The 72089-nt window shown below is 38.5% G+C and overlaps 2 protein-coding genes across 12 annotated transcripts; one reads left to right on the top strand and one right to left on the bottom strand.

The window, feature by feature from the left end:
- Nucleotides 1-21840: 21840 nt before the first annotated feature.
- LOC131166436 (ABSCISIC ACID-INSENSITIVE 5-like protein 2) lies at nt 21841-62808 on the top strand. 11 transcript variants are annotated; one of them, XM_058124992.1, is made up of 6 exons: nt 21951-22116; nt 22223-22240; nt 22792-23809; nt 23937-24008; nt 62272-62357; nt 62448-62808. In XM_058124992.1, exons 3-6 carry the CDS (start codon nt 23012-23014, stop codon nt 62464-62466), a joined length of 975 nt encoding a protein of 324 aa, XP_057980975.1. In that variant the 5' UTR covers nt 21951-22116; nt 22223-22240; nt 22792-23011; the 3' UTR covers nt 62467-62808. The 11 variants fall into 11 exon arrangements, 10 of the variants coding, with proteins under 10 accessions (XP_057980974.1, XP_057980975.1, XP_057980979.1 ...); XM_058124991.1 differs by lacking the exon at nt 22223-22240 and having other exon boundaries at nt 21841-22116; XR_009139839.1 differs by lacking the exons at nt 62272-62357; nt 62448-62808 and adding exons at nt 60224-60405; nt 61928-62270 and having other exon boundaries at nt 21951-22240.
- A 1041-nt stretch (nt 62809-63849) lies between these two features.
- On the bottom strand, nt 63850-71534 carry LOC131166568 (protein argonaute 4B-like; the record flags this gene model as incomplete). Its single annotated transcript, XM_058125157.1, has 22 exons — nt 63850-64284; nt 64745-64776; nt 64919-65013; nt 65132-65205; nt 65301-65412; nt 65497-65560; nt 67812-67877; nt 68084-68214; nt 68491-68628; nt 68746-68858; nt 68943-69108; nt 69195-69308; nt 69405-69467; nt 69582-69689; nt 69755-69871; nt 69952-70123; nt 70236-70333; nt 70416-70513; nt 70594-70730; nt 70819-71037; nt 71107-71312; nt 71418-71534. Coding segments are annotated over 22 exons (2616 nt in total), but the record flags the coding sequence as incomplete, so codon positions are not given.
- Nucleotides 71535-72089: the final 555 nt, after the last annotated feature.

Genomic DNA, 72089 nt, shown 5'->3' with positions numbered 1-72089 from the left:
TAGCTCATATGTGTTTATAAAACAAATGATATAATTTTGAGGTCGTTACATTTTGGTATCAGAGCTTAGGTTGCTAGGTTCTGTAAACTCTAGAGTGCAGCGGGAAACAATACCAGAATATAGGAAAAAGGATTTGAGGTTTGTTCTATGATCTAGGTACAGGATTTTTGTGGTGGTTTTTGTATTTTTCCTGGGGTGACGATTTCAGGAAAGTCATAGTAAACTATCAATGAGTCGTGTATTTGGGTTGTAGGATTGGATTTTGGGATTAGGATCATGAGGGATGGTTAGTAGAGGATTTGAAGTTTTAGTTAAATGGAATAATTTGGGTATGTATGGAAATAGGACTTTAAAACGATGTTGTATATATTTGCAAGATGGACTCAGGAAGCAGTAGCGCTCACGCTAGTGGGGATGATGGAGCGGGTCCTTATGGCGCAGGAGGTGGAGATTCAGATGTTGTGCTACGTAGTGTGGTTCAGCAAGTTATAACTGAGATAGTGCAGAGTTCTAGAGAACAGGGAAGTCCATCTCCAGTTCAGGGATGTACCATAGAGAAATTTATGAAGATGAATCCGCCAGCTTTTTTGGAATGACTGACCTTGCAGTTGCTGAGAACTAGGTGCAAGAGGTAGAGAAAATATTGACAGTACTTCACTGCACCGACGAGCAGAGAGTCTTATATGCTACATATAGATTGGCAGGGGAGGCTGAGAGATGGTGGACAGCTACCAGGCTATTGGAGGAGCAGAGGGCTATAGTAGTGCCGATGACCTGGGCTCGATTCAGGGAGGTGTTCTTCGATAGGTACTATCCTGCTTTAGTCAGAGAGGCTCGAGTACAGGAGTTTCTAAGTCTGTCCCAGAGATCATTGACTGTCCAACAGTACGCTGCGAGATTTATCAAACTCTCACGTTTCTGCCCATATATTGTCCCCAATGAAGTGAAGAAGGCTAGAATGTTGGAGAGAAATCTGAGGCGAGATATTTTCAGGCAGGTGGCAGTGTTGAGGATCTAGGATTTTGCAGAATTGGTTGATAGGGCTATTATTGCAGAGGATAGTCTACCGAAAGAGACTAGGATTTAGAGTCAGAAGAAAAGGACTATACCCTCAAGTTTTTTAGGCGGGTCCCAGCCGAGGCCCTTGGAGAGGAGGTAGATCTGGCGAAGGCCAAAGACAAATGGTAGAGTACGGTGGATTTCAGGGCGGATAGCTTCCTACCATTTGTCCTAGATGCAGACGGAGACATCCTGGTGAGTGCCGACTGGGGGAGAACATTTGTTATCGCTATGGGAGGCTCGGTCATATGGATTGATCGTGTTAGATGCTGTCGAATTATGCACCAATTTCCAGACTGTTTCGAGGTGGATATCAGGCGCCTCGCAGAGGTCAGCAAAGGAATACTGCGTCGGCAAGGGTCTATGCGTCGACGCCAGGAGACGCTGAGATGGCTAGAGATGTGATCATAGGTACCCTTACTGCTTTACCATATAAATTTTTTGTTTTATTTGATATAGGTGTCACACAACCTGTAGTGACCCGAAGAATAATAGCATTTTAATAATAACAAGAGGGAAGAAAATAGATACAAAACAGAAGGAGGCCGTAGACTTCATTGACGAGTGCAAAAGGAAATTCGTCGACAAATATAGGGCTTCGTCGACAAGTGAATAAAAAAATTCATCGATGAATATAGGGCTTCGTCGATGAGAAAATACCGAGAGACAATTTTGGGCTGCTCTGAATTTCGTCGATGAATACAGGGTCTTGTCGACGAATTTAATGAAGGACTCGTCAACGAGGTGACGTGTTTCGTCGACGAATATGGCCCTATAAATAGCTAAAAACTAGATTTTTATCCATTTTCACGCCCTTCTCTCTCTCCTCTCTCTCTCTTCTCTTTTCTTTTCCGACCCCGCTAGTCGCCGGATCAACGATCCGAACAGCCCATGACGCTCCTGGCGAAGTTCTCTACAAGTTTGTCAGAGCGGATTGTTGGGGAAACGAAGTTGGATTTTATCCCAAATTCAGGGTAAGGCCTTTTAGTCCCTTTTTGGCCTTATGATAGTTATAGAAAATGATGTAGGTGAAGAAATACTGATATTATGTTCTGGCATATGTTGGTTTCAGGGTGTTGTGTAGAAGGCCCTGCGGGAGTTAGGCTAGTACTCCATAGGGGCTTTCCAGTAGTCAGGTAAGGGAAATATGCTATGCTAGGTATTTTTAAAATATTATACAGTTTATTAAATGATGAAAATTATGTATTACAGTATCGTGTGGCTTGTGAATATGAACATAGTACGAATATATGTTTTACAATATTTCAGTATTCTGATTTTACGATATTTCAGTACTGTGATTTTATGAATCTCAGTACCATGATTATACAAATATCAGTATTATGATTATATAGTTTCAGTTATTATTAAATATGTATAGATTTGCAGAAATAGGGCACATACTTACTTATACTAGAAGTATTTTGAATAATAAACTTCAATACTGTCATGTTAAGCGATAGGGACAGGGGTGGTGGATTTCATCACTTATACTTTGTTTATATATTTAGTTATACATGTTTATTTGAAAATAGTTTTCATGATATAGTAGCTCATTTGCCACACACTAGTAATAGCATATTTCATCTTACTGAACATTGGCTCATCCCAGTGTTGAATTATTTTTCAAGTGATCCAGGTAGGCGAGCAGACTAGGCTCGCAAATAGAGGGGCTTCTGTAGTGCCCTGTCAGAGGGTGAGTATATTTTGGGAGTGTTTATGTATAACCCTAGCTAGTTGAGGGTATTTTTGGGGAACAAATATATGTACATATTTTGGGAAACATGTAGTACTCTGGTATTGTGTGGTATTGTGTATATATATGTTCAAATGATAATGTCTATGTGATTTATGCTTCTCGCTGCTTAGGTTTATGATTGGTTATTCCCAGAATGGTATCAGAGCATGTAGATTATCATAGTATATATAAAGAAAAATATATAAACAATTTATTAAGCAGGTCATTACAATTTGGTATCAGAGCCTAGGTTGCTAGGTTCTGTAGACTTTAGAGTGCAGCAGAAGCAATACCAAAGTATAGAAAAAGGATTTGGGGTTTGTTCTGTGTCTGGGTACATGATTTTCGTGGTGGTTTCTATGTTTTTCCTGGGGTGACGATTTCAGGAAAACCATAGTAAACTATTGTCGGGTCGTGTGTCTAGGTGACAGAATTGGATATTGAGTTAAGGTCAGGGAAGGTAGTTAATTTTGAGTTGATATAGGATAGGTCCGTATAGGAGATAAAGTGCTTAAGTGTGTTTCTTGTTTTCAGGATGGACCTAGGAAGTAGTGGCACGAATGCTGGGGAGGACAGGCCAGGACCTTCCAGCATAGGTAGAGGAGATACAGATGTTGTACTGCGTAGTGTCACTCAGCAGATGATGGATGAGATGGCCAGAAGCTCTGGGGAGCGTGGCTGTTCAATCAAGCAGTTTACGCGTATGAAGCCCTCATCCTTCGCTGGAGGAGATGACCTGGTTGTAGTTGAGAATTGGGTCTAGGACATTGAAGAGACATTGACAATGCTTTCATGTACAGATGAGCAGAAGGTAGAATTTGCCACATTTAAGTTGACAGGGGAGGTGAAGCGTTGGTGGAGAGCAGCGCGACTGATAGAGGAGCAGAGGCCAATTCCAGTTCTTGTGACGTGGGATTGATTCAAGGATCTATTCTTTGAGCGGTATTTCCCTGCTATCGTTCGGAGTGTGAAGGTAGTAGAGTTTCTACATTTGGTACAAGGGTAGATGACTGTATCCCAGTACGCGGCTCGGTTTGTCGAGTTGTCGCGTTTTGCTCCACATCTAGCATCCGATGAAGAGAAAAAGGCAAGTTTGAAGAGGGACTAAGGCAAAATCTGTTTGAGCAGGTGATTGATTTTAGAGCTCAGAAATTCACAGAGGTTGTAGATAGAGCTGCGATCATTGAGAGTGGTATTTAGAGGGGTGTAGCAGCTCAGAGTAAGAGGAAGAGGCCTACACCTCAGGGTTTTCAAGCTGGCTTCAGTAGGGGTCCATGGAGAGGTGCTCGTGATAGGGGAGACTAGAGGCAGATGGCAGGACCTCGTAGGAATCAGAGTGCGCCGACATACCCGGTGTGTCAGACATGCGAGAGACATCATTTGGGAGAGTGCCGGGTAGGCAAGGGTGTATGTTATCGTTGTGGGAGACCCGGTCACGTGATGCGTGAGTGCCTGGGTCAGTAGGACCAGGTCCCAGCACCCAGGCCTTATCAGGGTGGACATCAGGCAGCTCAGGGAGGATACCAGGCGCCTCGGGATAGCCAGCAGAGGAATGTGGCCCCAACACGAGTATACACTTTGACGCCAAGTGATGCAGAGGCCGCTACAGATGTGGTGACAGGTACATTTACTGTTTGATCATACCCAGTTATTGTTCTTTTTGACTGGGATGCTACTCATTCTTTCATTTCTGCATCTTATGTTAAATTATTTGAGAGTGACACCCAGTCATTAGATATATCGCTCTCGGTAGCTACACCATCAGGGTTAGTGATCAGATGTCAGAAGGTACTTAGAGGCTATCCGATAGAAATTCAGAGGAAAGTACTACCAGCAGATCTTATTATGTTTGATATGTGTGGGTTTGATATAATACTGGGTATGGACTGGTTGGCTGCCAATCATGATAGCATTGATTGTTTCCAGAAAGAAGTAATTTTCAGACCTCCTAGAGAGCAGGAATTCAGATTCGTTGGTTCACGGGTACGTGCTCCAACACAGTTGGTGTCCGCCGTGCAGGCGAACAGATTACTCTTGGATGGAGGTCAGGGGTTTATAGAATTTGTGAAAGAAGCATCTGAAAATGAATTGAAGATTGACAGCACTCCAGTAGTATGAGAATTTCTAAATGTTTTTCTAGAGGAGCTACCAGGATTGCCTCCTGCGTGAGGTAGATTTTCCTATAAATTTACCTCTAGGGACTACGCCGATCTCTAAGGTCCCGTATCGTATGGCTCCAGCCGAGTTGGGAGAATTGAAAAATCAGTTGCAAGACTTGTTGAACAAGGGATTTATATGACCCAGTGTATTGCCATGGGGAGCTCCAATGTTGTTCGTAAAGAAGAAAGACAAGTCCATGAGGGTGTGCATTGATTACAGAGAGTTAAATAAAGTTACTATTAAGAATAAATATCTTCTACCTCGTATAGACGATTTGTTTGATCAACTCCAGGGTACACGGATATATTCCAAGATTGACCTCAGATCCAGGTATCATCAAGTGAGAGTAAAAGCGGAGGACATTGGGAAGACAGTCTTCAGGACCAGGTACGGGCACTATGAATTTCTCGTTATGCCGTTTGGTTTGACGAATGCCCCGGCTGTGTTCATAGACTTGATGAACATAGTTTTTCACCAGTATCTAGATCAGTTTGTAGTAGTTTTCATTGATGATATACTAGTGTACTCGAGGAGTTTTGAGGAGCATGAGATGCATTTGAGGCAGGTGTTGCAGACTCTCAGGGAGGAGAAGCTTTATGCTAAATTTAGCAAGTGTGAGTTCTGGCTTGAGAAGGTGGCATTTTTAGGCCATGTGATCTCAGGGGACGGTATTTCAGTGGATCCCAGCAAGATTGACGTGGTGGTAGATTGGGCTAGGTCGAGAAATGTGCAGGAAGTTAGGAGTTTCTTAGGACTGGCCAGTTATTACCGTCGTTTTGTTGAGGGATTTTCAGCCTTGTCAGGTCCTCTCATGCGGTTGACTAGGAAAAATGCCAGATTTGTATGGGATGAAGAATGCGAGCAGAGCTTCCAAGAATTAAAGCAACGGCTCGTCACTGCACTAGTTCTGACGATTCCATCGGGAGGCGATGATTATGTTATCTACAGTGACGCGTCCTTGAAAGGGTTCGGTTGTGTGCTGATGCAGCATGGTAGGGTAGTGGTGTATGCGTCCAGGCAGTTAAAAGAATATGAAAATAACTACCCTACTCACAATCTAGAGTTGGCTGCAGTTGTACATGCATTGAAGATCTGGAGGCATTACCTTTATGGTGAGAGGTGTGAGATATTTTCTGATCATAAAAGCCTCAAGTATTTCTTTACACAGAAAGAGCTGAATATGCGGCAGAGGAGGTGGTTGGAACTCATTAAGGATTATGACTGCACCATCAGTTACCACCCAAGTAAAGCAAATGTGGTAGCTAATGCACTGAGCTGTAAATTAGGAGACACGGCACAGCTAGCAGCGGTAGTTCAGCATCCGATTCAGATGGATTTAGAAGGACTCGGTGTGGAGTTAGTGGAGGATGATTCTCAAGCGCTTATTGCCAGTTTAGTTGTACAGCCCACATTGTATGAGAAGATTAAAGTTGCTCAGAGAGATGATCCAGAGTTAGTGTAGGTGATAGTCAGAGTTCAGGATGGTCAGGGGGAGGAGTTCAGTATTTCTGATGATGGGGCTTTAAGATTTTGCACCAAATTGTGTGTGCCTGCAGATGATAGCATCAGGAGGACGATTCTAGAGGAGGCACACAGGTCTCTATACACTGTTCATCCTGGCAGTACGAAAATGTATAGGGATCTGCGAGATTCTTTCTGGTGGAGTGGCATGAAGAGGGAAATAGTAGAGTTTGTGCGGCAGTGTTTGACGTGCCAGCCGGTTAAAGCTGAGCACCAGAGGCCGACTGGTCAGTTGCAGCCACTTTTCATTCCCGAGTGGAAGTGAGACCATGTATCCATGGATTTTGTTACTGGGCTGCCGTTGGCGTTGCATGGACAGAATGCTATATGGGTGATAGTTGATAGATTGACGAAGACAACACATTTTTTGCCTATTAAGGTCAGCTACCCTATGATCAGGTTAGCAGAGATTTACATACAGGAGATTGTTCGGTCCCATGGAGTGCTGGTATCCATTGTCTTGGACCGTGATCCACGTTTTACATCACTGTTCTGAAGGAGTTTACAGGAGGCACTAGGGACCCAACTAGCATTCAGCACAGCTTTCCACCCTCAGATCGGTGGTCAGACTGAGAGAACCATCTAGGTATTGGAAGATATGCTTCGTGCTTGCGTGCTAGACTTTGGTGGTAGCTGGATTCAGTTTTTTCCGCTAGTAAAATTTACTTATAATAACAGTTATCAAGATAGCATCGGCATGGCACCCTACGAGGCATTATATGGTAGGAGATGTAGATCTCCTCTTTTCTGGGATGAAGTAGGCGAAAGGCGAGTTTTGGGTCCATAAATAATTCAGCAAGCATGTGATAAAGTCCGACTTATTCGTGATAGGATCAGTGTAGCGCAGAGTCGGCAGAAAAGCTACGCGGATACTCACTACCGAGAACTGGAATTTGAAGTGGGTGACCATGTGTTTCTGAGAATAAATCCACTGAAGGGGATCTTGAGATTTGGGAAGAAGGATAAGTTGAGCCCTAGGTTTATTGACCATTTTAAGATACTTGAGAAGATTGGGTCAGTAGCCTATCGGCTGGCTCTACCGCCATCTTCATTTCAAGTTCATGACGTATTTCATGTTTCTATGTTAAGAAAATACGTCCCAGATCCTTCCCATATCATCAGCCACGCAGAATTGGAAGTCAGTGAGGCTTTAGCATATGAATAAGCTCTAGTACAACACTGATACCTAAGTAGCGGGAAACGTAAAATCATATACATATCAAATTATCCATCCAACACAATACCAGAGTTTTACTACAACTGCCCTATACATACACACATCCCAAAATATCCAAAAATTGCCTTAAGGTCACCACCCCAAAAATTCGTCAGACCCTATAAATAACTTACCCTTCAGATAGGGTAGAACAGTCGACCTCTAACGCTGTGGAGCTCTATTCACTCTTCTATCTAGGGCTCCTGAAATTTTTATATAGTTAGGGAAAGACACCTCTCAGTAAGGAAAATAAACTAATATCAAAGTGTGGCAACATGGGTATTATTGTGTTATACGTATAACAGTACATAAATCAAACTTAATAAAACTGTCTGTATCATATATGGGAAAAAACATAATTTATCATAACATAGTATAACATACTGAATTTCTATACTTATAAATTATTTCATATAACTGTACATGAAAGACACCCTAGATAGATAGCTGACTGGTGTCATGTCTTACCCCCACATGACTGGGTTGTGCGGTCTGAAGGCGGGATCTAGCAATGGCTGACCGACCATGCTAGATCAACATAACTTTGTAAGTACGATGGGTCTGCCCCTCTTGGTACAGACACCAGAGGGATGCCTGCATTACCATAAAACCACATCGACTACCGATCTCTCACTGCCCCTTACGGCAAGCGGTAACACTAACATATAAATGATTGTGATCATATATCTATGGTATTGTGACGACCTACTTAATTTCCACATTTTTTTTATATTACAAAATCACAACCCTCAACTCAGCAGATCATAATTCACCTATGGTACTGTGACGACCTGTTTAATTTCCACATTTTTTATATATTACAAAATCACAACTCTCAACTCAGTAGATCATAATTCACCTGGACCCGTGGGTACCAGGAATACATCAGAACACATAACGGAAGCCTAAGCAGCAGGAAACATACAATCACAATATTATAAATACGAAAACATCTATCACATTACCATAAATACTAGAGTCACTATATCCACTGTATTTTAGTATATACATCCCAAAAACAAAATCTAGGGACATTTCCCAGAAAATCCAACTATCCCTACTAAAACTTATCCTTCAAAGAGGGCAGACAAACAACACTATATCAGCGGGGCTTTTCCCTCTCTCCTATTTGGGGCTCCTAAAAAGTTTATAAAATTTTGGGGTGAGACACCTTCCAGTAAGGGAAATAAACTAATACCAATGTGTGGCAACATGAGTATTTTGTGTTATACATATACCATACAGAATATATTCAGTAACTGTTTTGTCAAATCTGAGAAAACATATATATCATCAAAACATGACAGAACATACTGCATTTTCATAAACATATATCATCTCATATAATAATAATAATAATACAAAAACATTCTTGGTAGGTTAGTTGACTGTTGTCATGTATTATCCCCACATGATTGGGTTGTGTGGCTCGAAGGTGGGACCTGACAATGGTTGGCCGACCACTGCCAAGTCAAAAGTATGGTCTGTAACTCTGATAGGTCTGCTAGACCTAGTCCGTACACCAGGGGCGCTCATACACTTCTTATAAACCACATCAACCATCCAATCTCACACCACTCCGTACAGCGGCGTTAACACAAATATCATGATCATGATGACCATGGACACATAGCAACGGTACCGTGCAAGTGCTAGCCTAGACCAAGCCAGCCAGGTTCTGATATCATATAACATATACTGAAATTGTGATACATGGATATCTCATATCATTAATTATCAGATCAATTATATCATTTTGCATATATACGCATATCATGAAAAATCATCAGCCCATACGCTGATATTTCACATTCTACCATAGCTCGGCCCGTACTCCGACAAATCATAACACAACCCGTGCGCTGGCAAATCATTTCCATAGCTCGGCCCGTACGCCGGTAAACATACACATAGCTCGGCCTGTACACCAGCAAATCATACACATAGTTTAGTCCGTACGCCTGCAAATCATACACATAGCACGACCCGTACGCCGGCAAAACATATAAAAATCTCGGCCCGTACACCGATTTTCCATTATAAAAATTCGTATCATTAACACATTCCCAGAAAATAGTATTTCATAACAATTTCTACTCATGCCACACTAACAGGTTTTCTGCATATTTAACATACCATCATTTTTAACAGTATTTCTCCAAATATAAATCATATATAAATATATTTATTTTCCTGAAATCAAATGCTCTAACAATATACATACATTTTCTTAAAGGAACTAGCTTAATTTATCCCCTTACCCAATTCCTGAAAAACCCCTAAGAAAATCTATCCCGCACCCGTAGGGTTTCCAACTCAACACCCTAGAAACAACATTCCCCATAACTAAAGTTCAGTATTTCTACGCGTATAACACTTCCTACAACTGTCAATTAACCAAATACTGAGTAGAAAGCCTTACCCTGGATTTGGGATGGTTTCCAACTCAGCCCCACCGACGATTCGCTCTGTCAGACTTGCAGAGAACTTTCTCAGGAGCGTCGTGGTGGCTTCAAATCGTCGAATCGGTGGAAATCAGGCCCGAAATTGAAGAGAGAAGCAGGAGGAATCGAAGGGTAAGAGAAAAAGAGGGTTCTGCGCTAAATTTCCATCAAAATCCGATTTTTTCACTATTTATAGGGCTATATTCGTCGACGAGCCATGTCATCTCGTCAACGAGTCCTTTAATAATTTCGTTGACGAAACCCACTCCTTGTCGACGAAATTCAGACTGCCCCAGAACCCCTCTCGGCATTTCCTCATTGACGAGACACGTCACCTCGTCGACGAGTCCTATAGAAAGTTTGTCGACGAACCTTATCCTCGTCGACGAGCTCTTGCTATACCCTCGTCGACGAGTTCCCTGTATTCGTCGACAAGGAGCTGAAAAATTTATCGAGATTATCCTTTCCAAAATGCAATGTCGTCAATGAACGCAAAGCCTCCTTCTGTTTCCGATTTCCATTTCCATTTCTTTTTATTATTTAAAAACCATTATTCTTCGGGTTGTTACATTCTCCCCTCCTTAAAAAATTTCGTCCTCAAAATTTACTTTTCACGTAACTTGTCATTCCTTAACAAGAAAATGGTCTACTTATTTTATTACTTACCCTCACTTATGGTGGAGGAATACCGTGGTTACATTCCGAGTCATGGGAGATTAAATATACAAAAGGAAAATTCTCCCAAAACTAAAATGCTACACTAATTAAACCATTTCATGTACCTGCAAAAGAAATACTACCTAACTACTTAAGTTTCTTGAAATAGTTGTGGGTACTTCTGCTTCATCTGCTCCTCGGACTCCCAAGAAGCCTCTTCAATGGTATGATTCCTCCATAAAACTTTCATATAAGGAATCTCTTTGTTACGTAACTCCTGCACTTTCCTATCCAGAATCTGTACTGGTACCTCCTCATACACTAATGAATCACTAAGCTCTAATTCATTATAACTGATGATATGAGAAGGATTTGGGATGTATTTCCTCAACATAGCAATATGGAATACGTCGTGGATCCTAGACAACACAGGTGGTAAAGCTAGCATGTAGGCTATCGGCCCCACTATATCTAGAATCTCAAATGGACCGATAAACCTAGGACTAAGTTTACCCTTCTTCCCAAATCGTATAACCCCTTTCATTGGAGCTGTCTTCAAAAACACATGATTACCCACATCAAATTCTAGATTCCTGTAGTGATTATCAGCATAACTTTTCTGTTGGCTCTGAGGTGCACTAATCCTGTCTCTAATAAGCCGAACCTTATCATGCGCTTGCTGCACAAGCTCTGGCTCCACTACTCGCCGCTCACCCACTTCATTCCAAAATAAAGGAGAACGACATCTCCTACTATATAAAGCATCAAATGGTGTCATGCCAATGCTGGTTTGATAACTGTTATTATACGCAAACTCTACTAGTGGCATGAATTGAGTCCAACTACCCCCAAAATCCAATACGCACGCATTGAGCATATCCTCTAATGTCTGTATCATCCTCTTAGTTTGCCCATCTGACTGAGGATGGAATTTCGTGCTAAATGACAATTGAGACCCTAGTGCTTCCTGCAGACTCTTCCAAAAATGTGACGTAAAACGTGGGTCTCGATCTGACACAATCGATACAGGCACCCCATAAGAACGAACTATCTTCTGAATGTAGATCTCTGCTAAACGGTTGAGGGAGTAGTTGATCTTGATAGGTATAAAGTGGGCAGTCTTAGTCAAACGGTCAACAATCACCCAGATGACATTCTAGCTATGTAATGTCATTGACAATCCTGACATGAAGTCCATAGATATATGATCCTACTTCCACTCTGGGATAAATAACGGCTGTAACTGCTCTGTCGGCCTCTGGTGCTCAGCCTTTACCTGCTAGCATGTCAAACACTGGGCTACATACTCGGTGATCTCTCTCTTCATACCACTTCACAAGTATGACTCTCGCAGATCTCTGTACATCTTCGTACTACTGGGATGAACTGTATACAAAGATCTGTAAGCCTCCTCTAAAATAGTCTTTTTAATCTCTCTATCAGCAGGAACGCATAATCTGGATGGAACTGCAAAGCTCCGTCATCCGTAATACTGAATTCCTCCCCCTGACCATTCTGCACATTATCCATCACCTCTGCTAATTCTGGGTCTTCCTTTTGAGCGGCTTTAATTATTTTTTGTAGAGTAGGCTGTACTACTAGGCTGACAATACACACTGGAGGATCACTCTCTACCAACTCTATGCCGAGTCTCTCCAGATCCATCATGATCGGATACTGGATCTCCATAGCCGCCAACACTGGTTCCCTGGATTTCCAGCTCAACGCATCAGCTACCACGTTTGCTTTCCTTAGGTGATAACTGGTGGTACAATCAAAATCCTTAATCAGTTCCAACCACCTTCTCTGCCTCATATTCAGTTCCTTCTGCATGAAGAAATACTTTAAGCTCTTGTGGTTGGAGAAAATCTCACATTGCTCATCGTATAGGTAATGCCTCCAAATTTTCAATGCGTGTACCACTGTAGCCAATTCAAGATCATATGTAGGGTAGTTCTTTACATATTCTTTCAACTGCCTGGACGCATACGCCACTACCCTACCATGCTGCATCAATACACAGCCAAGTCCCTTCAACGACGCATCATTGTAAATGACATACCCCTCACCCCTTGATGGGATAACCAATACTGGTGTTGTGACTAATCTTTGATTCAGTTCTTGAAAACTCTGCTCACAGCTGTCGTCCCACTCAAATCTGACATTGTTCCTCGTCAGTCATGTCAAAGGTCCTGACAAAGCTGAGAATCCCTCAACGAAACGACGGTAATAGCCAGTTACCCCCAAGAAACTCTTAATCTCCTGGACATTTCTCGGTCTAGCCCAATTCACTACCGCCTTAATCTTTTTAGGATCCACAGAAATACCATCTCCAGATACAACATGGCCCAAAAACACGACCTTCTCAAGCCAGAATTCACATTTACCGAACTTGGCATACAACTTGTTTTCCCGAAGTGTCTGCAAAACTTGCCTCAAGTGCGTCTCATGCTCCTTAAATAGACTAGTACATCATCAATAAAAATAACAACAAACTGGTCTAGGTATTGGTGGAAGACTCTGTTCATCAAGTCCATAAATACCGCAGAAGCATTCGTCAAACCAAACGGCATAACAAGAAACTCGTAATGCCCGTACCTAGTCCCGAAGGCTATCTTTGAGACATCTTCTGCTTTCACTTTTACCTGATGGTGGCTAGATCTAAGGTCAATCTCCGAATACACCTGTGTACCCTGGAGCTGGTCAAACAAATCGTCGATACGAGGTAGAGGATACTTGTTCTTGATTATCACTTTATTAATCTCCCTATAGTCTATACACATCCTCATGGACCCGTATTTCTTCTTCACAAATAAAACTGGAGCTCCCTACGGAGATACACTGGGTCATATGAAGCCTTATCAAGTAGATCTTGCAACTGATTCTTCAATTCTGCCAATTCTGTTGGCGCCATCCGATAAGGTACTTTAGAAATCGGCACTATACTGGAAGGTAGATCAACAGGGAAATCTACCTCACGATCAGGTGGCAAGCCTAGTAACTCATCTGGGAAAACATCTGTAAACTCCTTTACTACAGGCGTGCTAGCAAGTTTCAATTCATTCTCTGACATCTCCTTCACAACAATCACAAACCCCTGACAACCACTCAGTAGTAGTCTTCTGGCCTGAATAGCTGAAACTAGTTGAGGCGGGAATTGCACTCGCGACCCTACGAACTTGAATTCTGCTTCCCCCGGAGATCTAAATATCACTTCTCGTGCTCAGCAATCTATGCTGGAAAAATTAGCTGCTAGCCAATCCATGCCAAATATAACATCAAACTTGTGCATGTCCAGCACTGTCAGATTAGTAGATAAAGTCTTTCCTTAAATATCAACTGGACAACCTCGGAACACCCTACTACACCTCACTACTGACCCAGTCGGTGTAGATACCAATAATTCAACATCTAATGATTGTGTTTCAGCCTCCACATATTTTAACACACCCTGAAGAAACAAACGAGTGCATAGCACCTGAATCAAACAACGCAATAACTTTAAAAGAAAGCATAATAACCATACCTATCACTACGTCACCTGTCGTCTCAGCCTCACCCGGCGTCAGAGTGAATACCCTAGTTGGAGCCATATTCCTCTGCTAGCCCCCACGTGATGCCTGATGACCTCCCCGTTATGGTCTGGGAGCTGGAACTGCATCTGGTGGGGTAAGGCAGTCTCGCACCATGTGCCTCTATCTACCGCAGCGATAGCACACCACACCACACCACCAGCTCGACACTTTCCCTAGTACCTCCTACCATAAGTCTGATAGACTGAAGGACCCTGCCCTGTCTACACCTTGCGTCCTCCAGTCTCCTGCCTCCACCCTCTGCCATGATTTCCTCTCCTCCACTGACCCGGTCTATGACCTTGCTGGTAACCCGTAGATGCAGATCTCTTCCTTTGTCCCTGCTCCTCTGCATCAAGACGCTCACCAATCTCTGCCAAGGCTGAACTATCAACTAACTCAGCAAAGTCCTGGATCAGCAGCAGCACCACCTGCTTGAATATACCCTACCTCAAGCCTCTCTCAAACTACCTCGCCTTCTTTACTTCATCAGGAACAATGTATGGGGCAAAATGAGAGAGCTCGATGAAACGCGTCACATACTGCTGGACGGATAGCTGTCCTGGCTTCAAAATCAAGAACTTTTCTACCTTAGCCTCTTTCATAGTAGCTGGAAAATATCTATCAAAGAACAATTCTTTAAACCGGCCGCATGTCATGGCTATAGGAGTCGCCTTCTGTTGCTCCAGCAGTCTTACCGTAGTTCACCACCTCTCTGCCTCTCCTATCAATGTATAAGTGGCAAAGAGGATCCTCTGTTCCTCGGTACACTGCAACACAGCCAAAACTTTCTCAGTCTTCTGCAACCAATTCTCAGCGGCTGTAGGATTAACTCCACCTAAGAACGCCGGAGGATTCATCTTCGTAAACTTTTCTATAGTGCACCCATGGCTTGCAGATGGACCACTCTGCTCCCTCAAGCTCCTAGCGATCTCAGCTATAACCTGTTGAGTCATGCTACGTAATACCGCGTCAGAGTTAGTCCCAGTTGCACCTGATGGTCCTGCTCCATCACTGTCACTCGCATGGGCACTACTTCCTCCTGGATCCATCTTTGAAACAACAAACACAACTTAGAAATTCTATCCTTATAATTTACCCACCTATCCTCACCACTTATCTCAACATTTCTAACTCATTTCTAATCCCTAATCCTACATTCTAGGAACACAACCCGACAATAGCTTGCTATGGTTTTCTTGAAATCGTCGCCCCAATAAAAACACAGAAACTACTACGAAAGTCCTGCCTCCAGACTGTAGAACAACCTTAAATCATTTCTTAAACTCTGGTATTGTTTTCGCTACATTCTAAAGTCTATAGAACCTAACAACCTAGGCTTTAATACCAAACTATGACGACCTGCTTAACTTCCACATTTTTTTTTTTATATTACAAAATCACAACTCTCAACTCAGCAGATCATAATCCACCTGGACCCGTGGGTACCAGGAATACATCAGAACACATAACGGAAGCCTAAGCAGCAGGAAACATACAATCACAATATTATAAATACGAAAACATCCATCACATTACCATAAATACTAGAGTCACTATATCCACTGTATTTTAGTATATACATCCCAAAAATAAAATCTAGGGACATTTCCCAGAAAATCCAACTATCCCTACTAAAACTTACCCTTCAAAGAGGGCAGAAAATTAACACTAGATCAGTGGGGCTTTTCCCGCTCTCCTATCTGGGGCTCCTGAAAAGTTTATAAAATTTTGGGGTGAGACACCTCTCAATAAGGGAAATAAACTAATACCAGTTTGTGACAACATGGGTATTTTGTGTTATACATATACCATACAGAACATATTCAGTAACTATTTTGTCAAATCTAGGAAAACATATATATCATCAAAACATGGCAGAACATACTGCATTTTCATAAACATATTTCATCTCGTATAATAATAATAATACAAAAACATTCCTGGTAGGTTAGCTGGTTGTTGTCATGTATTACCCCAACATGACTGGGTTGTGTGACTCGAAGGCGGGACCTGACAATGGTTGGCTGACCACTGCCAAGTCAAAAGTACAGTCTGTAAGTCTGATGGGTCTGCCAGACCTGGTCCGTACACCATGGGTGCTCACACACTTCTTATAAACCATATCGACCATCCAATCTCACACCACTACGTACAACGGCGTTAACACAAATATCATGATCATGATGACCATGGACACATAGCAACGGTATCGTGCAAGTGCTAGCCTAGACCAAGCCAACCAGCTTCTGATATCATATAACATATACTGAAACTGTGATATATGGATATCTCATATCATTAATTAACAGATCAATCGTATCATTTTGCATATATACGTATATCATGAAAAATCATCGGCCCGTACGCCGGTATTTCACAATTTACCATAACTCGGCCCGTATTCCGGCAAATCATAGCACAACTCGTACGCTGGCAAATCATTTCCATAGATCGGCCCGTACGCCAACAAACATACACATAGCTCAGCCCGTACGCCGGCAAAACATATAAAAATTTCGGCCCGTACGCCGGTTTTCCATTATAAAAATTCGTATCATTAACACATTCCCAGAAAACAGTATTTCATAACAATTTCTACTCATGCCACACTAATAGGTTTTCCGCATATTTAACATACCATCATTTTTAACAATATTTTCTCAAATATAAATCATATATAAATATATTTATTTTCTTGAAATCAAATGCTCTAACAATATACATACATTTTCTTAAAAGAACTAGCTTAATTTATCCCCTTACCTAATTCCTGAAAAGCCCCTAAGAAAATATGTCCTGCACCCGCAGGGTTCCCAACTCAACACCTTGGAAACAGCATTCCCTAGAACTAAAGTTTAGTATTTCTACGCGTATAACACTTCCTACAATTGTCAATTAACCAAATACTGAGTAGAAAGTCTTACCCTAAATTTGGGATGGTTTCCAATTCAGCCCCACTGACGATCCGTTCCGGGAGACTTATAGAGAACTTTCCCAGGAGTGTTGTGGTGGCTTCAGATCGTCGAACCGGTGGAAATCCGACTCGAAATCGAAGAGAGAAGGAGGAGGAACCGAAGGGTAAGAGAAAAAGAGGGTTCTGCGCTGATTTCCATCAAAATCCGAGTTTTTTCACTATTTATAGGGTTGTATTCGTCAACAAGCCACGTCATCTCATCGAAGAGTCCTTTAATAATTTCGTCGATGAAACCCACTCCTCGTCGGCAAAATTCAGACTGCCCCGAAACCCCTCTCAGTATTTCCTCGTCGATGAGACACGTCACCTCGTCGACGAGTCTTGTAGAAACTTTGTCGACGAATCCTATCTTTGTCGACGAGCTCCTGTTATACCTTCGTCGATGAGTCCCCTGTATTTGTCGACGAGGAGTTGAAAATTTTCTTGGGATTATCCTTTCCAAAATGCAACGTCGTCGACTGCGTCCTTCTGTTTCCTATTTCCATTTTCCTTTCTTTTTATTATTTAAATACCATTATTCTTCGGGTCATTACAAGTACCGTGCTTCGTGAGAGCCTAAACCAAGCCAACTAGGTTCTGATAACATATAAAATATTTCCAAATAATGATACATGGCTATTTCATAATAATATCTGTCATGTTAATATTTTCATAAAACCTTACATAACATATCATATAAAATTCACGGCCCTTACGTAGGCATAACATATCATATAAAATCCTCGGCCCTTATGCCGGCATATCATAAAAATCCTTGACCCTTACGCCGGCATATCATATAAAAATCCCTATATCATTTTAATATTTTCCTGAAAGTAGTAATAATATGCTTATTTTGTAAACATAATATTTCATCACCATAATTTCCATAGTGAATGTTACTCATGCCACACAAAGAGGGTATTATTCAAAACATAAAATCTGTTCTAAAATTATGTTTCTGATATCATACATGAAAACCATATTACTGATCAACAACATTATTCATCGTCGACGAATTTTAGGCCCTGCAAACACGTGTCCCCATCAGTAATTACTCATCGACGAAACACGTGTCCCCGTTGACGATCCCCATAAGCCATTTCGTCAACGAACACAAGGACCAGCTGAGACCCCTTTAAAATTCTTTTATTCTCCTTTCTTATATTATTTAATTGCTATAATTCACTGGGTCTCTACAAATAAAGTGTTCTAACCACACTTCAAAAGGTTAGTGGCAACTCCATACACTTTGTTTTCCCCGAAAATCACATTTTCAAAATTCACACACTTCATTATCATTTCTCAGTTGTCCCAAGTTCGTGTTTGGGAACATCGCGACAAAGGGAATGGAATTAACTTGGTTAGGAAGAGGATTGGATTTGCCACTATGGTTTATTTCATTTGGCACTTCAGGAATAGAAGAAGGTTTGAAGGTAAATCTATTAACCTAGAAGAGCTGATTGGGGTAATTTAGATACACACATACTGGGTAGTGTTTGATAAATTTGGAATGCGCTCTTTGTGATGATAAACCCTGTTGTTTTGTTTGGTCTTCTTGTAACATAGTGATTGATGTACTTGAGATAGAGGGTTTGGGATGATTTTGGATTGTAATATGTGTTCTCTTGATGTAATGTTTTGCATTCGAGAAGGGGTTTGTTATATCCCCTACTTGGGTATGCCCAGTGTATTTGTACAAATTCATTTTTTATCAATACATTTTACCCTTATGATAAAAAAAAAATAAAAGCTTGGAGCTCCCGGGGTGTGCTCAGAGGGATCACTCCAATGCTTAAGTCATAAAAATGAAGGGTATGAAATGACAACAATCTATAAGTTTGGTGTTTTTGAGATTATCTTACCTCTTTTAAGACTGAATCTTTTATAGTTGTACAAGCTCTTCTCTCATTAATTCTTCCATTAAGGATGAATTATTAGGGATTTATAGGCTTTTATGTCAAGGGTTATATATTAAATTTATGAAATTTATGACCCTTTTATTGGGGAGTTAACAAAAATTTATTATCCCTTTTAATTCTCCTTAATATCCGTTTGGCCTTATTTAATTTTTGGGCGAACATTTTGTGCCTTATCATAAGCAATTGTTAATTGACAAATGTTTTTACAAATAATAAACAAAAAATTGACTTGCATTTTCTTTTTTCTTAGAACTGATTATATTCTTTACTTCATTCGTCATTATGTATCGTTTGAGTCAATAAAACAATACGATAAGGAAAAAAACCAGTTATAATAAGTTTAAGTGCTTTTGGAAGTTAAAATAATTTTACCTAAAAATGAGTTTTAATGTAGCAACTAATCTATAAGGTTATCAACCAATGATCGGTTTGTATGTTCTTTTTTAATTTTTTTTTGAGTTTTAGCCTAATTTAGACTTTGTCTCATGTGAAAATGGTGTTGAATATGTCCATTTTTTTTTTTTGGCCTTGTCTTTTTGTTAGAAATTTGAGGTTGGAAGAGTCAATGACATGTGCTATTTTCATGATAACCACGTGGTAAGTATTAGTGCTTTATTAGATAAGTTAGTGATCGTAAGCATGTTCCAAATATTTTTGTTAGGTCGTTAGATAAAGTGGTAATGTTAATCTAATGTATTTAGAATCAAAGGAATCTTACTTTGTTCTAGAGAAAGACTCCATAGTCTACCTTTATTCTTGTTCTTTAATCTTAGAATGCTGAGGAATTTGCTAATAAATTTTGTTAGTCTAAAAATACAGTGGAAGATGATGCTTGATTATTAGAAGATTACATAAGGCAACACATATTTGTTGGAAACATCTCGAGATAACTTTGTCAAACTGATTGGATTTTAAAAAATTGGTTGAAGCTTTTAGAGTGTTGGTGAGTCCTTAACAATAGTTTTATTTTATGTGATTGTTGCGCAAGGCCTATCTTGATGAGCAGGGAAATTAGAAGCAGTCGCGATTCTTGTTGTAAAGTGCATGACCATTTGCCATAAAGTGTAAATCCTTTAGGGATGTTCCAATGGGACATCATTTTTCATACATGACAAAAGTATCAAATCTTAATTTTTAAAATTTAAAATTGAGGTGGGGAGAGGGGAGGACTACAGGGTGACAAAAGTTGAAATGGTGGCACAATAATAATCCTCACATGTTCATGTGCAAATTTTCAAATTTCTTGAAGTAAAGTTGGAAGGAATTTGATTCTTGTTGTTGAGTGTGAGGTCATTGGGGTAAAGAGTTTTGGTCACTTTAGTTGTAGGAAAATTTATAATTAAGCGTTAAGAGATACTGGAAACCTTTCATAATAGTTTGAGAGCATGCCTCTTATTCATTGTAGTTAGTTTGAAATTTAGAAGTTGATTTTATCACTTGGCATTGGTCAGCATAATGATTTGTATTATTTACCCAATCACTATCACTCATCTCTTCTATTGGGCATAAATATAGAGCATAACTATTTTCTTACTAATGGTATGATGGTACAAACCAAGATGATGACGTGGTACCTTATCTTCCAAATTAAAAATGCTATGACTCTCAAATCAAGTACCCAGGAAGCCTATTGTGCACAATATTTTCTCCTATTTCCCTTCTTGTATTGTTTCAATTTATGACTTTACAAATGTTCTTCGTCGACAAAAAGAAGAAGAAGAAGAAGAAGAAGAAGAAGAAGAAATACCATGGGTTATAAAAGGGCACAAAGGAATTTTAAGATGGGGATGAACTCAATAAGCCCCTCCGAAAAAAGTAAACCATATGGTTGGAGAAACGTTGGATTTGGAATTGTATTAGATTTGAATATGATATAATTTAAAATTGTATTAAAATTTATTTAAATCCACTCAAATTCAAGTTTAAAGTCCAAAATCCATCACGCAGCAGTGTAAAAATATTTCATAGATTATATTTTGTTTGTATTACAATAATTTGTTGAACCAGAGTCATATTTCATTTATGGCAAAAAATTGTATGTAATATATTTTTAAAATTTTTTAAATTGAAGGGGGAGGGAAATGAAACAATGATGAAAGAAGAAGGCATGGCAAAATAATAACCCTGAAATTTATATGAAACTTCCAAATTTTGGAAACAGAGAACATATCACCAAAAACAAAGTAATAGTTCTCATACAATTTTTTAAAACTGCAAAGCTTTATGACTTCCATGAATCATATTTATTCAAATAATAAATGTAGCAGAATTTGATATCACAAATAATAAATCTTAAAAAATTAAACTAACCCAGTTAAAGAGGTTATAAAAATTCCTTTCGCATGTCAAACAAGTTCAAAATTCATAAATTAATCATGATTTAACAAAAAAAGGAGACAAACTCAAATTCCTGCATTAGATTCCTGGCATCCAAACACCCAGATACAATCAATTAGTTGAATTTTGATTAATTTCATTCTCAAATCAAAACCCTAATTTCACGATATCTAGCTCTTTGGGGGGGTGGGGATGGGAATTGAATAAGCCAAACAGATCCAACCCGCTTCCACACTAGAGAGTCCATAGAGGAAACAGAGGAGAGGCCAGCGGGAGAGAAATGGACAAAAGTGTGGTCAGTTGGGTAAATGGGTCCCTGCATAGAGGGCCCCACCATATATACAAGCGAAAACAAAATGGGCCAATTTAATTTCCTTGCCTTTTATGAGAAGCATTTGGCTGTGTCTCGCGTTCCTTCCCCTGTTCCCACTCCCCTCCCCTGCGAATACCCTGCTGATTCCGCCGCCGATGCATGCACACCCAACCGCTCTATAGCCTAAATTATTTCCCAATTCAGATCAAACCCTCCTCTGGGTACGCACTGCCTTCGATTTTTCTATTAATTTCCTCGCTCACTGTTTTTTCTTCTTCCTTTCTTTGTTCTGTTAACATTTTCTGTGTCTTTCTCTGCTCTCTGAAGATTTCCGTCAAAATCCAGGTGGGTATTTGATTATCGTCTAGTTTTCCTTTGTTAGATCACATTTGGGAACGTTTTTTATTGCTTGGAAAGCATTGTTTATTTTATTTTTTTTGTTTTATGAAAAATTTTCAATGATCATTTTCATTTTTCTTTTCTTATTTTGCTTATTCCACCCCCCCCCCCCCCCCTTGGGATCCTCGTGAGGCATAGATAATGCCCCCCGCTTCTTTTTTCCTTTTTTTTCATCTTGGTGTCTGTATCCACAGTTCCATTTGATTGTCTATCGAGCTTTGCCATTCAAAGAATTAAACTCTAATGGGCAATTTTTTTTTTTGAAAAAATAGTGTTTCAATTTGCGTTTAGGGTTTCGTTGCATTTGATCAAGGGAGACTGTGGCTATGACCTTTGCATGTGCAGATGTTTTCTTGCATGGAACAGATTAATTCTTTATGACCCTTGTTACCACTTTGTTTTGATTTCTTATTGCTAATTATTATTATTTACTTTACGTCCACAAGAGTCTTTATGGTTGTGAAATACATATAATTAGGTTTATTTAATCTTGGCAGGGTTTAAATGCATTAGTGGGGGGTCTGATTCTTCCACTGGAGTTTTCAGGCTTCTGGTCTTGGGGTTGAATTTGCAAACTGGATTAAAGTGGACCCAGTAGGGTGTGAAATAGTAAGCCCAAACTATATTGATTGATTCTAGGGTTTTCTGGTTCACTGTTTGGAGCTTGAGATGTGCAATGACAAACTTGGGTGAAGGTTGGTGAGAGGGTTCCAGAAAATGGGATCTCAGGGTGGTGGAGGTGGCAATAATGGCAAACAGTCACAGTTACAGCCACTGCCTCGGCAGAACTCAATGTACAATCTAACACTGGATGAGGTTCAAACTCATTTAGGAAACGTGGGGAAACCACTGAGCAGCATGAATCTTGATGAGCTTCTAAAGAATGTATGTTCCGCAGAGGGTCACCAGTCTTTTGGCATGGACGTTGAGGGTACAGCTTTGGCTGGTCAATCTGCTCTACAGCATCAGGCAAGCTTGTCATTGAATGGTTCAATGAGCAAGAAAACGGTGGATGAGGTTTGGAGAGATATACAGCAAGGGCAGAGTAAGAACAATGAAGATATTAGGTCTCGGGAACGGCAGCCAACTTTGGGTGAGATGACTTTGGAGGACTTTTTGGTGAAAGCTGGAGTAGTTGCTGAGTCACCGTTAGAGAGTAAAAATACTGGTCCTGTTGGTGTTGATCCAAATGTGGTGCCACAGTTTTCACAACAGGGTCAGTGGTTGCAGTACCAGCAACCACAGTTTCAGCACCCACAGCAGAATATAATGGGGGTTTATGGCCAGCCAATTCCACAGCCTCTGGCGATGGTGCCGAGCTCAGTCATGGATGTTCCATATACAGAGAACCAAGTGGCTTTGACTTCTCCAATCATGGGGACTTTGTCAGAGATACAAACGCCTGGGAGGAAAAGAGTTGCACAAGAGGACATGATTGAGAAGTCTGTTGAGAGGAGGCAGAAGAGAATGATCAAGAATCGAGAATCTGCTGCTCGTTCACGAGCAAGGAAACAGGTTGGGTTTAATTGTTTTATGCTGGCTTAAAGTCCACCACTCTTTGATTTCTTTTACTCTTTTTTTTTTTTGGGGGGGGGGGGGGGGTTCTGATATTCTTGGATACCTTAATGACTGTTATGAACAGGCTTACACAAATGAATTGGAGATTAAGGTTTCACGTCTGGAAGAGGAAAATGAAAGACTCAAAAAACGGAAGGTTAGGCTTTGTCTTTAAAATAATGCTTCCACCTGTTTCATTTGAGTTGCAGCACATTTGCAGATAATCATTTACAATGCTCCTCCATTTTGATAAAATTCCTTAATATATGTGCTTCTTGCAAACATCACCCACACATTTGCACTTGTGTGCACATGGGCGCGCACACCCATACACACACTCACTCCAGCAAAATAGTTTGAATTGTAGTGGTGGTAGGGGCTGTTGGGCTGTGTGTTGCTATATGTTCTTGAAACATAAAAAGATTATTTTTGCCACTCTTAATAGCTTTACAGAACATTCATCTCCATTTATGCATGTGTGATGATTTGTACAGTTTTATAGTCCAACTTGACATTGTATTTTTATTGATCATGTTTGGCTGGACAGAAAAAAGAACTAGAAAAAAAAAAACAGAGATGATTTCGACTGAAATATTTAATTTACTATTTGGTTGGTGTGGAAAAGGAAGTAAGTTGAGAATTGAGAAAGCATAGAAAAGTTTGAGGAAAAAGAAGGGCCTTCTATAAATTTATCCAAAAAGATAATTTTGGAGAGAATTTCACTCTTACAATCTTATTTTCACCTTTAGAAATTGCATTTCTCTTGCACTTTATCTATTAACTATATTTACAGGATAGAATGAAATATTTAAGATCATCTTTTTCTCCTTGGATGTCTCATTTTCCGTCAAAATATGTGTGCTCCTATTGGAGCATGTTTTAGGCATTTGATGAGGGTAAATCTGGATGAAAAACTAAAAGGCAGTACTGGCTCAATTAGGTGTCAATGTATGGCCTTTTTTTGAAGAGGGACAATGTAGGGACAACGTAGCCTTATAAAGGAGCACAAGCAATACAACCTTTTTTTTTGGCTTGGCATAAGCAGTACGACCTAATCCTAGAATCAAGGGGATATCCCAAAAATGCCCTAGGTGATCTCGAGAAACAAGTAATTAGATTTAGCTTGCTAGGAAGCAAATTTCCTCCCAATGTACCTGTCAGAATTTGAAAACCCTTTGCATGCCTAATGCCTATTAGTAGAACCCTGAGATCGATGCTATCTAAGTTTTAGCCTAGTTCCTTGATCTCCTACTCAGTTAAGCATTGGAAGGCTTTCCCAAAGACCAAATCTTATCACCCTCATGATTCTTTATATTTTTGCATGATAATCATATGACTTTGTACAATTTCAGTTACTTTCTGAAATTGGCAATACCAACTGGTGTCATGTGTGAGAAGTTGTACAAAAACCATGATCATATCGTGCAGAATTGCTACCTATAACTATGCAGTGTAGTCCACATCATTCCCAAGATCCCGGGGGGGGGGGGGGGGTGGGGAATAAGAGAGAGAACCGTTTATAGTTGATTTGCTACAAACTTGGTGCTCACATCCACACCTCAAGGAAATGCCTACTTGACCTTTCACTAAACCAGCCCTTCTTGATGATGAAGATCAAGCCAAGCTACAATCACGATTCTTCACGAATCACTTTGAGGTTACAACCTTGCACAAAGTAACTTTGCCCAATGCAAGAATTACTTGTCCTTGCATGTTCTCTCACCTGATAAGACAAATTCACACACCCAATTTCAAATTGAATTTTTAGATCACTAAAGACCTAAGGTTGGCATCTCAAAAAATAGGGTTGATAGAGATTTCCTACTCATCTCATTAATAGTTCCAATAAAAGAAGGAAATTAAGGAAACTAAAAAAAAACCAATACCCCGTTAAAAATTTAATCAGACATAGGTAAAGTCAAATAAAAACTAGACCCAAATATGATATTGCCAAATTTACAATATATAATCCAATCACCTTTATAGAGGTGGGCCTTAGATCAATGGTAAGGTTATTTCCTTGTGACCAGTTGCTCACGGGTTCAAGTCCAAGGAAATAGTTTCTTTGCATAAAAGTAGGGGTAAGACTGCGTACACTATAACTACCCTCCCAGCATAGGGGTGAGCTTTTTTATAATCCAGTCATATTTATAAATGTAGCAAGAATAATCAATCAGTAACAATCCCAATTATTCGACTTTCCACTAACCAGTGAAAATTGTTAAAATAAAGAACAATTTCATTTCAAATATAGATTTGAATTCCATCCCAACAAAACGGCTCTAAAACAAACATATAGGTGTGTGCTGCACTCATGAGGGACTGCCAGTGACATATTGGAGAACCAAGCAAGGTGGGGATAACGTCAAGTGTGCTTGGCCCTTCTCCAAATAGCTAGGCACATTCAAAATTTGAGCTTGCCCAAATTTTTTGTATACCATGAATTTGCTCAAAAAGATTGAATTCCATCTAAGTCAATATATTTCAAAAATAAATATAGTCTAACTTCATTAATTATAACATGACAAACACAATAAAGATCATATAAGTAAAACACTTACACATTATACACAACATGAATCATATTGTTTATCCAATTCTCAATTAGGTTCAAATTGTCTTAATTACTCAGTAGTGAAATTCCTTAGAGATAATTAACCAAAATAATGTTCTACTCACCACAATAATTTAATTTTATTACGCACACTAATACAATAGTGTGACCTCCGGTCACGGGTTGGAGGCGTGGAAACAGCCTTTTGTAAAAGTGCAAGGTAAGGCTGCATACTATAGACCCATTGTGGTCCGCCCCTTCCCCAGACCTCGCATACGCTGGAGCTTTGTGCGCCGGACTGCCCTTTTACGCTAATACAATATTTTCTTATCATCAAAACGGATAAAAAAACCTTTGGGTAACCCGATAAAAAAACCTTGGGTTAACCCGAAACAATCTCGGCACCTTTAACAGTAGAGTGTTTTACATCAGGTTTGCTTTCATTATATAGAAGAGATTTACATAGTTGTTGCCTGATTTTCAGCATTATTTACAGCCTAATCAGCATTATTTACAGTCTAATTGCCTGCTTTTCAGCAGTTAAATGCTGCCATAATTTTAGCATTATTTACAACCTAATCAGCATTATTTACAGCTTAATTGCCTGAATTATCTCTGTTAACATCCTCCCTCAAATTGATGCTGGTAAATCAAGAAGCATCAATTTGTCAACCAAGAACTGATGCTGGTGCCGAGAAAGAGCTTTAGTGAATATGTCTGCAGTTTGACGTTCGATGGAAATGTGAGGAAGAGTAATCACTCGTTTGTCTAAGGATTCATGTATGGAATGGCAATCGACTTCGATATGTTTCATACGCTCATGGAAGACAGGATTAGCAGTGATCTGAATATCACTGGTATTATCAGCATGAAGAGGAGTGGAATGAAGCTGAGAAAAACCAAGTTCACCCAATAACACTTGAAGCCATGTGATCTCAGAGCATGCGGAAGACATAGTTCGACACTCAAACTCAGTGGAGGACTTGGAAACTCTGTCTTGCTTCTTTCTCTTCCAAGAAATGAGTGCATTGCCCAAGAACATGCACCAGCCAGTAACAGAGGGACGAGTATCCGCACATCCGGCCCAATCAGCATCACTATACCCCACCAACTGTAAGGAAGATTCCTTAGGAAAGAACAACCTGCGCGTAGAGGTGCCCTTCAGATATCGGATAATGCGGCGAACAGCGACTAAATGAAGATGTTGGGGAGCCTGCATAAATTGACTGACTTGCTGCATAGCGAAAGAAATATCAGGATGAGTAATCGTTAAGTAGTTCAAACTCTCAACAAGCTGCCGATACGAGGATGGATCTGATAGAAACTCGCCTTCCTCTTGGCAAAGCTTAAGATTTACCTCCATTGGATACCAGCCAATGAAATCACTTCCTGCGTGTATTTGTGCTGGTGTAACAACATACAAGTCGAAGTAAGCTGCACCTTAAGGCCAAGAAAGTACTGCAGGAGACCAAGATCTTTCATGTGAAAAGAGGCCTTGAGATGCTGTTGTAATTGCTTAATTAACTTAGTATCAAAGCCAGTAATTACAATGTCATCAACATATACCAGAAGCATTACAATTCCTCCAGAAGTCTTGCGAAGAAAGAGAGAGGAATCAAACTGACTCTGAGTAAAATGAAAAGCAAGCAGGGTAGTGCGAAATTTATCACACTATGCATGCGGAGCCTGTTTCATTCCATACAAGGATCGATGTAGCTGACAAACCTCCGAGGAAGGTGTAGCAAACATACTGGGAGGTGGAGACATAGATTTCTTCCTTCAAATCCCCATGTAGAAAAGCATTCTTCACATCTATCTGCCGGAGAGACCACCCCTGCGATGCAGCAAGTGCCAAGATAATCTGCATAGTAGTCATTTCGGCAACAGGTGCAAAGGTCTCTTCATAATCAATACCATACTCCTACCGGTTCCCAAGAGCCATGAGACAGGCCTTATATCTGTCTAGTGACCCATCAGACCGATACTTGACTTAGTACACCATTTACAACCAATAGGTTTGACACTAGAGGGACAAGTCACAAGATCCCAAGTGTGATTATCTTGAAGAGCTTGGATTTCTTCTTGCATGGCCTGCTACCAACATGCTTGGGTGGCTGCCTGGGTATATGAGTGAGGAACAGAAACAGTGTCGAGAGTGGCGGTAAGCGAGGTATGAGGAAAACCATACCTATCCGGTGGATGTGTAACCCGAGTGGAGCGCTGAGGAACCGCAGAATCAGATGACGGATCAATGTGTGGAAGGGGCGTTGAAGAAGGAGTAGGATGTCGATGATACACCACACCTGGTTTAAATCGCTATATAGAAGAAGACACATCATCAAAAGCGGGAAGAAGAGTAATAGGAGTATCAGAATTAACCTGAGACTGAAAGAAATATTGATTTTCAAAGAAAATCACATTCCCGGAGATCCGAAATTTGTTTGTATGAGCATTATAACAAACGAATCTTTTCTGAATAGGACTATATCCCAGAAAGGCACACGTGACAAACTGGGTAGCAAGCTTGTGACGCTCAACAGGTGGTAGATGAACAAAACAAGCACACCCAAAAGTATGAAAGGATTGATGCTCAGGAGATATGCCAAATAATCAAAAATAGGGAGAATCATAATTTAGAGTGGCACTAGGCAAACGATTGATCAAATAGACAGCAGTATATAAAGCTTCTACCCAAAACTGAGAAGGTACAGAAGAATCAATCAACAAAGTACGAACGACATCTAAGAGATGACGATTCTTACGCTCAGCGACTCCATTTTGTTGAGGGGTATAAGGACAAGACTGCTAGGAAATGATCCCCTTTTGTTGAAGAAATGTCTGAAAAGAATGAGACATGTACTCCCCCCTGAATCAGAGCGTAAAATTTTGATACAAGTACTGAACTATGTCTCGACAAACGCAACAAATTTTTGAAAGACAGAAAACACGTAAGCTTTAGAGTGGAGAAAATATATCCAAGTGAATTGACTATAATCATCAATAAACATCACCAAATAACAATACTGACCATAAGAAATAGCGGGACTCACACCCATGGTTTTAAATAAAGGTCGTGACCATTACGTAATGTGATTTTTTGGGTTACCGATACCATTACACACTGTGAAATCGGTGGGAAGAAAAATCATGGCCGTAGCGGCCATTACGCACCGCTACTGTTACGTAAAGGCCGCTACGGCGGTTACATAACCGCTATAGTACTGTTACACCAAAAAAATATTTTATTATTTACTTTTTCTTCTCACTTTTTCCCTCTCTTTCATATATCATTCTCAATATACCAAGTGCCAAGAGAGGGGAAAGATTATAAAGAGGATGACAGTGATACAAAATTTACTATTTCTTTAAATACTCACAATAGATGCATTAATTAACAATTTGAAAATACTAACTTGTTAGGAAAATATTTTATTTTTATAATATTATTAATGTGATATTTATGTTTTATATTTTTCAACTTCAACCTTCTTTCTTTTCTAGCTATTTTATATTTGTATTATTCGTATGTCTTATGTGTCTTAATAGATTAATGAAGTGTCTAATGTATTTTGTTTTATTAATTAATTTAGCACACATAAGAGTTTATCACAAATAAGAACAATGAGAAGTATAAATACACACACACACGCGTAATTTTTCTATCAATGGTGGTTTAAAACAAATGTAAACTTGTTGCCCTTACCAAATAACTTAGTTACTCGAACTGAAGGATTCAAAATACACTAAAACTCTTTCTAAGAAGGGCTAAAAGCTTAAAACATGCAAGTACACTAATATGCACAAGGTTGTGTGTGCTTCAAAAAAATTCACGGCCGTTACACCCGCTTCCCGTTATGTAACATTCGCTACTCCTGCTTCCCGTTACATCCGTTACCGTTACGTTACGCTACCCACTACCGCGATTTAAAACCATGCTCACACCCCAAACATCAGTATGCACAATCTCAAAGCAATTAGAAGCACAACTACTATGCGCAGGAAAAGGTAAAGTTTTACTTTTACCAAGACGACAAGTAGCACAATCAAAAGATAGAGGAGAAGAAGAAAAGGAATCTTTATTGCCCAAAAAACCATGTTTCATAAGATGAGCCAAGACAACAGAATTTGGATGACCCAATTTCTTATGCCAGACTTCATTATTATTGGTAGTAGTTGTACAAGCAAGAGAAACAACATTAGGGATATAAAACTGTTGAGGAAATAAACGCCCCACTTTAGGCCCTTTCGCGATACACCTGATTTTGCACAAGACAACCACCACGAGAAAAATGAACATCACAGTTATTATCTACCAATTGTCCATCATAAAATCAAATTGGTAGACAATCCAGGAAAGAGAAAAACATCGCGAAATGAAGGACCCAAATTACCAACAACAGTAATTGGAAGAGTACTGCCATCAACAATCTGAATATTTTGCGTGCCTCTATACTTACAAACACCATGGAGACCTGTCATATTACCAGTCATATGATTAGAAGCGCCCGAATCGACAATCCAAGAAGTTGAGTTAGTAGTCATACCTTGCAAGCCTAAGGCCGTAAAAAGTAGACACAATCATCTGTTGGACTAGCGTGTGAGAACAGACGAGTCAGAGCTTACAATGGGTGGCGCAGAAGAAGAAGAAGAAGAGGACTGAACAGTAGCCTATTTTGAGGCTGCACTCGACAATCTTTGATGATATGGCCTTCTTTCTTACAGTAGTTACAAATTTTCTTAGGACAATTACGAGCAATATGACCAAACTCCTTGCAACTGAAACATTGCAACTTGTTCCTCCCTTTCCCTTGTGTTGCATATGCTACATTCACAGCCTCAGAAAATACCTTCTCAGAAGTCATACCCATCTGAGTGGATAATCGCTGTTCTTCACGCAATATATCTCCCAAACAAATATCCAAAGAAGGAACTAGATTACGGTTCAATAAATTGGTTCGAACAGGATCAAATATAGGTCGAAGTTTCATCAAAAACTGATCACGTTGACTCTCAGCATGAACAACTTGAAGAGTCGTGAGTGCCGTAGGGGAAACCTTAGCATGAACAATGGAAGAATACTTGCTCCAAAGATTAATAAAACCAAAATAAAATTGTTCAATAGGTAAATTACCTTGACTGTAATTACTAATTTTCAACGCTAATTGGAACTTCCAAGCACTGTGATCTTGATGGTAAATACGGTGGAGATAATCGCACATAGCCTGAGTCGTAGTAAATCAACGAAGATTGGTCACAAGGTGAGACTCAATCGCCCCCAAAAGCCAAGAGATCACCTTAGCATTCTTGACCTCCCATTGTGCAAATTCCTTTTCATCAGTGGGAACTTGAGCAGAACTATCAATATGATTTGATAATTCGTTCCCTTTCAAAAACATTTTAAATTGGAATTCTCACGTAGAGAAATTCTTTCCAGTAAATCGAACAATAGGCTTTTTAATAGACACGATGAAAGGCACTGAAAAAAAATAAGCCCAAGCAGTCAACCAAATAAACGGCAAGCCTAACTCAAATCAGGTCCAAATCCAAATAATAAGAGGTCCACAAACACAACCAGATTACAGAAGCCCAACAGAAATAAAAAAACTAGATCAAACACGGAAGGCCCAAATCAAAAAGGAAGCCTATCTTAAAATACCTGCCGTGTGTGAAAAACGACACAGCAGAGGAAGAAACACACCACCTTTGTCGATCACACCAGGAGGAGTCGAAGCTGCTGACCACCACAGAAACTGCCAACAGCCACAAAGATGCACAGCCACCACGAGAAAAAACACCGAGATGAGTAGCCCGTAACAAAGGACAGCGTGCGCAACTAAAAAAAAATTCTGGCAGCCCCAAACAAAACTCAAAACCACCAAAGTGGACACCATAGAGAAGGCCGACACCCACAAAGAGCAAGAAAGAACTTGCTGAAGCAAAGAGAAAGAAAAGAAAAAAAAAACAGCGATGAGAATCGCACCCAGTGATTAAGACCAAAACGACAGAATCAGAAGAGGGGCTCTGATACCATGTTAATTTTGGTCTGAATGCTCTTTCCATCAGGTTTGCTTTCATTATATAGAAGAGATTTACATAGTTGTTGCCAGATTTTCAGCACTTAAATGCTGCCAGATTTTCAGCATTATTTACAGCCTAATCAGCATTATTTACAGCCTAATTGCCTGAATTATCTCCATTAACAGTGTCAACACTTAATGGTGCAGAACACTCACTGGCTGTTGGCCCCAGCCCAGACTCAGTAGATCTTCCACCTCAAAATCCTCACCAGCCTCCGCATGGCAATTCCTATGATGCCTGAAGGATTCTACCAACCTTCTCTGCCAGTGTGACAGCAGTTGGAGGCATGTTCTTGTCCACTCGGCCTCCCTGACTAGCTTGGCCTCCCAAGCCAGCTTGGCATATTCAGGTCAGCTCAGCCTTTAGTAAGGAGGTTATCAGACCATCGGTTGGCTAAGCTTTCTTGGTTAGCCCAAAGTACTTATCAGCTTGGCATTACTTGGTTAGTCAAGATCCGAGGAAATCTATCCCTAATCATAATCCTCTCCCTAGATTGTTTAGTGAAGATAAGAGGAGATCTATCCCTAATTGCAGAGCTTCCCTCTCAGAGATCTTTGGGGACCTATCTTGGGGCTCTTGTAGATATGTTTAGGTCAGCTCAACCTTAGGTTAACATCTCACTAGGTCAGCTCACCATCCTAGGTCATCCTAGAGTATTTATTCTACTTGGCTTTATTTAGCCAGTAAAGATCATAGGAGATACGTGTCCTTGACCACAATCCTGGGCTTATGAGGACCCTAGAGGACCTATAGGGCTCTGATTTTTCCTAATGCATGTCTATTGTTGGGCCTAAATGAATAACTTAGATATGAACCGAGCAAAATCCCACTTGAAGTCCTAGCTCAATCTAGGTTAAGAGAGGAGTGGTGACACCTAATCTAATCACTTGGCTAGCAACTGTAAGAAATCTCTAATACAGGGTCCAAAGCAAATCTGGCGCCTCGTTCAAGTCATCGATAACTTAACCTTTGGGCTAAGAGTACTGCACAAATTCATTCTCCAATGAATTGTCCATGGGGCTTCTAATTCCACATGAAAGCCCAAGACATCCTTCGAGGATGTCAAAAGCCTACTCCTAGGCTCTCCTTAGGGTGTTCAGTTAGTACCCAAGGGGATACTAGGGGAGGTAGGCCACCCATGGTGTTGCCTCAAAGATATCTTTCCAAATCATTCTCGTTCAAATATGAGTAACCAACTGTCCGGATCCACCACAACGTCACAGAGACATTTAATATGTCCTATGACATCTTTATAATCGAATTGATGCTAAACAAAGTTCATTCCATTACCTTTAGAAAAGAACATTGGGCCATCCAAGGATTGTTTGACAAGCCATTTGACATGTTACAAGAATGTAACTATGTCCCATACTCCATCTTGTCAATGTCCTTGTTGATTAACACGCATATATATCTTCCAGAAAAACTCCAAGAAGCCGAAAGTAAGAGGTTTTGGAACAACCAAGCTACAATGATCCATCTCTACATGACACCCAGACTTTCGTGGAAGACATTCTTGAACACAATGCCTTTTTCCAAACTTAGCCCTGAACCACAATTCACTCCCTCTAAGAACCACTCTTTGATCCCTAATTCCTCAATGAAGTCACCATGGCCAAAAGCATTGCTCCACTCATTTTCCATCCACCATCCCTTTTACAACAAGTTCCCAAAGGCTACAAATCAATCCTCTCAAATCTCTACCTCACTAATCCTTGATACAGATCTATATTTCGTCTTTGTCTCTCAAAACCCCAAACTCCCTTAGTAGAGTGGAGAAAATTCGTCATTTGATTTACTGAAGCAAAATCCTTTCCAAAGTCAATCTCTCTATTAAAATCAACCGAGAGTCATATCAGTTCCTCCCAAGGAACTTCATACCCAACATTCCATTCTAGTTATGATTCCATATTCTGGAGGTTGATACAACTTCCTTTTTGCTATTAGTCCATTCTAAAACCCTCTTTTCTCCAAGATTATACCCACAACACCTGCAGAGAAGGTTCTTGTACCAAATCCAAGAATAAGTCTCACACTTAGAATAACACTTCAAGTATAACTTCACATCCTGGAGGCTTTCCAAATTTGATAATCTCAGAAGTCCACGGCTACCTTGTCAAGTATGACATCCTAGTTTGTTTCCAACATTGCACTCCAAAGATGAGTCCACACCCTTGCAGTCTCCCAACATATGTACAATCTCAAAAATCAGTGATTTGCATCATAAGTTTCTCCAAGCGTACCTAATATCCTTATGAATCTGAAGATTTTGAAGGTGATCATATGGTCTATATATCCAATCATAAGATATTCACTAACTTTTTTGACTTATCAAGGCTCAATAGTTGATATCACACCTCAAGCGTCATTTCGTTGATTCTCAATATTGTTTCAAGCTTTCTTGTGACCTCTGACATTCAAGTCTCCACCCAAGTTGAAGCTTAATTTTCAAATTTCAATTGCCCTTCAATAAATCAAACATAACCATTGTTCATTGTGGCTAACTTTCTAGTGCCACTGCCCTTTGGCTTACTCGTGCTTAAACTCAAGATTTTTTCTAAATGAATTGTCATTAGGCTAGATTGTGCAAGGAGTCACCTGCCATAACAACAAACACAAAAGGCTCTCTGACCACCATGGCTTATATGCCCTTTAGCAACATGGCTCAAATGCCTTCTGGCAAATCGCATCCTAATGTCCTTTGGCATGGGGAAAGATAAGGCCCAAAGGCCAACAACACACAGGCACTCAATCGTTAATTAGGTCTCCAACAAAGTCCTCCAAGCTACATTTGCGATTCCGTTCAAGTCCATACCCTACTAGGTTTTCGTCACCACAGTGACCAACACAGAGCCGCACTTATGTGGCTCGAGGATTAGGATTATCTGTCTAGGGTGTTCACAACTATTTTCTTTCCATTAATCCAAGAATCTCACCTCTTTCTATATTTCAAACTTCCCAAGTTCGGTGAAAGACACCCTTGGCCAAACTATAATAACCGTCCTCACCCATTAGATTCAAGAATATCACCTCTGCCTATGGAACCAAGACACTACAAAATCATGGTGGATAGTTATTCAAGCTTAAGTGCCAACTGAAATAGGAGAAATCCCATAGTGTAGTCTAAATACCCTCAAGACACAAGGTATTCTCATCTTTAATTTCCACAAATCAACCCTCATCAAGGGCATAGGGTACAATCAAGCATCCTGGTTTTCATGAGATAGTCTACTGAAGGCCATGAGTCAAATGACACAAGCGAAGAGTTTGACCAACACCTAATCAAAGGTAGATTGACCCTTCACCCACTCAATGTCACATATCGAATTCCCATTATAGAGTTGATGCTCGCACTATCAATCTCGTTTTGGCTCTCTAAGGAGAGACTTGATCTTATACCAATAGTCACGGGGTGGCAGTTTATCAAGGCCACAAGAAGTAACCTTGACTTAGTTCGCTTAAAATGAGGCAGAGTTATGCCCGTGTAGCGACAAGACTACACCAAGTCTTGTCCACCCGCACTCATCCTCATCTAGGGAAGCACTGCAATATCCAATTTAGTATCAAGTCTAATGAGGGTAACTCTCGTCCCTACAACACAATTCTTGTGCAAGAGTACCTGCCAGTTACCACCCACAAGTTGGAGCCAAGGGAAGTGACACCATGCACTACTTGAGTATGACATATGAAGAATCAACACCTTCGATAGCCCAAATAGGTTTGAGATGACACCACCTAAGGGCCAACACTAGTGTGAGTATCAACCTCTGGGCTGAGAGCACTGCACGACATTTGAGTAATCATCATGGCTCTAATGATCATACATCATAGCCCAAGAACACCACCGTGGCAATTGTTCGGATCCACCACAACGCCACAATGACATTCAAAATACATCCCATGACATCTCTATAATTGAATCCATGTTATCCGAAGTTCATTCCATAAGCCATCCAACGAGAATGCTGTAACCATCCAAGATTGCTTGACAAGCCATTTGACATGTGTCATGATTACAATAATTTAACACTGTGACACTAGCCATCTAACTTCGCAAAATGTCATCCACTATGAAGAAACAATCTTGGATCAAATGGCCCAATGCGGAAACTACCCCTAAGGTTAGATTCCCAATATTTCTTATGTTGAGAGTTAGCAAAAGTTAGCACCTTGCCAACAACCCATGTCATCCACTATGAAGAGACAACCTCAAAAAAAGTAGCCTGAATGCAGATTGTGTCCTCGAAGGTCAGCTTGTCCAAAGAAGTGGGGATGAAGTTGATCAGGCTGCCCCAGTGTTAGACTGCCCAATATTTCTAAATTACTAGGGGTTAGGAAAAGACAGGTTGTTTAACCTTGCCAACAATCCAATGTTGGTATATATGTGTGCAATGCCCACCTCCCACGAGTTGATTGACACACTTACCTAGTACGACTCAGATGAGGTCGAAGTGGTAGACCATAATGGTACTATGAAGACAGAAGACGTTCCCCTTTGAGGCACGGGGGTCCGGGGGTAGCGCCCCCCAGACGGCGGGGTTCGGGGAATGACGCGTTTGGTGAATGACGACCACTAATGTCAACGGTAGCTATAGTAGGTGTGCCGCCACCACCTACCATGGTAGGTGAGCCGCCCATGTGTTTCTTCCACAGACCATAGGCTATAAATAAGACCACCCCCACCCCCCCCCCCCCCCCACCGGAGCAACACACACATCTCGACTGGTTGTGTCTACCTATGTTTTTCTATTAGTTGTCCTTTCGCTATTGAAGCTCATTTAGTGAGTGCATGGTTGGACAAATTGTTGTAATAAAACTTTCTGTTATCTCTTCAATCGTTTTTCAAAGCAGATCTTAGTGTTGTTATTTTACATCCAAGTCATCCACTGTGAAGAGATGACCTCATAAGAAGTGGTGCGGACTCCATCCTCTAAGGTCAGCTTGTCCTAACAAGTGGAGATTGAAGTCGACTTGAATACCTTATTCTTATCTATTATGACTTTATTCTTTCCAAGTTTGAATGGCCCAAGTTGAACCAAAGGACCAAATCATCATACAAGTAGAAATTCACTGGCTGTATTTCTAGTCATCTTTATGTCGCTAGGTCGCCCAATGAAGATGACCTCAGGCCCTAAGTTTCTCCCAAATGAACTCCAACTCTAGTAGAGTCAAATACCTAAGCCAACTTGAAAACCCTTTTGTTTTAAACTATAGAATGAAAGTTCATATAGGAAGCCATAGGTTGTGCATATGGCCGAGGTCATCCATAATGACAGAAAATTACATTAGTTGCTGATCTCACTATCCAATCTAAATCATCAAGTCAATAAAAAAGACCTTGAACTTCAAGGTGGTGTTTGGTTTTTGGATAAAAAACAGTCCCATGGCAATGAACTTCTCAAGAATCTCATTCCCAGCAATGGGATGCCTCACTCAAGTAAATAATTTCTTTGGTTCATGTTGGAAGATTCTTAGGAGTGCACATAGGATTCCCTAACCCGTGTCGGTGCTTGGTTCAACTTGAGAATCTTGGTAGCGTTTCAAAAAGATTACTAGCATACACTGCCTAACATTCAACTTGGGAATCTTGCTGGCATTTCAAAAAGATTACCACTTTATGGCTAACATGTGTATGAATATATGAAAAATAATCATATTTTCAGTGGAACAACCTAATAAGAACATTACCAAATTAATCATATCCTAAAAATTTCAACCATCATAAAAAAAAAAAAAAAAATCAACACGTAATAATCCAATTAGCTGAGATAATGGGGGCAATGATTTCAAAATTCCAATTATTATGTTATATTCTTATAACATAATAATAATAATTTTACTTTCATATTTTAATGATTTATTATTATTTTTAAAACAATTTATTGTTATAAATTATAGTGCGTAATAATCCTGTATTATGTGACCTTAATGCCCAACCAGTCAAAATAGTGCAGGCAATTTAGTCCCAAAAACAGGATACTTATGGGAATGGGGATTCCCATGAAACTTACCTGGGAGAGCATGGAATTGCAATTCTCATATTTTGTGGGAATTCTCATTCCTAGGAAGCTAGGTCTCAGCCTCAAAATAAATGTGGAATGGGATATCATGGACATCACATTTCAGGAATATTGCAAGATGCTGTGAACCAAATAGCCCCTAAGTGTTTCCATGGAAATTTGGCCCCAAGATAGATCATCCAACCAAAACCTAAGACCAATCTGAACTCTACTATGGACATATTTCCTAGTAAGAAGAGGGATTAAGTTCATTTATAGTGTTTAGGTCAATTGTCATCAGAAATCAAACTCAACGAACTAGTGAAAATATGACATCTGTAGAGTTTCAATCTGAGCACAATATACTCTGAGAAATGAGAATTTCACTCAACTGACTTCAAAATGCCTTGGATTTCCTTAAGTTAGCGTGATAAAAAAAAAAATACTCCCATGAATGACATTCCTGGGAATCTCATTCCTAGGAATGGGACACTACCTCATGAGAATATTTGTTTTTGGTTTGTATCGTAAGATTTTTAGGAATGTAGATGCCCATGTCAATGTTGGAATCCAGATTTGCTTCGGAAGATATCTTATTCTTCCTTCTTGCAAGTTCCCTGTTAATGAAATTTCTTTTGCTATGAAAAAAAGATTACCATTGTACCCTTGACCTATGTATGAGCAAAAGGTGAATAATCATATTTTGAGCACAAAACTGACTAAGAAATTGTATCAAATTAAATCAATGTCCTAAAAATTTTAACCATCATAAAAAAAAAAAAATTCAATTCAGTGAAACTAATTGAAATAAAGGGGGCAATCAAAACTTCAACCATTTTCCTATATAATAACAGTGATATTTTTTGTTGATTTTCATTTTCATTATAATAATTTTTATTATTATAAATATAATAGTAGCATGTAACAATGCTGTATTATGGGACTTTTTTTAATATAGCAAAAGAAGATAAATTTAGTAGTGTGGGAAGACTATACAAAAAGAAGAACAAGAAATCCTCTTCAACAAAGAAAGAAAAATAAAAAGGAAAAAATGCAGAAAAAACAATAAATCAAAACACCACAATCATACTGACAAAGCCAACCAATCCCTTTGGATATTAGAAAACTTCAATCCTTTAAAACAACCAGCAGAAGAAGACCAAAGCAAGGCAACTTAATGAATCTTTTCCCATAACAAAGATAAATTTAGCCTTTTCCTCGTAAATATACGAGCATTTCATTCGAGCCATAAGCCAACAAAACTGCAAAAACCGCACAAATCTTCAAAGCATGTGCATCCCTCCTTTTACAAAAACCAGAAAATGAAGTGGCTAGCAAATCCTTCACTGACTTCAGACAAACCTAATTTTCTCTCAAAAGATCAAGAGCTTGTTCAGTATATTCCAAGCAAACAAGCAGTGAAGGAACAAATGAGACTGTTTCAGAACCATCAAGACAAATAGCACAGATATTGGGGGAAAGTGCCATTGAAGGTCTCCTACTCTACAAAAGATTGTTGGTGTTACCTCTATTAAGAACAACCAACCAAATAAAGCCTTGATCTTTAAGGGACCAAAATAGTGGGGGCAGTTTAGTCCATAAAATAGGATACCCCTGGGAATGGGGTTGGCATGCCATGAAATTTATCCACCAGGGAGCAACACAGAAGTGGGATTCCCATCTTTGTGGGAATCCTTCATTCCCAGGTGTCACGAGCTAAGCTTGTCTAGAGTCTTCTGCTTGTCTAGGGCAGCTAGTCTTGTGCCCATGGGTAATCATTGTGCAAATAGTAGTGTAGGATTTCTAATTTAAGTTTTAGTGTTTTTATAAAAAAAAAAAAGAGGGAGTATAATTCCTTGTGCATAGTTTTGTTTCATAGTGATAGAATGAGAATACCAAAAAGCTTTTTAGGGGGGTGTAAGTGTTTATCAACATTTTAAAACTCACAAACAATTATAGTTGTGTTTGACCAACTTAGCTACCTTAGTGAACATGCATTGCCTATGGAGATGTGATGATGAGATCATTCCCATTGCTTTGCTAAACACCATATGATTCATTTGTTTATTGCACATTTACTGCATGCTGCTTATTTTGTATTTGATGCTTGTGAAGGTGTTCATATGGTGTATCTGGGGTTAACTTTAATTGTTAAAGCTTTTGTGCCACCCGTAGTGTTGCATGGTCTTCACATGGTGTGAAGAGACAATTAGTATTAGAGCCCAATTCATTGCTTCATGATTTAGTTGTCTTTAGATTTTGTGCTTGCTTGAACCATTTGCAAGAGTACCATGGTTCCAAGGGATTAGGATCCTAATGTGGGGAGACTCATTGAACTTGAATGGCAAGTCGAGAATGTCAATTGGGTGATTGTAGAGATAGCCCAAACGCGTTTGTATTTGAGGGGTCTCAAAAGCAACAAGAGGGTCCTGTTCTTGAATTAATGGAAGACTTACCTTGGACGTGGAAGCTTTACAACTCGAGATAGGCGAGCTTATTGCCAAGATGAACCCTTTGGTTTGCACAATTGAAAATTCCAATACAAGGGTGGAACATGGCAGGGGGAACTAGAATCTCGAACATTTAGTGGTGCCTGTGACTCTAAGGAGTTTCGGAACTTCCTTTTTGATATGGATCAATACTTCTGTGCGGTTGGCATTGCTGTTAGAATCTTACGATTCACGATTTGATTCGTATGATTTGTGTCAATTCCACACCAAATTGTTTTGAATCTTACTAGTGAATTAAATAAAAAAAAAAAAACTGAACCATTGCTAAATCTATCAATTCACCTCATGAGTCTGTTGAATACTTGAATCTATCAACTCATATGATTCTGGACCTAGCATATCATGACAAACCTGACTAGTTTAAATCCCCAAGACGACATTATTTTCTGTTTTATTACTTTTATGTTTACATGATTTCCTTCCATTCATTGTTTATGTAAGTTTTGTGCTTAAAAGGAGGAGAAGATTGAACTTTAGGGCTTATGTTGCTTTTATAAAGCCATTCTTCACTCTTAAGTATAATGTTCTGCCATAAGAAGAAGGGGCAGAGCACTCGCCAACTAAGGTGGTACTTATGTTTCGTTGTGTTGCTATGATTCAAAAGTTAGTTCTTTTAGTTGTTTGTTCAATTATTTACATTTTTGTAAATTAATTATTTTTTTATTTTTAATTCAAGAAAGAATATGCATGAAATATTGTTTTTCTAAATTGACGATAAACACCAAGAGTTCAATTTTTTATTATTTTTCTTGATTCTTCCCTTAAACAGAATAAAGTTCATTATTCTATTATTATTCTCATTCTCTTATGATTTTTTTTTTCATAATCAAAATTTAAATGTATTTTATTATTTTGCTGCTTGTTTGAATGTCAATATATGCAAGTCATTTGGAATTGATTTTGGAAATTTTACCGAATCTTACAATTCGATTTGATTCTTGATTCTCGATCCCCAAAAATTGGAATTTCGATTAACGATTCGAATCTCGATTTGACAACCATGGCGGTTAGATCCAACTCAGATGAAGCAAAACCATCAATGGCTACGATGTATGTGGAAAATCAATTACAATGAAATTCAAAATGGAAGATGTACAGTTGGTACTTGGGAAATACTTGAGAAGAGGGCTGATGTAGGACAAAAACAGAAAATCAGAAACACACACACACACACACACATATATATAGAGAGAGATTTGAGGGAAGAAGAAGAGGAAAGAATATTGTTACTTTGTTTGCAGAATAGCTATTCCTTGTATATTCCTTATTATTTCATCCGACGTATAACAAGAAAGGAATAGATATTCCCATGGTGAAATTTGGAAATAGTTATTCCTTGTCTAATCTTTGTTATGGATTCATAAAAAGTTTCACTTAGTTATTAACTTTATGCCATATGGTAAGTTGGCAACAACATAATTTTTTGTACAACTAGTTGTAGCTAACTTATTATAGCTAATCTATTCCTAGTAATGGGCATTCTGTGAACCGAACATAACTTAAGGGAGAAGAAAAGAGAGGCTGCAGCAGATTAGGACACAAACTGGGAGTGACAGAATTTGGAGACAGCAAAGAGGAAATAGAAAGAAGGATCAGAAACAGAAAAGGAGAAAATAAGGGAGGAGGAAGAAGAAGGAAGAAGGAAGAAGGAAGAAGGAGAGGAGAGAAGTGGGAGAGAAGAGTAGAGGGAGAGGCTGGACAAGAGAGAAGGGAACTGAACCAGAAATCTGATTTGAAAATGATAACTGGTAACTGATCAGTACAATAGGAATCTAATAACACACCCAACATTACAACTAAAAGATATAATTGCAAAATAACCAGAGTACTTTAAAATTAAAATACATTAAATAACCCTAAATTGACTTCATCAAAATTAAAATAAAATTCCTAATTTCTAAAGCTATAACAATGTAAGTATCTAAAGTTCTCTACTGATGGCTCTCCTTTGAAATCTTCTTGTTTGAGAAAACTCGATCTCAACTTCTAAGATGGCAAAGTTGATTTTACTCCATTAGCGGGAACACACTTGAACATGCAGGCAATTCAAGAGGGCAGGGACGCATTGATCATCAATCACCATGGAAGTGTATTAAGAAGATCCTCCAACTACAAGTAGCATAGAAGGCTGAAATGTCCATTGATAAAATAATAAGTCCTCCAAACAAGAAATATCAATTTATTATCCAAATATACTGGCAGGTCAAACAAATATGCATTTGGTCCATGCCCTAGAAAGATTGAAAATGTTTCACTAGGATTGGCTAAAGAAGTTGTGGAGGGTAAAGATGCTATGGATGGAGGGATAAATTTACTAGATGGAGGACAAATCATCTCAAGGGGATTTTAAACAATAGGATCCATGATTAAAGAATTTTCAACAAACGCTGGAGCAACAAATTAATTGCTCCACATTATTTGGGTTAGAAATGGAAAGTTGAGGTTGAAGAGCAAGGTAATTGATGAACATATATATACTAGTAGTTGGCAACTCATCTTGAAGTTCATTGCAAGTCCTAATAACCAAGTTTGGTGACAAATAAAGGTTTATCTTTGGCCTAGAGGCACCAATGGTGTTTATAATTGCTGAAGATATGTCTTAAGACCCTATTTTGATAAGAAGAATCATGACTTATGTCTACTCAAGAATCGAAAAATTATGCACAAATAATATGCAAATCATTTATGTAGTCGCATGATTCAATTATGCAACAATTTGTATGAGCACTTCTAATATATGATTCTTTATCCTCAATAATTTGACTTTCCTCTTGAACATCTCGGGTGGCTTTGGGACTACTTCATGACCATTGAGAAATTGATCTTGGCTAATGAAACTCTTTTAACATTAGAAGTGGTGTTATGGGTCGGTTGTTGGAGAAATCTCTTAGCTTCCAAAGCCATGTCGTAAGCCTCAAATTGATTGGTGGGATGTTTATGGGTTTGCAAGATAATATAAAAAGGGTGTCCCCGGGCCATAAGGCTCCCCGCTTTGCGAGGGTAAGGGGAGTGTCGTCACAGTGTACACAGTCTTACCCCTACTTTTATATGTTTTCAAATTTCGTCTTTCAGCCCTTTTTTGAACACAATCACCACTCTAGGTTTCACACTAAAAGTAAACTGATGCATGAAGTCTTTAAATTTAAATAAATAACGGTGACACTACAAGAAAGTTACCTAAGAGTTAAGACTACTAATTGGTCCTCTAATTGCTCCTTATAAGAAAATGGGTGTATATTGCTTTTAAAATATATCTCATTCAAGACAAAGTGATGACATGTAGTTCTTCAAGATAGTTTTTGTCCGTTTTAACTTTTTGCCAATATTGCTTTGCTAAAGCAAGAGGTTTTAATTTAGCAAAGTAGATACTTTGGTGGTCACACAATTCATACCAATTAAAACAATTCCCCATGTCATCCAACCAATTTGAGAAAAAACTAAGAACTTGAACAACCATCAAAATCACAATGACTTCTAGGTTTTGGCAATTGTAGAGAATAGCCTACTAGGTGGGAACTAGATATGTCAAATTGGCTCATCAATTTATTTGAAACCAAAAAACAAATATGGACCAATGCAAGTTCAAACAAATACCAATTAGATAAGTCACATTAAATCAATTTTTGTGGAGTCCAAAGTAGTGTGAGTTTATGCAACTTTACCAAGGTCCTTATGAATGCTCGTGTTAACTTTATGATCTTAAAATATTCTTCAAATATATCACTTAAATTTCTTGTAGTCTTGTAGATGCTCCAGTAATAAACTTGAAAATGTTGGTGGAATACTAATTTGGTTATCCTCTAAAATTATTTATTAAACAATAAAAGTTGGGTTTCTTCAAAACCAACATTAAAATATCATGAAGGAAAACTAATTTGACATAGTAAATCGCAAAATACCGCAGGTGGCCCTCAATCTGAATGGAGACCTTCAAAACACTAAAATTTGCATGGACAATCTAAGATCCTGTCGTAAGTTTCAAGATATCTCCAAACAAGTCATTATCACAAAATATCGCGAAATATCCAGAAGATTGTGGCTAAACTTGATTTCTCGTGATACTGAAAATGCAGAAGACTCAGGTTTCCATGTGCAAGCTGCTGGTACATGGGGTGTGTGCAGTATTGGCGAGGGACCTCTGGTGATGGTATTCCAGATGCTAGTAGATCAAGAAGTGATAATAATAAAAGTGTCAGATTGGCTGTTGATTCTGCTTTTTGCAGAGGGATTAGAGGCTGGTGTCGACAGGATTAATGAAAAAGAAGAAGCTGGATTGGGAAGGAAATCTGGTGTTTCAGGAGTTAATTCTGATAAATCAAAGGGTCCTAGGTGTATGCTCGTCAAAAGGCTGCAATGATGGGTGCAGAAATGAAGAAATTATTTAAAGCAGAGTGAGAGCATTGCAGTGAGATAAAGCCAAAGATTATGAGAGATTTTGAAGGAGAACTGAGCATTGTGGAAGATACACTTGCTAAGATGAAGGATATAGCAAGTGATGGAGTAAGCAAAGCAAAGGAGGCTAAGAAATGGGGAGATTTTTCAGATAACGGTAGTGATGACATCAGCGAGTTTGACTCTGGTGGTGGTTTACTGCTGGATGAGATTCGGGAACAATATGGATATGTTTCTGATTCCTGTGATGTTCTGGGGGATCTATCATATGTACGTCCTGGCCGATGGAAGGATTGGAGGAGTTCCTATTGTTGAGAACGATGGATTGGATAATAAAATGCAGTGCAATGATAGAATTTTACCTACCCCAGTGGAGGTGATTTCTAGGAAGGACTTAAAAAGCTCAAGTTATAATGAATAAAATGGATTTAAAAATTTGTGGTGCTGGTGGAATTGAAGTGCGGTTTGATGGGTGTAAGTATAAGGCGAAGAATGGTCAGAGGGAACTTGCAAATTTAAAGTGCTCGGTGAATTATGACAGAAAGGGATTGAAAAGGGTTTTTCTTGGTAAGGAGTACTTTTCGGTTATTTTTTGTTTTGTTCTTTTATTGGTTTGTTTTTATGTTTTTTTTTTTTTGTTTCTTTTTAATTTTTTTTTCTTAATTTCAGGTGGACCTCTTGTGCCTTTAGGTTGTAACTTCTCTTTCTCAATCTAATATACCTTCTTTTATCATTAAAAAAAAAAAAATCTGTTGATGGTGGTTATGTGTCAAAATTACTCTGAAAAAAAGGAGCTCCCTTTAAGGACTTGAAGGAAGTTAGATATAAGATCCAATACTAACTATTCAAGATATCATGAAGCCCTTTGAGGTACACATTGATGCATTCGACTATGCTATTGGTGGTGTCTTATTACAGGAGGGTCATCTTGTTACTTATGAGAGGTGGAAGTTGAATGTAAGTAAACAACTGAAGAAAAGGAAATATTAGTAGTTATCCATTGCTTTGACTGTGGCAGCATCATGTGCGTGGTTCAAAGTTTGTAGTGGAGACAAATAAATTGGTTGTTAGCCACTTCTTTCCTTACCTAAAGTTATCCCCCAAACACATTCATTGGTAAAAGTTCTTAACAAAGTTTATTTTTTTCTTTGAGAGCTAGACATGATTGATGAATCAAGTCACAAATGCACTAGATAGGAAGGCTGAGCTTGCTACCATCCAAATGGTAGCACACTTGCGAACAAGTAAGGTTGTGTGGAAACGCGAGAGCGTATAAGGAGAACCTTGTCAAAGATCACGTGGCTTAAACCTTTTTGAAGTTGCTGAAATAGGCCAAACCTCACTAGTCTTAGATGGAGGACGTCTTACTATGCACACATGGAAATTTTTTCCTTGTTCCTCAAGCTAATGCCATAAGAAGATGCTTGTGACTTGTGAGCTAGATTTAAATACTGAAATATTTAGACCTTCCTCTCCCTTGATTTTTCTAGAGCCTCCTCTAGTCTCAAGCATGCAATGATTCTCTCCCTCTCAAGCGTTCGACAATATGGAAGCTAGGGTTTTGCGAAAAGTTTCTCTCTCCCCTCTTGTGAAATGATTCTCTCTCCCTCTCGATTGTATGACTCTATTGAGTCTTATGCAGAAGGTCATGTTGAATCGGTCAATTCAAATCAAAAGATTTTCCTTTGATCTACGCTTGGATAGGGTCGGGGGGAGGGGGGGTTTCTTCTCTGCTTGTGATTGAGAACAATGTGGTGCGCAATAGATGGGTTAGGCTTTCTAAAAAGGCAGTTTCTTGGTTTGCTGAATGCTTTTTAGTGTTTGGTTGGATGCAAAGGCGTTATAGGAGTTTCCTAAGGGGATCACACAGTACTGGATGTTGATTAGGTGGACGCAAGTGGGAAAGTTTATAGAGTTAGGGTTGGGATGGAAACGAAGGAAATTTCAGTGTTCATTTGCGGCAACGGGTTGAGGATTGGTGAAACTTTGCAAATGACTTCTGCGAGATTGCGAAGGAATTTCGGAAGGAATCTAAAGCTATAGTTGCAAATGACCCATCTTGTCCCTGATCGTGGGGTCAGGTGGTGTTAGAAGGTAAAAAGGGTAAAGGTGTGGGTTGTGGTAGTCGATTTTGCTCCAGAAATTAGTGTATGGTGTGTGGGAGAGAAGATCGGTGTTGTAGATGTGGAGGTGTGATGCAGTTGAAGGAACTTGGGTTTTTGAAGTTAGGACCCATCACAGAACGATCGGGAATCGTTTGACCATAATGGCAAGGAAGCCAAGGTTCTAGCGAGAGCAATGATCTTGCAGTTAGGGTTGCAGTCGGGGAGGAGAGTGCAAAGAGGAATGTTTGGGCGGTATTTTTCTGTTTTGGACCTAACCTAGATAATAGAAAAAAGAAAGTAAATTTTTTTTTAATAAACTGAGCCAATTATTTGAGCAAGCTCAATTTTTAGGAAAGTATGAAGTGGGTTCAAAGGGAGGTTTTGATTCTTTTGGCTTTATGCAAATGGATCAAGGTGGTAGTCAAGCTCATGTTTTGGATAATAGTGATCCAATTACTTCCTTGTTGGAACCAAAAATGACCAGGTCCAAAATTATGTTCTTAGATCCAAGAAGCCGAGAGTTGGGAAGGAGGCGACCGTACCTTTTGATAGTACTTTACATTCCCAATCTATAGATCCCTAAGATATGAGTCGAATTTATCAAATTTTTGGAACATACTCAAATTAGTAGCAGAGAAGATTTGAAACAAGATTGTAATGTTAAAATGCAACAAGTTTAGAAGAGGGTTTAGAAAGTGACATGGAAAAGAGTAAAAAATTTAGAAGTTTCTTTGAAGAGGAGTAAGTGTGATGCATATTGTCTTAATTATAACAAATTTGAGGCTCGTTGAAGAGCGGCATGTATGGGTGCTAAAATGAGGAAGGTGTTTGAAGATAAGATAGAAAAATTTAGTGAGTCAGTGACAAAGTTATTAAGGAGAGATTCTAAAGGAGAGCTTAGTATAGTGGAAGATTCGGATGCTGAGAAGGAGATTGGGTGTAGTTATGGGGTAAGTAAAGAAAAAGAGGGAACGAAACGGGGTGACTTCTCAAATATAGAAAGTGATGATTTTAGTGATTTGATTGTGGTGGGGGGCTGTTGTTGGATGAGATTTGAGAACAATATTGGTTTGTTTCGGATTCTTGTGAAGTGATTGGGGATTTACTTTATGTCCATCCACCCCCATTGGAGGGCTTGAAGGAGTTTCTATATTTGATAATGATGACTTGATTTGAAAGTGCGGTATGCTCGGATACCACTCATCGGCCCGGGTGTATATAGAGTCAGAGGGGGGGGGGGGTGAATGGACTCTTTTCGCGTATTTTGATTTTCTCTACAAAATAAAAATCTTGGCAAGATTGCAAGCAATTATATCACAACATATCAAATGTAAATCAAGCACAAGACACAAAATAAAGAGTAGAGGGTAGAGAAGCTTAACACCAGTGTTTTAACGTGGTTCAGCACCAAGCCTACGTCCACGCCTTGAGACCAACTCAAGGATCTTACAATCCACTATCAAACTCCTTCACCGACGGAGAAGCTGTACAACTCGGGAACAAATCCCTACCGCGCTCACCAAGAGCCACAAGGATCACCAAGATGCCTTGCAAGTCGGTTCACCAAGAAGCAAGAACCTTCACCAAACGGTTCACAAAGAACCTTTTACAATAAGATTGGTATACAAAGAAATGCTCCTTGATTGAGCTAATATCACATACAAAACAAACCTTGCACTATTTATCTCAAGGATTGGATCAAACAAGATTGAAGAGCAAGAGAGATTGAGCATTTGTGATGATAAACAAATATGCAAAGTGCCTAGGTTTTGTATTCAAGGATATTTTTCACTATGAACCTATAAAATCACCAAAACCATCTTTAAACAAGTCTAATGACTTGTATTTATAGGCAAAGGGGTGAACTAGCCGTTATATGGCCGTTGGGGGGTTTTATTAAAAAACTATTTTGAAAACTAGTCGTTTTTCGCCTGTTGGTGTTTTGTCACCGTCCCAAACCGTCGATGATTTTCTGAAACTGTCGACTGTTTTTTCCTGACAGTCTTCAACATGAAAGTTGTGGGTTTTTTTCTTAACTTTCCATAGACACCAAGCTTGCCCTTTTTGGAGTTTTCTACCAAAAGTTATGTCCCAAATACCGAAGGGTGTTCAGGAAATTTGAGAGGTGCATAATTGAGGTTTTAAACCCAACTAGGACCAAGTTTGTAAAAGATTATAACACTAATATGATTTAAAACTTGTCCTTAATGAATTTTCTTTTGAATATAAGATATCTTATTTATGAAAACACTTTTGAAAGCTCATTTGATATCTTATATGCTTAGTATGTCCTTTACTGAAAATGTGCTTTACTTTCTTTGAGGCTTTAGGACATAAACCATGTTTTGGCCAAACCGGGACTAAGTATGTAAATGTCTATAATACTAGGATGTTAAAAACTTGTCCCTTATGAAAACATATTTTGAGTTTAGGATTCTTTTGACAGACTCGTTGTTTTATAATTGAAAACTATGAATGTTGAGTTTGTGATTTAGGTGAAATCCTATAAACTCATGTGTCCTAGTATGCATGTGCATTTTGCTCAACTCTTGCTCAGAAATCATGCATGAAACAAAACAGCAAGAGTTAAAAAATATGCTACCTCAAACACACTCCCCATTACATATAATTTTACATTAAGATTCTTTTGGTTGTGCTTGAGTCCTTTCCGAGTGAATGTCTTTTTTATCTTTCCTACTTGACGTCTACTCAGTCTGATCTTTGCCTTTGATCCAGTACTTCATGTGATTATCACCATGAACTTGTACTAAACATGATCTGCAAAGATCGAAACATGAGGAACCACAAATAGGTTAATATCATCAAAACACATTAAATATGATAGTGTAGCCACCCAGGCTAACATGATTGACAATTTACAGCGAAGGGATAGAATTTTGCCTACACCCGTGGAGGAGGTCCTAAGAAGGACTTAGAAGCACACAATCTTTTGGATAAAATGGACTTAAAGTTGACTGATTTTGGAGGAAATGAAGTGCGCATGGATGGTGACAAAAGTTGAAATTAAAGGGACAAAGGGAATTATAAAAATTGAATAGCTCGGTAAATTATGAGGGAAAAGGTTGAAAATGGGTTTCCTTGGTTAACATTGTGTCGTGTTATTTGTTTAGGGATTGATTAGTGATTTTTTTTTTTTTTGTTTTTTTTTTTTCCTTTTTTATTTTATTTTATTTTCTTGTTTCATTTGGTGGACTCCTTGTCCCCACACGTTGTATCTTCCTTTCTTTCTATCTAATATAGCTTATTTTTTTATCCCCAACAGAAAATACACTTAAGTATTTGAACTTGTAAGTTATAACACTTTGCCCACAAAAGATCAGCCGCATGGCAGCCCATGTGTGGAGGCTGGACATGTGTTACACAATACAAAATTGTGGTGGTTTTGTAGGGGATGGAATTTATAGCAGGACCATAACCATCTCTCTCTCTCTAGATAATCTGGGATTCTAGGGGTAAAAACTATGCAAGATGTTTCTTGACATCTGATATACTATGGAAGAGTGTCCTCAAGATGAAAGCACAATCTTCTACCCAATACGAAAAAAAAAAGTGTACTTTTAATGTTTCTACTTTTTCTATAAACAGAGAAATTTATTATGAAATAGGAATAGTGAGTATAGAAGGACAAGATATCCTCCTTATATAAAACAAAGGGACAAAGAAAAGCATAAAAACTACGAATGAAGCAAAGCCCACCAATCTCTTTACATGTCAACCAAAGTCACTCCTTTAGTCCTTTGAACCCTCCAAAAGCATAATACAAAGCAAATGCAGAAAACTCTAATGCAAACCAAGTCAGGAGAAGTACTTTTGAAATTTCTACTTTCTAGGGGTTTCTATACTTCCCACCCCCGCCCCCCCCCCCAAAAAAAAAATAATCCTTCTTGTTACATATCACGTCACCTACAGCCTAAGTTTGTGATGAGCTCACAATGCGTATCAAACCTTAACACTCCCCCCTACACTAGCAAGTGCAACCTGAATGCACATGGAGCAGTAAAGAAATGGTGAATAATATCCATTGTGGGGAATTAAAAAGTTTTATCCATAATTTAACTTAGGACCTGCTAGCAACCATGGGGTTGATACCATCTCATATTACTACTTATCTAAAAGCTTAAAGTTTATACGTGATGACCAATAAGATATATCAAGCCTTAACACTTCTTATATTTTTAGTCATTATTTTTTTTAATAAAGCTATTTCTTCATATAAAAGCTATTTCTTTTTATAAGCTATTTTAACATCCCAACTGAAGTGTGGAAGTGTCTAAGGGATATTAGAAGTGAATGGTTAACAAATCTTTTCAACACTATATTAAAAACCAAGAGAATGCCGGAGTGGAGGAAAAGCACAATAATACCTTTATATAAAAAAAAAGTGATATTCAAAATAGTAACAATTATCGCAAAATCAAACTTATGAGTTTAAAAAATTTCTAATTACAATAGGGGTACACCAAGGTTCTACTTTGAGTCCGTATATTCTTGCTTTAGTGATTGATGAGCTCACTGGGGGTATCCAAAATGAGATCCCTTGGTGTATGTTGTTTGTAGACGATATTGTTTTAATTGATGAAAGTAAAAATGGAGTAGAATATAAGTTACCTTTGGAGAAAAACTTTAGAGTCTAGAAGCTTTAGAATAAGTAGAAATAAGACAAAATATACGAAATGTAACTTCAGCCAAGTAAGGAGGAATAGATAAGATAAAAATTGATTATTAAGAAATTAATAGCAATAGTAGATTTCGATTCCTTGAATTTATCATGCAAGTGGAGGGAGAGATCGAAGAGGGTGTAATACATAGAGTTAAAGCAAGTTAGCTAGAACCAAGGATTACTTTAGGCGTGCTATGTGATCATAGAGTACCTTTATAATTAAAAGGAAAGTTTTATAGTACGGCCATAGGACCAACCATGCTATATGGATTAAAATGTTGGCCGACTTAAAATCAACATATCCAAAAAGTAAAAGTCGCAAAAATGCAGATGCTAAGGTGGATGAGTGGCGTAACTTTAAAGGATAAATTAAGGAACGAACATATTCATAGTAAGGTAGCATACTTCAATAAAAGATAAGATAAGAATTGGGCGACTTAGATGGTTTGGGCATTTGAAGTGTAGGTCAAGTAGTGCTCTAGTGAGGAGGAGAGACTTAGTTGTCTTTAGTGGTTGTAGAAGGGGCAGAGGAAGACCTAAAATAACCTTGAACGAGGTAGTGAGAAAGGATTTTATAGCCTTAAGCTAGCATAGGAAAGTGCCCTTGATCAAGTGAATTGGTGGAAAAAGATTCATATAGCCGACCCCACCAAGTGGGACTAAAGGCTTGTTGTTGCTATTTACACATAAAAAAATGCACAATTTGGCCACCTAAACTAAGGAACTTCAAGGAGTTTCTTTTTGGGAGGAAACTAGCTTGAGAAAGTAGACTACGTTGAAATTGGGTTAAGGAGGCGGGTTGTAATACTAGACTCTTTAAAAAAGTGGCTAATAAAAGGAATGGATTTTATCAAGGAGCCAATGTAGGTAGGATTATTAAAGACTTCGAATTGATAGCGGAGGAGGGTATGAATTTTTTACATGATTTTTTGAATAAAAAAATCAAGATGTTGGTATGGTGGTGATTGGGGGGTTGAAATGATGTCCTCTATTTTATGAAAAGAGGCTTCGTGGCTTGAGAGGCTAATTGAGGAAGGGCAAATAAAAAGTTTTGTGTTTGAGATGGAGAAAGAGAAGGCCCAAGAGTCATTGTTTTGATATATATATATATATATATATATATATATATTTAAAGATTATTGGGATATTTGGAGAATTAATCTTTTGAAGGTGTTTAATGATTTTTATGAGAATGTTGTGTTGGGTAAAAAGATAACTCTACTTCTTTACCTGAAAGCTTAAGTTGTTAGGTCACATTATAATATCACCCATCATAGGGAATACAATAATTTTTTTAAATGCCATAATAAATGCAGGCAACAAGACTAGAACTAGGACCTCCTTGTAACCAGCTCTGATGCCATGTTAGAATACCACTTTACCATGTTAGGTTGTGGGCCAACAATGTATATCAAGCTTTAACAAATTTTTTTTTTTTTTTTTTGGTTTACTTGTGCCCCCAAGTAAGATCATTGTATAAGGAATTTTAGATTCCTTAATTTGGTGATTATGTTTATAAAATATTGACCAAGATTTTTCTCAAAAAGGTTGAGTGGGGTTTGAGTTAACACTATTTCTCCTACTTAAAGTGCTTCTATTGGAGGTCATCATATTTTACATGCAACTTTTGTTCAAAATGCCATTTTGGAGGATGTCAAGCAGAGATGGAGAGAAGGAGTTGTTTTGAAGTTATATTTAAAGAAGGATTATGCTTGAGCTTTGCTGGGGCTTTCTTGATAAGGTTTTAGAGAGAAAAGGTTTTCAAATGAGTGGAAAAAATGGAGCAGGGGCTCTCCATCAAAACTTGATTCAAGGCCTCCAAGGGTGGTAGGCTACAGATTTGTCGTCTTTATTTCTTTTTGTGCTAATGATTTGTGGAGAGAGGGTTTTAGGATGAGATGGAGGAAACGGTTAGAGACTCTCCCCCAAATTTTGGTTCAAGGCCATCATGGATTTGGGGATTCCATTTCTCCATTTCCTTTTGCACTAGCAATTGATGATTTGGGCTGAATGGTTGGTGAAGGGGTGAACGGAATTCAGTGAAGGAAATAAGGTCTTGCTCTGAAAATATCTTTGTTTCACATTTACAATTTGCTAAAGCCGTCCTTTTCTTGTGGGTGAAACTATTTTGCGAAATTTGGAGAAGGTATCTAGCTTGAAGATAGATTTGTCTTAGATTGGGATTGCATGTGTTAATAATGATTGATTTGGATTTCAGTGATCTCCCCCATCATACGCTATTGTGACAGGGTGGTTAGCTTTTGACTTATTTAGGCGTTACTTTAGGCAGTAATCCTAATGAATCCCTTTTTGGATGGGTGGAAAGGGCTTTCTTCAGATTAGGGGTCATAGTATGTTGACTCAAGTTATTCTCTCTTTTACCTTGCTGTTTTACTTGTCCTTGTTTAATATTTATGTGGAAGTAGTTTGTAAGTTAACAGAAGTTAAGAAGGGAATTTTTGTGGTCAAGAATGAGGGAAAGAATAGAAAAGATCTTCTTGTTAGTTGGTAGTTAGTTTGTAGGCCTAGGAGAGTAGGGTTGAGTCTTAATTGGTGTCCACGAACATATCTTTAGTACATAAATGGTTATGGTGTTTCCTAGGCCTAAGATAATTCATAGTATTGGCTGCAGCAGAATGGGTGGGATGCTAGAGCTAGAGGAAATAATACTTATGTAAGCCCCTGGAAATTTGTTTTGCACATATGTCATTTTCCTCCAATGTGTGATATAGAGTTGCGATGGGGAGAGAATTCATTTCTAGGAGTTATCTAGGTTGGAGGTATCCTTTTACTCAAGCTTTTCCACATCTATTTTGTTTGCTTAATCTCCATAATGCTCCTATTTCTTTTTTCTTCCCCCCCCCCCCCCTTTTTAACTCACTCATGGCAGCATAACTTTGTAAGTTTTCCGTTTTATTACAAATAATTCTTGCAAGTCCTCTACTCATTTGACTCCTGCTCCTAGTGCTCTTCCTTTTCTATTGCATTCTTTTTTTGTTTTTTTTTGTTTTTGAGGAACAAATATTTCCTCTAGAATTAAAGCTTTCAATAAACTGCAATTCGTAATAAAATTTACACTACTGATGCTTCAAATGAGAAGATTAAATAAAGCACCATCTCTCAATGCGTACGTTCTATTTCTCGAAGTGGGAGACTTGTTGTATCTGCTTTCACATTGTTCTTATTCTTGGAATATTTGGAAAACCTTGTTTGATAATTTTGGAGAATAGTGGGTTTGTACCCCTTGCTATTGGGGTGTTTTAAGGAGAAAAGGAGTAGAAGGCTCCTTGGAATGTCCTATTTGCAGGTTTGGTTGTCTTCTCTCCATGTCATGAGGAAGGCCAGCTTTGTGCTTGCCTTGAAATTGTAAGGGTTGAAAGAAAAGCTGAAAATGTGGAATAGAACCTTTGGAAATGTTCATGTGAAAGAGATTGCTATCCTCTCTGGCATCAAAGAACTCGATGAGTAGGAGTTAAGTCTAGGTCTTAATGACGAAAGGAGGGCCAGAAGAGTGTTACTAAAGAAGGAATTAAGGTTATTAACCTTGAAGAGATTTCATAGAGATAGGAAACCAGAGCCTTATTGCTCAAGGAGAGGGACTGAAATACTAGATTCTTTCACTAGGCAGCAAATGCTCATCGTAGATATAACACCTTGTCTAGCTTGAAATTGGGGAAAACTCCTTAACTTGGGAAGAGGAAATTAAAAAGGGCACTTGTGATTTTTGCAAAGGCCTCTAGTCTGAACTGAAATCTGGAGACCAGCTGTGGATGGAATCCATTTCAGATCTCTTAGTCCTTCCACTGAGGGGTGGGCTAGAGAGACCTCTTACAAAGCAGAAATCCTTTAAGCCATTAAATATTGCAATGGGGACAAAGTGCTTGGTCTGGATGTTTTCTCTTTGACCTTCTCTCTGGCTAACTGGGGCCTTCTCGAGCATGACATTCTAAACATTTTTGAGGAGTTCCATAGATTAGGAAGATTTGTTAGTTGCATCAGTGCCACCTTTGTCACCCAGGTACCGAGGAGAGTTGGGGCTGTTAACATCAAGGATTTTCGCCCTAGTATCCTGGTGGGAATCCTTGCTAAAGTCCTAGCTTTGAAGATCGAAAAAGTAATTCCGATAGTCATTGGGCAATACCAGCACGCTTTCGTGGTAGAAAGACATATCATGGATGTTGTCCTTATTGCTAATGAAGTTGTGGATGCCTATCAAAAGGAAGGAAAAAGGGGGATGGTGTGCAAGCTTGACATGGAGAACGCTTTTGATCATGTCAATTGAAATTTCCTTCTATATTTACTCAGGAGAATGGGCTTTGGGGAGCTTTGGTGCAGTTGGATTGCAGAATGCATGAAAACTCCAAGCTTCTCAGTGCTCATAAACGGCTGTCCATTTGACTTCTTCTGCTCCTCTAGAGGATTAAGACAAGGAGACTCTATCTCCCTTTTCATTTATCTTGGCAGTGGAGGTGTTTAGCCTCATGTTGAAGAAAGCTATTAAAGGAGGGCTTCTTAAAGGTCTCAATGTGGGCAAAAATGGGAGGTCGATGGATGTTTCATATCTTCTCTTTGCAGGTGGTACCATCATTTTTTTCTTGGACAACCCCTTCTATATCTTTAACGTTTGATCCATTTTAGTAGGATTTGACAAGCTTGAAGGTGAACCTCGGAAAAAGTGAGCTCATTCTGATTGGAGTAGCATTTTTTGGGTGTGTGGGGGGGGGGGGGGTTGGGTTTGCTTTCCTTGCTGGTATTTTGGCTTGTAAGATTGGAACCTTCCCCACAAGTTACCTTGGACTCCCTCTTCGAGCAAGGAGTTTGGGACCCATTATTGAGAAGCTTGAAAAAATCGGCAGGCTGGAAAAGAATTTTCTTGTCAAAAAGTGTTGAGACTCACTCTCACCAAGAGCATTGTTAGATTACTGCTTCACCTAAAAGCTTAAGTTGTTAGGTTGTGGGCCAACAATGTATATCAAGCTTCAACAGTCTCTTGCATGTATAGCCCAGTAGCACGTGGAGAGATAAACAAATGATAAATTACCCCCATTATAGGATTAGGGAATGTAATAATTTTTTTAAACACCACACAGTAAATGCAAGCAACAAGACTAGAACCCAAGACCTCCTGGTAACCAACTGTAATACCATGTTAGATTACCATTTTATTTGAAAGCTTTAGCTGTTAGGTTGTTGGCCAACAATGTATATCAAGCTTTAAGAAGCACCTTGAAAAACCTTCGCATCTATCTCATGTCCCTCTTTCTTTTACCGACTTCATTTGCTAGGAGACTGGAAGGAATTCAAAGAGATTCCTTTGGGGAAGCTCAGGGGAGGAGTTTAAAGATCACCTCATTAAATGGGGAGTGGTAAAACAACCTATTCATTCAGGAGGTTTGAGGTTGAAATCCCTTCACATTTACTACAAAGCCCTTCTTGGGAAATGGTTCTGGAGGTTCATGAAGGAAATAGATCACCTTTGGTATGGAATCATCGCTTCCAAATATGGGATCAATCACAACGAATGGATTACTCATTACTAGTAGAGGCACTATGGAGTTGGGGTTGGAAATTCATCAGGAAAGACTGGGATGACTTTTTCCCCAGTTAGATTTCAAGTGGGGAATTGGGATAATGTTTACTTTTGGCATGATATCTAGCGCAATCATAGGGATCTTAGTGCTACATTTCCTTCCATCTACAATTCGGCCTATGACAAGGAGCCTTCATCAATCGTCATCTTCAAATTTCAAATCAGGGGATCTTCTGGAATATTCCCCCTTTACTAGAAAGGTTGCAGACTGGGAAGAACATGCACCCTCTGATTTTTCAGCAGTCTACAATTTTTGGTACCAAAACACCCCCAACGAACCAAATGGGCTTTGGATAGAAACGGTCTTCACTGTTAGATCCTTTTATGGGAAGCTCTCTATGATGAGATCAAATTGCAGCAACCTCTCTTGGATTCACATATGGAAAGAAGCTACCCCTACAAAGGTCAACTTTCTTGCCTAGGAGGCAGCACAGGAAAAACTTTAACCTAGGACAACCTCATTCCCCTTGCCATCTTTTGGTGTGCTTGGAAAGAAAGAACAAGAGAACCTTCAAAGATTCAATTACACCATTACATATTTGCAAAGAGCAGTGTGTTGCTGATGTTTCCAGCTGGCACTGTAGGCAAATTGTGAATGATTATAATGCAAATCTTGATTTTTGTGACACCCTTAGTGGTGGTCGACTGTTTGAACCCTGGATTGGTATCCCCTTGATGCCTCTATGAATGGACTTTCTATAGTAGTTTCTTTGATTGAATTACGTAGGGATTGGATAACTTTGCTTCATTGATGTTGTACATTTTTTGTTCATTATTTCTTAAGTTAGGGCCTTGGAAGATGCCTTAATCCTACCATGTGTATCTTCTTTTCTTCTCTTAATAAATTTCTTTGTTTATTAAAAAAAAGGGCTATCTAAAACAAGCACAATCTTTTTTCAGTGCATTCCATTCTTCTTGATGATGATATCTACACGAGGATCCAACTATATGATGCCCCTTTCTCATGTAATACTTATTCAAGTTGACCTGGTTATGGAGTAGGACAGGCTTCTAGGCTCAAAGGTGCTGGCAAAGGAGTCCAAGTACGAACTGAATTCATCTCTCAAATGTTCTAGAAAATGAACTCATGGGTTCCAAGAGCCAAGATCATATCCAAGGTCACAGAGTAAACATACCATTCTGTGATAGTGGTTTGGGAAGAAGAGAGAATATGATGGGGTGTTTGGTGTGATTGACATCTAAAGACAAGTTGTTTTGTCATGTATGCATAAACAGTAAGCATACCTTGATATAAATTTATGGGAAAAAGGAGTTCATGTTATTATGCAAGGAATATAAATAGTTGTATTTCCCCACTTGCAAGAGCTCCAACCATCAGTGCCATCTCACCATCAGAGTTGCCTGTCCAATTCACGATTGCAAACTTAAGACCACTATACCTTGTCCCACTTCCACCACCAACATTCCATAGAGACATCATAAGTCATTGCATTCACTCTTAACAGTCACCAACATAACACGGGAAAGGATGGATGAAAAAAAAAAACTTCTTAATTCCTTAAGTTTGGGTCTCAATTATTAAATTTCCCTCTAGAATTTTAAAAAACAAAAGAAGGAATCAGAAAATGTGGAAAATAACTAAAAACAAATAGTCATGTGTATGCATATATTTATGGTTGTATACATGTATGTGTTTGAGGATACAGTACATACATGGATACAACTATAAATATGCATGCATACAACTATTTGTTTCAAACTTTTGGACCTTGTATGAAGTGATTTCAATCTAGCACTGACTGTTGCTTTGTGCCTCCAATCCCTGACAATTGCCATTTGCATGATGTCACGGGGTTGACTTTACACCAAAGTTTGCCTATATGATCACATTAAAATAGCTTTCTTAGTCCCTGTTTGGCAGCACTCGAAGAAAGTTCTTATAACATTTCTCACTTAGAATAAGTGTTTGTGCACAATAAGTGGTACTTTGGCATGTTCAAATAGAAGTGCTCATTATATAGAGTACTTAAAAAAACCTTCTTATTTTGAGTGGATTTCTATAAGCAATCCAAGATGGCTTTATGGCACTTTTTATGAGTGCTATTGTCACTACTTGGCACTTTATATAAGTGCTACTGTTCCATTGCTTCTTTTTTGTAAGATTATCATGGGAATTTGTAGACATGGTTCATGTCTCATGCCTTGTCCAACACAGACTTTGTGCAACACATCATATACATGTGAGGAATCATATTGACTCATATAAGACATTCCTAAGCCTATGCTTTTTACCCTTGCTCCATGAGGCTATATTTTGTTGCCAATAAAGCAAAAGAAGGCCACATTGCTAGTATTAATGCCCATGCCTAGACTGTTGCCATTGTGCCTCAATTGATTTGGTTCTACAAAGCTCTACTGAATCTACACAATGGTTTTTCATTGACACTATGTGGTCTGCAGATAGCTACATTGAGTACTTATGGCATGCAACTCTTATGCTAGGTGCTGCTGTTTTCTGCCCATGTGTGGAATCAACAATGTCATTACAAAGCCAACCTTGCTATTACCTTGAAGATGTGTAGTATCCCACCCTTTCATTGATAGTGGTGAAAACACGTGTGCAAGATGCCCCCACTTGTTAACAAGTGCTGACAACCTTTGTCCTTTGATAATAAGTTTTCAAGGTATGAGCCAAACAGATATATGTTATATATTGTATCTTCTTTATTCCAATAATAAGCTGTTTTAGTTTTCGCGGCCCAACCCCCCCCCCCCCCCCCCCCCCCCCAAAAAAAAAAAAAGCCCCACCACCAAAAAAATGAGAGGTTTGGGAGGGGATGGAATAGTTGTGGACCAATTGTGAGGCTTGAGATTTGTTCTCTCTTGCACTGATTTTGGATCTTGGTAAGGCTTGATATGCATTGTTGAACAACAACCTAACAGCTTAAGCTTTTAGACGAAGTGGTGACTTTCACAAGTCTAAGAATCAATAGGAGCTGAAGCGAACTAATTTTGGTGAGAAAATTGAAGGCATAGCTTCTTGGCTTCTTTAGATTTTAATATTGAATGTGAGGTGGGCCACCTTTCTTCTTTGGGTTTACCTCTTTGAGCTTCCCAAAAGTCATGTAGGGGATCTAGTGGTTGGGTGATATGAAAGAAGATTGGCTGGATGGAAGATGCTTTTCTTGTAGAAGGGAGGCCTAGATTAAGTTTTGCTATATATAGAAATCCTTGGAACTTTTATTGGGAATTAAGACAAAATATTTTGGAGATGATCTACTATAGTCAGACAAAATGTTTTTGGTTTGGAATTTTTGGAATTGGTTTTGGCTCATAGATTTAAACCGTGGAACCTGTCCTTCATTTCCTATAAGGTTTGAAATATTTTTGCCTTTGGAAGTGCTTTTTTGGGGTGGATGATGGTGTGAGACGTAGATCTCCACACTGCACTATTTCAGTACAAAGTGGACAATGCCCAAATATATGTTGCACATAGAAAAATAATGAATGTGTCTATAATGTGATGTTGAATTGCTTTGTAGTATGATCATAATGGAAGCCCCTTCTAACGGTCTGTTTGGGATCGTTTTTGTTTTTTGTTTTTTGTTTTCATTTTTGTAGAGTAAAAAAATAGATTATAATAATGTGTTTGTTTACATTGTCAATTTCCTATTTCTATTGTTTGTTTTTGGTTTGCAAAAAAAAAAAAAAAACCTAGAAACTAAATAGAATGTTTAATTTTTAATAATTTTTTTTGTATTAAATCATTTTCTTTTACAGATGTTGCGGGATAAACGCTCTTTGAATGGGTTGCGACAATGCCAAGGGTTGGTTTAAGTGGGTGGCCCTTCATACATATTTTGAATTAAAATAAAAATAAAATTATCATATGAATTTAAAATATAACCAAAATAAATAAATAAAATTTAAAAATAATAAAAGCCATTTAATATATATATATTTATATATTTTTTTTCAAATTTTCATGTACTGTAAGATTGCTCATATAGTGACTTAACAACTAAATAAAATAATTATGATAATTTTTATTTTTATTGTAGTATTTTAAATTGTATTATTATTTTAATCATATTTTTAATTGTCATTTGATTCAAGGGCAAAAATGAGCATTTGTTTAATCAAGTTTTTAATTTCTTTTAGTTTTAGAAACATTAACCAATTAGGTTGCTTGTTTTTGGTTTTAAGTTTTCGTTTTCAGAATTTCTTATAGCAATACCAAACAACTCAGCTTTTGGAGCCTCTTGGTGTTTCTAAGCAATTTCGTTTGAAGCTTGCCTTAGCTGGAGTGCTAGCATTTAAACAATGGCATGTGGAAGAAGCAGGATAGAAGAATTGGTGCAAATAGATTCCTGTAACATTGAGTAAAAGGCTTGATGCTTTGGTGTTTATTTCTTTTGGCTTCAAACTGCCCTATTTTTTGGTCTCATATGTTGGGACTGGGTGACATTTTACTTTCTTTTGTATACTTGCCCCCTGCCCACTTATTAGACTTCTTTTTCCTATAATAAATTCTGTTTACCTGTCAAAAGAAGCCGTCACAAGGGGTCTCGCTGATCTCGCATACATGGGGGCTTTATGCATCGGGCTGCCCTTTTCTCACAGACAAAATTGATCAGTATGCTACCATGGATGTTGGAGTATCAAATGCCACCTTGGTTATCTTGCTCTGTTTAATTAATTTATGTGTATTAACTTTTCCTGGCAGGAGCTGGAGAAGATGTTAACCAGTGCACCGCGTCCAGAACCAAAGTATCAACTTCGCAGAACGAGTTCAGCCCCATTTTAAAATTCATGCGTGGAAGTTGTGTACGATGGGGTTTGCTTCTGGCTGTCTGGCTTAAAAATTATCCCTGCAATTTTTTTTCTCCAGAGCTTAATATCTATTGTTTGCTGCGGGCAGTTCTGTTGTGCATCTCCCTGTTTTGAGGCTTCACTTGTATGTAGTTACCCATGTAGTTGCATTTTTAAGATCATGTGGGATGCTTGTATTTAGCCATTCAGTGTTTATCAGTTAAAGGTTTGAGCTTTTTTACAGACTTTTTTAATATAGGCTCCTTTTTCTTTCACCCCTTGCTCTCTAATGTTTTTTGGTTATTTTTGTGGTCAGCTTCCTATATTATGCTTCCATAGAGTTTTGCCAGTTTGTGGTTTGAGGGTGAGCACGACTCGAGGAGTTTATATTTTCCTTGCATAGCATTAAAAAGCAGCTTATGGTCAATTCCCTGGAGACCTCATGATTTTTTATATTTTTTTAGCACTCTGGTTGTAACACTGCACACAATCTAACATCAAAACCAACTGCGAAAATGCTTGATGACACGGGCCCATGTCATCACGAGACTTCAATTTTATGAAGTTATTTCCTTGATCTGATGCATTCACAAGTTATTTTATGCCGTTTTTCATTGGGAGGTCACCTTGAACATCACTTTCAAATACACACCACCAGGTGGTTTTACATTTGATGATAATGTAGAAAAGATGCTCTCCTTTGTAAGCCTCGTTTAGAACTAAAAAATTACACATAAGAGTTGAAAAAAATTCATAAAGTAAAACAATATGTAAATAAATAAAAAGCAAAACAGTTTTAATATAATCAGTACTTTTTTTTTCTCCAAATAAATTTCTTGATACCAAAACCAATTTCAAAATAACTCTCCAAAGCTTGAATTGGCTTTGTCAAAATTCAAGATTTTTCATTTTCCCAAGCATCTAGATGTCATGGACTTCTCAAGGGAAATCATATATTATTTTTTTTTCATTTTTCTTAATAACAAAACATATAAAAATGAAAATACAATGAAAATTGCATTTTTATTTATAGGTGAACAATGAAAAAACAAAATTTTAGTTTTACACACCATAGACATTTAGTTTTCTTTTGAATTATGTTAAACTTTTATTTTTTATAGAATGGCAACTAAATCCCCTTGTTCTTTCCTTTCATTTCCCTAAATAAATTTAAAAGGAGGTTGGTCAATTTTTGACACTTTGAAGGAGAAGTTTGCATCATTACAAAACATGAAAGATTCAATAATTCAAAAAAAATAATAATAATAATAATAAAATACATACACATCATTAGAACATGGCGGTCACTTGAAGAATTTGGGGGAAAAAACTTGGGATTAATTTACTATGAATTTAGTATGTTAACCATAAAATAGGCAATAGAAAATCTAAAAGAATGCTAGGGGAAACATTGATAAATTTCCTCAAATTTGAAAAGAACCAGGAAGTAAGTTAAAATTCCCAAGCACAAGGAATTTCCAAAACTGAGCTAAACCTACCACTGCCTATCAATTAATTGCTGCTAGCTATGCTTCCTGCACATGCAAAATTCTCCAAGCTAATAAAGTGCAGATACTAACAGAAGAACATAGAGCTACGCACATTTTGATGCAGCTGTGGCAACTCTGGAACTGGAACAGTGCCAACTGCTGTTAACCCACCATGGCTAGAGGATGACTCTGACAATTCATCAAACTTAACAAACTGTAATAACTGGCTTGCAGCCAAGTGGGCATAACATATTGGGGCAACTGCAAAAATTAACCAAAAAAAAAGGAAAAAAGTAAGTACATACAGTATTAGAAAGCCATTCTTCTCTAGAGTTCTAATCCAAATACATGCTGTTTGGTGCATGAAGAAACAGGCATTCAAAGTACGGAAGAAGGTAGTAAACAACAAAGGATTCATTTGCTTCACAAAATGGAATAAGGTGGGGTATAATAATTTTGCAAGCACTCAATGCAATAGTAAATATCATTCCATCATATAATAGGATAGAGAAATAAAAATTCCTGCAGTAAAAATTTGGATGATCATTCTTTGTCCATTCCATGTTATGGCCTAGTAACTTTGCTTTGTCATTATCTTTATATCAACACAATTTTTTAAGGCATTAAACCCCTTATGCACCATGGACATTCTGCTCTTATTCGCATCAGTAGACATTCCATGAACCAAATATAAACTAGATATTTATAAGAAATGCACTACCTATTGAAATAGCTGTGGTGCTTCTTTGGTACCTGCAAAATATATAGTAGTTATCAGTTACTGTATCAATAAAATCATAGTTAAGACGAAAAAAAGGGTTAGGAAAAACATTTTATTCTGTACTGATGTCATTAAAAATGCCCATGAGAAGATACATCTCAAGTATCTACTTACACGTAAGACAGTGAATGCACAAGCTCTTGCAAATCATCTGCTGAGAAGCCAAGCTCATCAAATAAAACATGATAATGTGTAGGCCGTGTTGTGCCCTAAAAAAGCATTAATAACATAATCAAGTCAGTATATCCAACATTGTCAATGACAGTCATCAGTTCTACTGAATAAAAATTAAAAGCAAATTTAAGTTTGCTTCATTTGAAAACTTACAATCATCCCAGCATGCGCACACATATAGAAATCATTACTTCTTGGATGGCAAACTTTACTGTCAATGACAGTCCCTGCACGCAAAAATTTAATGAAAAAAAGTGTTGCAGAAACCACGTCTGAATATTTTTCAAGGCTTATCATTTTCTAGAGATGAAAAGTGACCAACCAGGGGGCACATTATCAGGGGATGAAGCTTGGAAGAACTTTGTGTGATGATTTTTTTGTGCAACAATCAAAGTGAATTTTGGAGACCATTTATCATCGAGAAATTTGCAGGCCTGCAAAACATAAAACAAGCTTAACTATACATGAAAAAGTATTTCACATTCAATAAGTTAACACAAGTTCCATATATGAAAAACCTCAATAATTTGATCCAATTCAACATTCAAGACTTGGTTGAATTGTGACTCGCTGACTCCATCCCTAAAATTATCAAGCAGCAAACAATAAGAAAGAGTAAATATATTGAAGCAGAAAAGAGGTGGAAAAAAGAGAAGAAAATAAAAACTCAAGCAAATATAAATGAGAATATCACTATATCCTCGAGGGAAATAGGGGATAGGAACATGTGAACAAACAAGTTGTGTTTGCAAGAATTAATTTCAAGCCTTAGAATGGGATTTCTGTGGATTTAGACAAAATTCAGCATAATTTTGTGTTGCATTTTATCAAAATCCACACAAACCAAAATCTAGTCCAAATTTGAAGTTGCCAAACATGGGATACGCCTTCTTTAATAAAGTGATATTCTGCAGTAGGATCACATACCAATGCTGTACAACTTGACCTTTTCTTGGTTCATTTCAATACCCATTCCATGGTCTAATTTATCAAGAAATCAGAATAGATAAAATTAAATAGGTGAAAATAATTTTCAAAACCATGATTTATTTTGTGTATTGTAAAAATGTTATAATAATTACAATGTCTTCAAGCACAGTTGGAGGCTGTAACCATTAGAGGATCAACAGATGACAGATATTCAGTGGTCCAAGAAAGCAAAATGAAAGGGAAAGGGGTGTGGGGGTGTGGGAATAGGCCAAATGGCCCTTTCTCCAAATAGCAACATTGAAATTGAGGAAGGATGTTATTTTGCTTGGTGAAATAGTGATCAAGATGCATCTTGTCTTTTAACTGGCCATTGGGCATTGAATAAGGGGTGGATAAGGTGCCATCTTTGTGCTTCAAATGAAAAAAGGATTTCAATTCACATGTGAGGGTGACGCCGAGTCTCCATGGACATGGAATCTGTCAAAATTTTCAAATTGGAATGAAATTGAAGTTCATATTGTGCAATTAGTGAAGCAGAGAGTCAATTTGGGTTTATTAGGATAAAATTGGTGTCAATCAGGGTTGTTGAAAATGGAATAAGTTTGCAAAGATTGAGGTTCAAATTATCTACTTCTGGGGAAATTGAGTGATGATTTGATTAATCAAGGTAAAATTACTGCTAATTACAGTTTTCTAAACAAAAGTAGGTTTTGAAATTTGGGTTGTAGGAGAAAAACAGGCTTCAAGGCTAAAAACAAGCAGAGCCACGCTTTGACCAGCTTGAATTCAGCTAGTTTGCTTGAAAACGATATAGAGCTTGAAGTGTGTTGTTCAAACTTGGTTCGTTTAGCATATATATATAACTTGAGCTTGACTCAATTAAAGCTTTTTCATATTAATAAATGAGTTAAGCTCAAGTAGAGCTCAAAATCTCAAGTTCAAGCTCATAACTCAAATATAGGCTAGTATCACGTTAATAAACGAATTGATCAGAAAGTGTGTTGATCTCGGCTCAAGCTCAATTCAATAGAGCTCTTTCACATTAATAAATGAGCCATGCTCAAGTATAGCTTGAAAGCTCGAGTTCAAGCTCAAAATCAACTCAACTAAAGATAGTTTCAAACTAAATAATGAGCCAATCAAGTAAACTAGTTAAAGATAATTGCTAAGAAAGATAATTTGGGGGAAAATAGACTTCAATATTTAAAAATCAAATATTTAACAAGAACAATAATAAGTTAGTTCACGAGCTTAATATCAAGTTGGTTCATGAGCTAATGAGGAGCCAACAAATTAGTCGGCTTGCATGAGCTGGTAAACGAGCTAGCTTGCAAACCTAGCAGCCGAGAATGATATGCAGCTTGGGCTCGACCCATTTACTTGATGAGTTTGAAAGTCGAGCCCAAGTTGGGCTTGTCTAATTTGATAAATGAGTTTGAATGAGTCATTGTCGAGCTAAGAACCAAGTAGCTCATGAGTCATTTGCAGCCCTTTCAATCGAGGACAAGGATAAGGTAAAAGTGACACAAAATAAAATAATAATAATAATAATAATAATAAGCAAATATATTTTGTAATCAAAATGGGTGGATACATTTTCACTAAAATTTATAGCTATTGCAGCCACTGAAATATCTAAAATCTTAATGGGACAAAACCAAATATTTAATATGGGATACAGGATTTGACTCGCTGAAATCCCGTGCTTACTTTGAGTAATAATAAACCTAAACATGAAAGCATTGTGGGAAAAAATTATCCTTCAATTGCATCATGTTTCTATTGAAGCAACCCAATTGGGCTATGAACAAGTCATCCTGAAGAAGACTTGTAGCAAATGAATACCCTACTAGATATAAATTGATTTACTACCAACTTGTCAAACATAAAATTATCAACATACCTGAAAATGATTATCTGCTCAGGTTTCCTTTGCCCTGAACTTAGATAGAAATCCACTAATGCCTCCCTGAAAGAGAAGAGGCAGAACATATATTTAAAGCATAGAGGGAAAAGACCAATTTGAAAGTAGAACAAGGGGAAAAACAACTTGAATTTCAGTAGATATCTGTCAGGCTATGCATACAAATTCAATTTTTTAAAAAAAAAATTAAAATAACTGCTAGAAATGCCACAACAATGATTTGGAAAAAATCATTGAAGTGAAGAACCCACCGAATTATGCCTTGGTCTTCAGTATCAGAAACGCGCTTAAATAGAGAATCGATCATTTCAACCTTTGGTGACTGTGTGCGCACAGTGGCTCTATAACGAGATATCAGTGGCCACTGCCTGGAACTGACAACCTAATAATTCAAATAAATACGAAGTAGCGTCAAAATATGTGGTAATGAATATTGAGTCAATCATTGTATCTTAACATGAATACTAAAGCGATGATATTTACGTACAACATGCATATTTTACAGAGTGCAAGTCCTAGTTGATGTCAATAAAGTACACAAAACTATTTGGATATGAAGAAAATGATACACCAGCAAAAGACAAGACATCCCAAGGTCACTTGATTTCTATAGAAAGTTTAATGAGGCTTGCGTATTAATATTAAGCGGAAATATTACCGCAGCAATAGATGGCATATCAGACCGGCCAGGAGAGCCATGTGACACATCCATCCCAATGACTAAGGTAGGAGTGCGAGAGACGAGAGGAATAGAAGGACTACATTCCACTGATAACAATGAATTCATACCACCAAGCTGCGCAAAGACAAGAGGGCAAAAAAATGACAGGTGAATATATATGGAAATTCCTGCAGACAAATGGATGGGGTAAATGTATATATAATGAAGTCATTTGTAGCCTCAGTATCATACCTTGGCATTGATTTTCAATAGCACATTTGTAAGGTATTGATCATTCACTCTTGTTGGAGCAATGCACTGAGTTACAACTCCAAGATCAGAAAGATTCCTCCTCTTCCATGGTCCTTCAATTTATGCATATTGAGTTAATGGAAATAGGATAATAAAAGATCAAAAGACACAAGAAAGCACTGCAGAATGCAAACAACCATAGATATCAGAGTTCTTCCTCTCTGGGAGAAGACAAAGAATAAGCTGGGGTGCACCAGGGAGCTTTGCTTTTATAATTTCAAGCATCTTGTCCACTCTAGCTGGAGCTGGCATACGGCGAGATGAAGGATGTTCTTCAAAGACTTCATATGGAGGACTTATGCTCTAGAACAAAAGGGAAAAAAGGAATTAATGTATAGGGTTTTAGATTTGAAGAAGCAAGGTATTCAAAAGTATAATACAATACTAACAATTCCCTTCATTGATCCGCATTTGACTAGATCTCTACACAGATTGTTAAGATCACACCGGGCAGAGAAATTAACAACTGCCCACCGTTCAATCTTTGTCGGTTCAACTAATTTCTACACCCAAATTAAAGACAATTTTAAGTCATGAAAAAATGAGATAAAAAGTTTTAGTACAGTAAACAAATGCACAACAAAAAATAATTATGGAACCTTGTTGTTGAAGTTCCAGCGCCCATTTCGAGGGGCAAAGTCCTCTCCATTGCCCAATTTTAACTGCAGTAAAATAACAATGAATAAAGCAAATGAAAAGACTATAAATTCATAATGATAAGTTCATATAAAGCATTGAAAAGAATCAGCAATCATAAAAAAGGAACAAACACTTACCCTTGGGGCAGGCAAGACACGGCCTTCAATTTCAGTAAGCTGAGAACTAATTGAAATTCCAGAGGACCGAAGCATTGGGTCTGCCTCATAGTTATTAGTTCTTAATGCCTGCCAGAAAACCCAAGTGAAAAACCAATAATAAAGTAAATACAAAATGGCTTGGTAGAACCTACATCAGTTAGGACTCTAATCCGTTCATTGGGCTTCTGCCTGGATTTCTCAACAAGAGAGGCTCTTTGCAAAACAGTCAAGGCCTTTGTATAACGTTGCAAGGACAACAAGGTACAAAGCTATACAAGCACGAGAACGATATAATTAGTTTTTTATAGCAATAATGAAACCCTTTATAGTAATTGGGAATGCAAGTTACCTCAATAGGAAAGTAAACAGGACGCTTCGATCTCCCAACATTAATGCATGGGAAATCTGCTGAATATTGCAAATCTATGCGGCGATGATTAACAAAATAGTCATAAACCGTCATTTCAACTGCATCAGCGGCACCATCCCCATCTGTCCCACTTCTCTGTTTCATCGAGAACCTGCAAGTGGGAAAATTCCAACCAAGTAAATATCAGTTTGTTTAGAAACATCACAAGATCATTGAACATGCAGATGATATCAATCAATACAATCCCAGGGGGAAAAACTCACATCTGATCTTTGCACAAATTTTCACTCAATCCTGTAATTTTGAACTCTGCATTAGAAGGGCTGGTCTTGATCCTTAAATTCTTTAGCATCCTTTTAGCCTGTTATCAAATATGCGGTTCTAGATCCAGATTTAAGTTTCCCATTGACATAATATTGAAATTGGCAGGAAACATTTTATACCTTAACCCAATCAATTTGGTAAGGACCTCTAACATTTTGATTGGCAATCAAAAATTCAACAACAGGACCAGGCCTCACAGTCATTGTAGTTGACACATCTGTATTAAGGAAAAACAAATAAAACAACCTTGATAAACAGAGAGAAAAGTAGATCGGATCCTACAAAGCAGGGACTCACCAATGTTCAGGGATAGACCCCCTTGTGTTGCTCTGAAACTTGAATGGAAGCCCCGGCATCCTTGCACTCCACCCCCCAAGTCAGTAAAGTTTCTTGCATCATCATGGAAGAAAGATTGGCGCACTAGGAGACAGCCCCTGCAGAGAAACACAATTAAGTATAATCATAGCATTGGTGTCTATGTGTGTATCATCCAAATACTTTGCAGAACAAATTTTCACATACTGCTTAGCTGCATGCTGCCTTAATACGATGTCCAGAACTCGAAGTGCTTCTTGAAACTGCTCTGATTCCTGACCGCGCAATGCATTAGCAATTGCTTGCAATGGGATTTTAGTTGCAAAATTAATCTCCACCTTGAATGTTTTGGACCGGTACGGGCGCTTAAATCTCTTCCTATCACCCTCACTTGGGCCGCCTCCAGGGCTGTCGTTTCCTCCAGCTCTGACCACCAAAAAGAAGTTGATAACTCAACACAAACAAGGGATGTGATGCAACATCAGAATATTTTACCTGCTTGACGCGACATCCTCCAAGACAACAGTGAATTCATGCTGCTTGTGTGGAAGAGAACCAAGAGTGAACAGACTTTTTTCACCATCGTATGCAAAATGTCTCCCTGCCAATTCAGAACTGTAAGTTTGTTGAACCTTGTCAATTACCCTCCTGCCAATACCCTTAACCTCAACAGGGTGTCCATCTTCAAAAAATATAGCAACCTGCCCCAGCATAAAACACCAGCAGGAAACTATTCATAATTCCATTATCAGAGTTTTCACAGCAGACACAGACGCAACAAAAAAGAGATTGTAAAAGAGACATACACTGTAATGGAAGAAGTGACCATCCGACTTTGACATTGAAACCTTGTAGTGGTTGGTTAGAAGCCGTAGCTTCTGGCCTTTAGTCCCAAGTCCACGCCTAGCAGCTGGCAGGCGTTTTGGGGATGTCAGTTTCTTCGGTGCTTCTAGACTCCGGCTTTGTTCTGCCTTAATTGGGACTACATCTGGGGGAATTACAGGTGGAGGTGGTGGCAATGGCTCGGACCCGGCATCACCTTTTGCCCCCAAAGGATCCATTCCCTAAACCTTAACATGGGAAAATAATGTAGACATGTAAAGAAACCTTGTGGAGTTGGGTCTGATGAATTGGAGGTCAAGTAGTGCAAAAAGTGAACAGTTTAAAACAATTTCCAATTGTTCGCAAAAACAGAGTCGAGAATTTATGAAAATAAATTCAGTAAACTCTATCAGAAAGCAAATAGAGGCTTGATGCCATGCAGGAAGAGTCCCAGAGCATGAAAAAAAACGAATAAACTCCAACGATTATTTAAGGAGAACTAAAATCAGAAAATTTTCACAGTGAATTCACAATTTTGACTTTGCAACCAGATGCCAGATTTCAATGCAAATAGTGTCCTGAGCACAAGCAGGTTCACTCCCCCCCTCAACAGCCCAGGGAGGGACATTCAGATCAAAATAAATCTTCATAATATT

The sequence above is a fragment of the Malania oleifera genome, chromosome 10 (genome assembly GCF_029873635.1).
Source record: "Malania oleifera isolate guangnan ecotype guangnan chromosome 10, ASM2987363v1, whole genome shotgun sequence".
NCBI lineage: Eukaryota > Viridiplantae > Streptophyta > Magnoliopsida > Santalales > Ximeniaceae > Malania > Malania oleifera.
The sequence above is the reverse complement of the archived record's forward strand: the minus strand, read 5'-3'. Positions and strand labels throughout refer to the sequence as shown.

Coding starts and splice junctions, on each gene's coding strand:
- LOC131166436 (XM_058124991.1), top strand. CDS start 23,012: ATGGGATCTCAGGGTGGTGGAGGTGGCAATAATGGCAAACAGTCACAG. Junction 23,810..23,936: donor GTTCACGAGCAAGGAAACAG/GTTGGGTTTAAT, acceptor TGTTATGAACAG/GCTTACACAAATGAATTGGA. Junction 24,009..62,271: donor AAAGACTCAAAAAACGGAAG/GTTAGGCTTTGT, acceptor ACCTGTCAAAAG/AAGCCGTCACAAGGGGTCTC.